At 41.3% G+C, this 60,948-nt stretch overlaps 2 protein-coding genes across 4 annotated transcripts; both read right to left on the bottom strand.

Moving 5' to 3' along the window:
• Window positions 1-255: 255 nt before the first annotated feature.
• Window positions 256-11,714, bottom strand: LOC127442272 (poly [ADP-ribose] polymerase 2-like). The gene is made up of 18 exons (XM_051700157.1): window positions 11,578-11,714; window positions 11,055-11,128; window positions 10,612-10,815; window positions 10,360-10,521; window positions 8,286-8,359; window positions 8,088-8,138; window positions 7,896-7,992; window positions 7,679-7,754; window positions 7,044-7,146; window positions 6,800-6,953; window positions 6,496-6,634; window positions 6,315-6,378; window positions 5,938-6,072; window positions 5,643-5,770; window positions 5,313-5,412; window positions 4,755-4,853; window positions 4,530-4,654; window positions 256-677 (listed from the first exon to the last, which is right to left on the bottom strand). The coding sequence occupies exons 1-18, from the start codon at window positions 11,637-11,639 to the stop codon at window positions 647-649; spliced, it is 1,878 nt and encodes a 625-aa protein (XP_051556117.1). The 5' UTR covers window positions 11,640-11,714; the 3' UTR covers window positions 256-646.
• A 40,322-nt stretch (window positions 11,715-52,036) lies between these two features.
• On the bottom strand, window positions 52,037-58,305 carry LOC127442825 (leukotriene B4 receptor 1-like). Of its 3 annotated transcripts, none has more exons than XM_051701039.1 (5): window positions 57,728-58,053; window positions 55,014-55,479; window positions 54,346-54,546; window positions 54,207-54,250; window positions 52,037-54,007 (listed from the first exon to the last, which is right to left on the bottom strand). In XM_051701039.1, the coding sequence occupies exons 1-5, from the start codon at window positions 57,766-57,768 to the stop codon at window positions 53,800-53,802; spliced, it is 960 nt and encodes a 319-aa protein (XP_051556999.1). In that variant the 5' UTR covers window positions 57,769-58,053; the 3' UTR covers window positions 52,037-53,799. The 3 variants fall into 3 exon arrangements, with proteins under 3 accessions (XP_051556999.1, XP_051556997.1, XP_051556998.1); XM_051701037.1 differs by having other exon boundaries at window positions 52,038-54,007; window positions 55,014-55,611; XM_051701038.1 differs by lacking the exon at window positions 57,728-58,053 and adding an exon at window positions 58,063-58,305 and having other exon boundaries at window positions 52,039-54,007; window positions 55,014-55,611.
• Between the last annotated feature and the right edge of the window lie 2,643 nt (window positions 58,306-60,948).

The following is a 60,948-nucleotide window of genomic DNA, read 5'->3' as shown; positions in this document are numbered from 1 at the left end:
CGTAAATCTCGAAAAACTGCAAACTTCTAAATCTTTTGTAGTCATTTTTGTAATACTTTAGTATAAATACATGTTCATTTGGATTCATATGTTGTTTTTTTCTGACTTTATGTGAACAAAAAGACACAAATTTGCCCGTTTTCTCATTGGAAATAGGTACATTTCAAAATATCACTGTCCTGGTCACAAAAGCAAAGTTTGTGGGGAATAATAGCCATTTTCTATACTTTTGAGGCATAAGCAATTAGGAAATAACATTTACTACCCAGGAACACAAATTGTGTTACATAGATATTACAGCAATATTCCTCTCATGTTAAAGGAAATTATCCAATTCAGATAGCTTTAATTGTCATTCAAACAGACAACAGCAGAACAATTTGTATATCTTCTTGTAAAACATTCTTCAGTTTTTATTCCCCTTCATGGATGATCTGTGCGTTACTAAAGGTTAGGTCCTCCACAACAGGCCATTATTTATTAGACTGTCAGTGTGCTAAATGTAAAGAATACCGTCTGCCTCACCACAGTGATGGAAAGTTAAACTGAACTCTGAGGAGGAATCTCATGTGTGTCTGGGCAGGCTTATAAACAATGTACTCGTTATAAAGGAGGGAGTAGCCACCTTTCTGTCCCACCCTAGTCTTTACACATGGCCCCATGCTGTTACACCATCCCTGAGAGACAAAAGACAAAATAATTAGAGGATCAGGGTGTTCTTAGTTATTCAGTTTACTGCATTAAAGGGACAGTTTACACACAAAAAAGAAAATTCTGTCTTCATTTACTCACGCATGTTTCATTTAAAACCAGTATGACTGACTTTCTTCAGTGAAATGCAAAAGGAGATGTTAGGTAGAATGTTTGAGACTGGCAGACTAAGTTACCATTCACTTTCAATGTATGGAAAAAATAAGCACTTAAAGAGCATGGTGACTGAGACTAAAGCCAAGCACACATTATACGACTAACAGTCTGCACCCTGTCGTTTTAATGTGCACACTACTGATCGCAGACTGGGTGTATCAATTACACGACCATTCTTCCCCAACTGAGGCCCAGTGCTCACCTGCTATTAAGATGCGTTTTGGATGATCCGTTCAGAAGTGTACAAGCATCACCGTTACACCTGGTCGTCTCTTTTGTCCACTTGCATTTGGATTTCAATGGGAGAGTCTTTAATTTCATGAGGACATACATCAATTATTGCTGATGTATTGTATTATTGTAGTGTATTACTGAATGATAATAAAGTGCTAAAACTGCCACACAGTTTCTCTTAACTGCAAGCAAACATGGCGTTTAGGGCAGAATTATTTTAGTGCAGTACCTGTAACTGAGCTTCTAATCATGTCAAGTCATTTTTATTTGTATAGTGCTTTTCACAACGCATTGTTTCAAAGCAGCTTTACAGAAAATTAATCTGTAAGGTCTATCATGTCTTAAGTCATAATTTGTGCATTTTAATGAGCGTGCCTCTCATATCTGTGTCCCTGCATGTTGATATCAGACACACTGAAGAATTTTGTGAAATTCTCGTGCATGTCCATACCTTTGCTTTATAAAAATTTCCGTTTGGACGGTAATTTCCCTTTAAATCCGCACGTAACCATCAAAGTTTAAACTCGTTTTATTAGGCAGCGCTCCACTGCTGTTTGCAAAAACAGACCAGTTGCCAACTCAAAACAACAAAGGAGACCAGCTTGTGTCGCCTAGTGTGCACCAGTGTTGTAATCAAGTCACTAGATCGAGCCGAGTCCAAGTCCTCACTGCTCAAGTCCGAGTCAAATTCCAAGTCACCAATATTGTGTCCGAGTCATCCAAGTCGAGTTGCCAATAACTGCATACGAGTCCTTGTCTATGTCATAAAATAAGCAAAAAAAAAACAAAACAATTCTGTTGCTATATTAAGTTTATTGGCACACACGCACACATTCAGCCTTTCAAAGTGTAGTACAAGAAACCATACAAACAATAACAATACCATCTCTGTAGGTTTTTTCTTTTCTTAATGTTACTTGAATGTTTGATATTGCTTTTAGAAACTTCAAGCAGTTTCCTTCATTTGTTTCTTTGTTCTTATTTTGGTACTAAATGTTTCTTTGTCTTGAATAATTACTTGAGAACTTAATACAATTCTATCACAATGTTGTATATAGGCCTATACAATAATCAAGGAAATAAAAAATTAGATGTCAGAAGTTTACATACACCTTAGCCAATTACATTTAAACTCAGTTTTTCACAATTCCTGACATTTAATTGTAGAAAACATTCCCTGTCTTAGGTCAGTTAGGATCACTATTTTAATTTCTTCTGAAATGTCATAATAATAGTAGAGAGAATGATTTATTTCAGCTTTTATTAGCATTTGGTAGCATTGCCTTTAAATTGTTTAACTTGGGTCAAACGTTTTGGGTAGCCTTCCACAAGCTTTTCACAATAAGTTGCTGGAATTTTGGCCCATTTTGCCCATGCTCGCACATGCTTTTTCAGTTCTGACCACACATTTTTTATCAGATTGAGGTCAGGGCTTTGTGATGGCCACTCCAATACCTTGACTTTGTTGTCCTTAAGCCATTTTGCCACAACTTTGGAGGTATGCTTGTGGTCATTGTCCATTTGGAAGACCCATTTGTGACCGAGCTTTAACTTGATGTCTTGAGATGTTGCTTCAATATATCCACATAATTTTCCTTCCTCATGATGCCATCTATTTTGTGAAGTGCACCAGTCCCTCCTGCAGCAAAGCACCCCCATAACATGATGCTGCCACCCCCATCCTTCATGGTTGGTATGGTGTTCTTCAGCTTGCAAGCTTCACTCTTTTTCCTCCAAAAATAACGATGGTCATTATGGCCAAACAGTTTAATTTTTGTTTCATCAGACCAGAGGACATTTCTCCAAAAAGTAAGATCTTTGTCCCCATGTGCACTTGCAAACTGTAGTCTGGCTTTTTATGGCGGTTTTGGAGCAGTGGCTTCTTACTTGCTGAGCAGCCTTTCAGGTTATGTCAATATAGGACTCGTTTTACTGTAGATATAGATACTTGTCTACCTGTTTCCTACAGCATCTTCAAGGTCCTTTGCTGTTGTTCTGGGATGATTTGCACTTTTCGCACCAAAATATGTTCATGTCTAGGAGACAGAATGCGTCTCCTTCCTGAGCGGTATGATGGCTACGTGGTCCCATGGTGTTTATACTTGCGTACTTTTGTTTGTACAGATGAACGTGGTAACTTCAGGCATTGGAGGTTCATAATGTTTTTGTGGTCTTGGATGATTTCTTTTGATTTTCCCATGATATCAAGCAAAGAGGCACTGAGTTTGAAGGTAGGCCTTAAAATACATCACAGGTACACCTCCAATTGACTCCAATTAGCCTATCAGAAGCTAATTCCTAAAGGCTTTACATCATTTTCTGGAATTTTCCAAGCTGCTTAAAAGCACAGTTAACTTAGTGAATGTAAACTTCTGACCCACTGGAATTGTGATATAGTCAATTAAAAGTTAAATCATCTGTCTGTAAACAATTGTTGGAAAAATTACTCGGGTCAAGAACAAGTAGATGTCCTAAATGACTTGCCAAAACTATAGTTTGCTAATATGAAATCTGTGAAGTGGTTACAAAATGAGTTAATGATTTCAACCTTCAACTTCAAGTGTCTGTAAACTTCTGACTTCAACTGTATGTGCTGCCACAGAGATTCTGAAAAATCCTTTATGCGTTCTAGACAAACTTGTGCAGGTAAGTTTTCTACTGAGGTGAAAGTTTTGAGAGGACTTGAGTCCAACGTGTTCTTTTACACTGTCAGTGAGCATCAGAATATCATTCTTACAGTACAACTTTAACCATGTATTATGCACCACCGACCAAATGGCGAGTTGATCAAACTCCGGTATTCTTCCACTATACCATGTCTACAGAGGCAGAATATTTGTGTGAATAAACAGAGGCAGAGTTATTTTGCATTATAATAGATCTGAGTACACATGACATGTTTTGAGTGGCACACGCACTCTCTGAACAAGAGCAGGGAGATTTGAGTGCACGTCCAGTTTTGAGTGAAAGCAAAAGAAATCCACGTGTGAGCACAAAGATTCGTGCTCGCGCAACAGGTGCATAGCAGGACATGCATGTGATCTCAAGCCATAAAAGGGCAGAATGCAAAAGTTAACAGTTGTAACGAGTCCTCTCTTCCAAGTCAGAATGCACCCAATGCTCGAGTCCAAGTCTAAGTCATTAGTGTTAAAGTCTGAGACGAGTCAAAAGTCATCAATATCGCAACTCTAGTCGGACTTGAGTCCAAGTCCTGGACTCGAGTAATACAACACTGGTGTGCACTAGGCTTAGAATTCTGTCCGACATCTCCTTTTGGTGTTCCATGTAAGAAGGTTAGCCATATAGGTTGTAACAACATGAAGGTGCATAAATGACAACAGAATATTCATTTTGGGGTGAACTATCCCTTTAACATGTTACTCAATTACATAAAACTAGACACCAATAAAATGTACAAGCATACTCACAATGTAGCATTGTTGTTTGGGTCAGGTGCAGTTTGTCCTAGGCCTTTAGTGCTATGTTTCCCAGAAGGTAGTTTGGCAGCATTGTAATCTACATCCAAGAGTTCATTACTGTCCCCAAGGGCAACCTGTAGAGGGAAAACGGTATGCAAGTCTGGCAGTGGTAATAGATCTTTGAGGTTTAGAAATTAAATTTGGTCACAATCTTACTGCACTGGAAAAACCAACCTCACACAGTAGCAGGAGTCCCTGGTTGTTCTTCTGATTAGCAAAGCAGTAATTGGCACTTTTTGAGGACATGTCTGCAAAGTATATCCCCTTACCAAACTACAGGGGGAGGAAAACTTATCAAGAGTCATTGCAGAAGGACTATAGAGCTGCTCTGATTAGCAAAGCAGTAATTGGCACTTTTTGAGGACATGTCTGCAAAGTAGATCCCCTTACCAAACTACAGGGGGAGGAAAACTTATCAAGAGTCATTGCAGAAGGACTATAGAGTCTGCTACAAGGCACGCACTTGTGACATTTTAGGTCATGCCATTTATTATTATTGTTTTGTACTTGACTTTACTTGAAAGAAAGAGGCAATAAGAGTACATAATAAAAAGTGCACGAGATTCCTAACCTAAACAGGAAACAGAAAAGCACATCATTAAATATTTTTTCCATTATCTTCATATATCTTGATCACTCAAATGCTCTACTGGTTTACATGTAGACAAAGAATATGTTAGACATTTTATTAATTTAGCCATATATGAGATATAGCATGTATCTTCTTCTCACCATGTATCCAGTTACAGGAGCCTCTGGAGGGGCCACTCGCAGCCCCTGATTCAAGATCCCCACCCAATTAGACAGACGAGAGCCATGCCACAAGAGCATCCTATTATTCACACATATATAAAAACAACTTCTATAATGTGTAATACATAGACAGACTTACATAACACAAAGCCACACACACACACACACTAAAACCAGAACCAAAGATGTGGCTGGGCAGTTCCTTTTATATGGCGTAGTACATAGTGATTTTCAGCGTGCAACAGTGCTAAAAAAGCACAGCTTTGTCTAATTGACAAAACTACCATAAATGAGAATGTTGTTTGGTACCGGTTGTCCAGCTGAGAATTGAAGTTGTCCTTCTCGCCCTCTCTCTCCACAGCGAAGATGTCCAGGATGGTCATTGTGTAGTCAGTGTGGGTGGGTGCATGAGTAGACTGAAGATACTTCTCTATGATCTTCACAGAGACATGGAGGAATGTAAAATTGGGGTAATCAAGACAAAAATGCAAGCAAATAATAAATAAGCACTTAAAAGCTAAGGCTACTTAGTGTGTAGTTAACATCCAAGATTTAGTGATTAGGATTATACTTCAATCATAAAAGTAACAAGTCTTGTATTTACCTTATATTCATTGCTGTCAGAATCCAGTGGCTGCAGTCCACACTTTAGAGAGCGATAATGTCTGTCCAACGGATGCTCATCGCTCTGAACACTGGACTGAACCATTTTCACTGCAATCTGAATGTCACTCAGAGCCTAAGAGACAGAAACCGAGTGAAAGACATCAAACAAGAGCAAATATCTTTACTTCACACACAATTATCACTATCAGTCTGAAGTGTGAGAGCACAAACTTAAAAGTCTGCAGGAATTGACCAAAAACACAGACCGATACAATGAGAATGCAGTTAAAAAGCACTCAAAAAAAACAGCCCTATTCAACACCCAATCTGTAGTGTATTGCCTATGAAGCAAGCAGTGATTACACTCTGTCACACCTCAAGCAAAGCAATCTTTTCCTTTATCTCCTCCTCTGATCGTATGACAGGGGGTGTCCGCAACCTAAAATTTAAATTAAGTGATCAGGAGTGACAAAAATTCCTTAAAAATAATAATACTTAAAAAGGGAAATTATACAGATTTTATGTCAAATGAAATGTAACTATGGAGTCAATTTACCCAAAGTCATGGGGGATCCAAGTGTAGAACTGGTTGCATGCATCCAGCAGTTCCTTATTACAACCTTTCCTCTTCAAACACTCCTCAATTCTCTTCAGAGAGACATAACCGGCTCGAATTTGCTCTGCAGTTAATTTTCCTTCAAGAAAAATAAATAATATCAACATCTCCCATTTACACAGTCCTTGTGTTTCATTTACAATTTGTTGTATAAATAAAAACACTAATTTTTGTTTTTTGATTTGCATGCATTCATCATTGCTAAGAATGCACGAGTTTGAAACATAAATGCACACTCACTGACCTAGTGGAGCTTTTTTGGTGTCAAACTTCATCTCCAGCACACACTCTTCCATGGCTTTCAGGTCACATATAAGCTCTAAGAGAGATTGAACTTTGCTGTTCAGTTGGCAGGGCTTTTTGTGGGGAAGAGAGGATACCTTGGCCTCGTCTTCCTCCTATAGGTTTATAAATGCATACAAGGAAAAATGAAACAGAGGCAATGGATCATGTGATTTTAAAAGTAAAACAAGGAGAAATCTTCTTACCTTGTCCTCAATGCTGTAGTCTACAAACACCGTGTCATATTTTCCTGCAACTTTCTCGAAATTTGCTCGATGTTCCCACTCATTCTTGGTTTTGTCAAAGAACCTGCATATAAACAGCATCTGTAATTTTCTGTCATGACATATATCAACTTATACTTCACATACATTAATCAATAGCATGATGAAATGGGGCCCTGGAGTTCACTATTCAAATCCCAGGGCATGCTGAGTGACTCCAGCCAAGTCTCCTAAGCAACCAAATTGGCCCAGTTGCTAGGGAGGGTAGAGTCACATGGGGTAACCTCCTCGTGGTCACTATAATGTGGATCGTTCACAGTGGGGCATGTGGTGAGTTGAGCATGGTTGCCGCGGTGTATGGCGTGAAGCCTCCACACGCGCTATATCTCCGTGGCAACGCGCTCAACAAGCCACGTGATAAGATGCACGGGTTGATGGTCTCAAACTGGAGGCAACTGGAATTCATCCTCCGCCACCCGGATTGAGGTGAATCACTACATGACCATGAGGACTTAAAAGCGCACTGGGAATTGGGCATTCCAAATTGGGTGAAAAAGGGGAAACCCCCCCCCAAAAAAAGAAAAGCATGATGAAATACAGGTAAAAGATTAACATACTTTTTCTTGAAGGTGTCTTTGGCCTGCGATAGATTCCCCCCACAGCTAATCAAGCTGTTCTGTCCAACTTTACCCACTGGTGTTGAAAAAAGTGAATATGGAAGATGATTAACTAAGCTCCAGGTGTTTGTTTCAGCTTGGTATTAAGCCTGGGAATTTGTCTGAGCTGTCTCTATATAATTTTAGAGGACTGACAAACACACCCTTCAGCACATACCTCTCCCCCACCTCATCCACACACTGTAGGCCTTTGCACTGTCATCCTGAAGGAGCTGGATCAGGTAATATTTATTGTTGTTGAACTGAAGATTAGTCTGTAATAGAGAGTTGAAATCAAAGGAAAAACACATCACACTGTCATGTTCTGCATATTATAACTCTTGATGGACTGAAGATACTCATTATTTACCTGATTAAGCAGAACATCATATACATCAGTCCCCTCGCTGTAGACGTGGGCCTGTGAATAACAAAAGGGAGAAAATCGAATTAGAAGCATGTTTTAAACCAAACTAGGTTTACTGGAGAGTATACATGTATTCGATTAAACCAAAAGCATCCAAACACTGTAATTACAATAATTTTGTAAGACAATTAAAACAATTACTTTTCCTATTTTAGCCTTGCATTCTGGGTCAACTGGGGCCTTCCCCTTCATCACCACCATCTTCACAACCTCTGCTTAAACATGTGAGAAATATAAGGCCATAAGCAACTGGATCAAAAGTAAACGTTAACTTTTGGTCACTTTCCTAACACTGTGAACGCACTGTGGTCTCCTCAATACTAAAACATGCTAAAATACACTCACCAGCCACTTTATTATTAGGTACACCTGTACATCTACTTATTCATGCGATTATCTAATCAGCCAATCGTGTGGCAGCAATGTAATGTATAAAATCATGCAGATATGGGTCAGGAGCTTCAGTTAATGTTCACATCAACCATCAGAATGGGGAAAAAAATTTTATCTCAGTGATTTTGTCTGTGGCATGATTGTTGGTGCCAGACGGGCTGGTTTGAGTATTTCTGTAACTGCTGATCTCCTGGGATTTTCACACACAACAGTCTCTAGAGTGTAAAGAGAATGGTGTGGAAAAAACGAGTGGCAGTTCTGTGGGCGAAAATGGCTTGTTAATGACAGAGGTCAGAGGAGAATGGCCAGACTGGTCCAAGCTGACAGGAAGGTGACAGTAACCCAAATAAACATGTGTTACAACAGTGCTATGCAGAAAAGCATTTCTGAACATACAACTCGTCGAACATTGAGGCAGATGGGCTACAGCAGCAAAAGACCCCTCCGGGTACCACTTCTGTCAGCTTAGAACAGGAAACCGAGGCTGCAGTGTGCACAGGCTCACCAAAACTGGACAGTAGATGATTGGAAAAACATTGCCTGGTCTGACAAGTCTGGATTTCTGCTGAGGTACACAAATGGTAGACCCACTGCAGCCTCAGTTTTCTGGTCTTGGATGACAGAAGTGGAACCCAACATAGTCTTCTGCTGTTGTAGCCCATCTGCCTCAAGGTTCAACATGTTGTGCATTCAGAAATGCTTTTCTGCATAGCACTGTTGTAACGTGTGTTTATTTGGGTTACTGTCACCTTCCTGTCAGCTTGGACCAGTCTGGCCATTCTCCTCTGACCTCTGTCATTAACAAGCCGTTTTTGCCCACAGAACTGCCACTCACTAGATGTTTTTTATTTTTCGCACCATTCTCTTGGTCTCTAGAGACTGTTGTGTGTGAAAATCCCAGGAAATCAGCAGTTACAGAAATATTCAAACTAGCCCATCTGGCACCAACAATCATGCCATGGTCGAAATCACTGTGATCACATTTGAGATTCACATTCTGATTGTTGATGTGAACATTAACTGAAGCTCCTGACCCGTATCTGCATGATTTTATACATTACACCGCTGCCACACAATTGGCTGGTAAGATAATTGAATTAATAAGTAGATGTACAGGTGTTCCTAATAAAGTGGCCAGTGAGTGTCTTTCCAATAAATTTCATGCAAAAAGTGACACTTCCTCTAAAGTTCCTCATTGAACTGTATTTATACAAGAGAAGAACAAAATTTAAGCTGTTGATTCCAAACACTTAGACATAAGATTTATGTTTCTTTAAACATCCTGTTAAAGCACACAAATGAAGATTTTTGGTGAGAACAGACCAAAATGTAACTCCTTTTTTACTGTACATCTAGCCATTGCAGTCTCTAGGCAGGATCATGATTTCAAGTTCGATTACACTTCATAATGCTTGACACACGCGCTAAGTGCTAGATGGCGCTTGCAAGTGTAATCGAGCTTGAAATCATGATCGCCAAGGAGACTGCAGATGTCAAGATTTATAGTGAATATTGAGTTATATTTTGGTCAGTTCTTATTTAAAACAGATCAGATAGCTTCAGAAGACATGGATTTAAACACTGGAGTCATAGGGATAACATTTATGCTGCCTTTATGTGCTTTTTAGAGTTTTTTGGTCACCATTCACTTGCATTGTATGGACCTACAGAGCTGATATATTCTTCTAAAAATCTTCATTTGTGTTCTTCAGTAGAAAGAAAGTCATACACATCTGGGATGACCTGAGGGTGAATAAATGATGAGAGAATTTTCATTTTTGGGTCAACTTTTATTTTAATATTAATAAGAGGGAAGCATTACCTTCACTTTCCTCTTTGGCAATGGGTTTGGCTTTGCTCGCCTTCTGACTTCTCCCTTCATTGCGTCTCTTCTCGGAGGCCGGCTGCTGCTCCTCTTCCTCTTCTTTAACCTGAACCACACCTGTGCCATTATTACCATTCAAAGCATCCCCTTCATTCTGATCTGCAATGCAACAAATCAGCTGCTGTAATTTTCACTATAGCCATAACGTCATGTAGTGCTGCTAACAAACCGTGACACACCATGGCATACCTGACTTCACTTTTTGAAGGCGTATTTTCCGCTTATACTTGGTCACACTGTTAATCTGTGTCATTTTCACAAGATCCACTTCATAACCAGGTCTATCTGCCAGTGACACAGACTTTTCACCAGCCTGCTTTGCTGAATCCAACTGGACACAGACTGCTGAAGAGTATGGTTCCCACTCACCATTGTCCCCCTTCCACTGCCAAACTGGAAAACAAAGACTTGCATAAGCAACTGCAGAGTGTTTTGCTCCATATGAAAGTCTAATAAATACAACAATAAGTGTAAATTAGAGCAATTAAATTACAATTTAGCAACTTGATGTGCTTATGCATGTGGTTATTTGTTGAGAAAGGCAGTCTGTGTAGCTTGACTGCTTGTCAAGCTACAAAGCATGACACGAGAAAAAATGTTTGTTGTTCTGGCATGTTCACTGAAATGTATACCTGTCTTCACCACAGAAGCTTCACTGCCTGATTCCGCTTCAGACTTGCCTCGGCAACTCCTTGCTCGTCGCATCCTTTACAAAAAAAAAAAAAAAAAAAAAAAAACCGCCTAAAATCACGTCACGTTTTCCGTTTGTGTTACTAATGATATATGTATCAATATGACATACACTCAGTTATTCAACAGATGATGAAATGCACGATATGACGCTAGTCTATATACTTCCTTAATTGCACGGATATATTTTTATGAACAGGAAATGCTATTGCGTCAAAACTAAAATTATAGGAAATTCAGGCCGGACTATATACGTGGCTTACTTCGCTCTAGCGAAGATACACATTATCACAAACCTGAGATTTAAGACTGATATCAACACCAACTTGAGATCTTCTCCTCCTTTATAAGTTTTGTCTCATTGGCCAAGGGGCATGTGTTTTGACTGATCACTATTGTTCAATAATTTCCTTTATAGCAGATGCACTTTGTTTTCAATGGCGCCAAAATTGTAATGACGCGAACCTGTTGTCTAGGAACGAACACATCTCAACTGGTTTCCAGTAGTGATGGGAAGACCGATTCATGCCAACCAGTTCTTTCGGACAGTTCGTTTCCTTGAACCGGTTCTTTTACGTCATCACTTAATGACGTCTCCAGTACATAATTATTCTCGTTTGAGATGCCAAAAGCCTCGCTTTGAAAGTAGACGCGAGTAGACGACTGCAATCTGGGGAGGAGTGAAATAACAGCTGTCAGACCTTCGAGATCAAAGGCAGATATCGCGGGATATCGCAACGCAGATATCGCGAGAGTCACGTTCATGCGCTGTTGCTGATAAAGTGGATATCATTTAAATTCTGTTGCTTTAAAATGAAAATAAATATGATGTAAATGACACTCAGTGTAACTGTTATTTAATTTCGCCAATAAGACGTGTCTTTCCGTCCATTTTTAGATTAATAAAGACACGTATTTTAGATATTTCAGAAATATGATAAAAATCCCATATTCATATACAGAGATCGCACTGTCAGAGTGTTGGGAATATTCACATATAAGAAGAGAACGAAACATCACATCATGTTTTTTTATTTATTTATTTTTATTATTATTATTATTATTTATTTTTTTTATTATTATTTTATTCGTTCAATGCCATACGAACAAGAGGTACTTATACATGTGCATCTCAATAAATTAGAATGTTGTGGAAAAGTTCATTTATTTCAGTAATTCAACTCAAATTGTGATACTCGTGTATTAAATAAATTCAATGCACACAGACTGAAGTAGTTTAAGTCTTTGGTTCTTTTAATTGTGATGATTTTGGCTCACATTTAACAAAAACCCACCAATTCACTATCTCAAAAAATTAGAATATTTTGACATGCCAATCAGCTAATCAACTCAAAACACCTGCAAAGGTTTCCTGAGCCTTCAAAATGGTCTCTCAGTTTGGTTCACTAGGCTACAAAATCATGGGGAAGACTGCTGATCTGACAGTTATCCAGAAGACAATCATTGACACCCTTCACAAGGAGGGTAAGCCACAAACATTCATTGCCAAAGAAGCTGGCTGTTCACAGAGTGCTGTATCCAAGCATGTTAACAGAAAGTTGAGTGGAAGGAAAAAGTGTGGAAAAAAAAGATGCACAACCAACCAAGAGAACCGCAGCCTTATGATTGTCCAGCAAAATCGATTCAAGAATTTGGGTGAACTTCACAAGGAATGGACTGAGGCTGGGGTCAAGGCATCAAGAGCCACCACACACAGACATGTCAAGGAATTTGGCTACAGTTGTCGTATTCCTCTTGTTAAGCCACTCCTGAACCACAGACAACGTCAGCGGCGTCTTACCTGGGCTAAGGAGAAGAAGAACTGGACTGTTGCCCAGTGGTCCAAAGTCCTCTTTTCAGATGAGAGCAAGTTTTGTATTTCATTTGGAAACCAAGGTCCTAGAGTCTGGAGGAAGGGTGGAGAAGCTCATAGCCCAAGTTGCTTGAAGTCCAGTATTAAGTTTCCACAGTCTGTGATGATTTGGGGTGCAATGTCATCTGCTGGTGTTGGTCCATTGTGTTTTTTGAAAACCAAAGTCACTGCACCTGTTTACCAAGAAATTTTGGAGCACTTCATGCTTCCTTCTGCTGACCAGCTTTTTAAAGATGCTGATTTCATTTTCCAGCAGGATTTGGCACCTGCCCACACTGCCAAAAGCACCAAAAGTTGGTTAAATGACACCAATGGTGTTGGTGTGCTTGACTGGCCAGCAAACTCACCAGACCTGAACCCCATAGAGAATCTATGGGGTATTGTCAAGAGGAAAATGAGAAACAAGAGACCAAAAAATGCAGATGAGCTGAAGGCCACTGTCAAAGAAACCTGGGCTTCCATACCACCTCGGCAGTGCCACAAACTGATCACCTCCATGCCAGGTAATTAAAGCAAAAGGAGCCCCTACCAAGTATTGAGTATATATAAAGTAAATGAACATACTTTCCAGAAGGCCAACAATTCACTAAAAATGTTTTTTTTTTTATTGGTCTTATGATGTATTCTAATTTTTTGAGATAGTGAATTGGTGGGTTTTTGTTAAATGTGAGCCAAAATCATCACAATTAAAAGAACCAAAGACTTAAACTACTTCAGTCTGTGTGCATTTAATTTATTTAATACACGAGTTTCACAATTTGAGTTGAATTACTGAAATAAATGAACTTTTCCACGACATTCTAATTTATTGAGATGCACCTGTACATAGTCACCATAATAATATACATTGACAGACACAATATTTTACATACATTTTAGTTCTTTTAAAACGTTACATGTTTTCAGATCTTTTTGTTATTTGTTTTTCATCATGGTTGTTTAGGCCAATGAACATTAAGCTGTGTCAGCAAGTCGTTTCCCATCATGCTTGCAGTTTGCACAGCTGGAAAAATCCAGCAGCACCGCCTGCTCTCACAAGACTTTTTTGGCATGTCACCATGACATCACAGCAAGTCCAACAGATTTCCAACCAGTATCATGATAAATCGAGTACGCCCCCATATGACATCACAGCGATTCCATTGGCTCAAAGATCAAGTGATCGGTACTTTATTCAGTGCCTGATTAAAAATCTTATTTCACTTTATGTAACATTAAATTCACTTTATGGTATATGCAGTTTTAACTATGTAAATACGACATTTAATGTCTTTTAAATCATATGTTACACATAATTATATATAACTGAAGTTATAGATTGTGAAATTAAAGATGTGTTGTTGTTTGAGTTTTTCATTTAGCCTAAACTTCAATGACATGCTATCACGATAACATGATAGGCTTTTGCTCAGACATTACAAACGGTTACCCCCATGGGGACTCGATTTACCGGACGGACTCAATTTATCGGCTGTTTGATCGATAATTTATGACACCGGCTCGACTGTTTACATGCTCAAAAGAACGATTCGTTCAAGAATCGGACATCACTAGTTTCCAGCCGGATTTGAAGCCGTATTACCCTATTATCCTGTTTACCGATAGCAAATAAAACATGTTTTACTTTGCATCCGAGTGTATGTTAAATGTTCAAGACATTGTGTTCATTTATGTTTGAAAGAAGCTCAACGGGTGACTATAAAGCATATTTTTAGAGTAGAAATAAACCAGCGGATCATTGTGTTCATTTATGTTTTAAAGAAGCTCAACGGGTGAGTATAAAGCATATTTTTAGAGTAGAAATAAAACAGCGGGTGAAGAGTAGTCTGAGTTCGGTTTTAATACAACTCTGTGACTCAATATTCTCTGCACCCGCTCATCTATACAGATGATGTCCTACAACATTTCGCTTGTCTCAGACCTTCCCCAGGATGTTTAGAGGAGTGACGCTACGACATCATGAATGTAGTATCCTTTTCTATATAGCATGTATGTAAAGAGATCAGGTTAGGTCACGGTGACGAAGAACATACATATATATATATATATATATATATATATATATATATATATATATATATATATATATATATATTTTTTTTTTTTTACAATTGTATTTTGTTACATTTTATATTTTTTTGATCTGGCCAGCTGTCCTGGAGAAATTATATTTTGTTGACCTAATTAGTTGTTTGACTCGGTTTTGTTATGTGAAACGCAGTCCAACAAATAATACCCTGGAATATGTAAATCGCTGTGTAGTGATTGGTCAAACTAGTCCTGGCTTAACAGTGACGTAGGCGTTTATTGATTGTTGACGGATTCATTAGTGTCAGATTTAGGTAGTTTTCAGTTCATTGATAAATAAGGTTGTTTGAGATGATAAAAATGGTAAATCTTTTAAAATTCTAGCTTAAAACATGTGTTAAATTAGTAAAAGTGTAATCTTTGTGTCTATGTTTATTTAATAATTTTTAAAAAAACATTTATTGCATTTTCTTCAAAATAATTGATTTAAGGACTTTAAAATGTCAAGTGGTTTAACCATTTAGTAAAAGGTATTAAAATACTTGCACTTGCAGTGTACAGAACTTATTAATTAATATTAATAATAAAAATTCCAAGGTACCTTACCTTTTTTTAAGGTTTTATATATATATAAAACCTTAATATATAATAATAATTATATATATATATATATATATATATATATATATATATATATATATACATATATATATAATTATTATTTTATTTTAATTATTATTATTATTATTATTTTAATCATGAAACCTCAAATTGTTTTGTTTTTTTTTTTGGTCACATGACAACAAAATGGTTACTAATGCCAACATTAAATTTTTCAAGAATTTCAGCTTTAAATGAGACTTTTCTTCTTCTTCTTCTTCTTCTTCTTCTTCTTCTTCTTCTTTTTTTTTCCTGTCTCTGAATGGTTACTTCACTCGGGACATTTTTTACTTTAAGAAAAAAAAAAAAAAGAAAAATCCCAAAATTAAATTGAAAGCATGTTGATCATAGAAGAGGTGTATTTCAGTAATTGTTTTGTATGAATTTTAAATGTATTTTTAAATAACTTTACAGATCCATACAACATTTACATATATGCATTTTGCAGACACTTTTATCCAAAGCGACATACAGTGTATTCAAGGTATACATTTTTTTTATCACTTTGTGCTCCCTGGGAATCGAACTGGTGACCCTGGTGTTGCTAGCGCCATGCTCTATCAGTTGTATAGGAACCCAAAAAAATGAAATTTTTGTGAGGATAGATTCATGAAAATACAAGTTTTGCAAAGAAAAATTATGTTCAAGCTTTTTATTGTGTGGTTAACAAGTTTACATTGTGTCTTTCTGTTACTAAAGTGTCAGAGTACAGCAGCGCCTCTTGCTCTTGATTCTTGAATGATGCCCCCCATAGAAAACACCCACGTGTGACAAACCTAAAAACTGTGCGCCTGCCAGAGCAGCTTCAGGGAGCAGCACTATCCATCTTACAAAGTGAGTTAGCGTTGATGCATCTGTCTTCATTTTATAGTATTTACAGGGGTTTGCTTGCATTGAGATTTTCCTGAATTTTTACAGTGGTATTGGTAACTGAAAACCCTCCTCTGCTCTTTTGTAAATAAAGAAAAGACTACCCTTTTATTTAGGAAAAAGTGGATGGAGAGTATTCTGAGTTCGGTTCTAGCATCTTGTGCTAGCTCACACATTGAACTCAGTTCACCAGCCACGAGCGTTTCCAAATCAGTGAGGTTCACATCAGGACAGTTTGTTGAAACTGTGCAAGTACCAACATCTCATGGGAGAATACAACACTGTGACTCATATTTTCTGTGCACCTGCTCATCTGTACAGATCAGGGGCGAGGCCAGAATTCTCTAAATGAGTGGACCTTGGTGAAACAGGGTGGACCTCTATTCTGTGCCTAATTTCATCGTGAATATAATAAAGTGTGCACCTTTCCTCAGCTGTTATGAGTCAGTATTTGCTCATTTACAGTTGCATAATTACAGGTACAATAACAATAATTAAGCTTATTTGTTTTTGAACAGTTATTAAGCTAGAACATCTGATTCACTCGTGTTTTCACCAGACTTCTTATTTTACAAAGACTACTAATCAAAAGAAATATTTTGCAACATTGCAGCACTAATTATTAGTAATTTAACTTAATAAGTCATATTGATGCAATGATAAAATGAAATGGCCATAGAAGTAAATATAATAGATTAAAACAAGAGATATGATGCAATAAACATTATTATTAGACACTTTTCAGTCCTCCTGCTTTGCACAGGTATTGGCTATTTCACCAAAGATCGAATCTTTAATCAAGCTGACAGCTCTCCTTTGGCTCGACTTTCTGGGCTTCATTGAGCTGCTGCAATGTTGCAAAATATTACTTTTGATTAGTAGTCTTTGTAAAATAAGAGGTGAATCAGATGTTCTATTTAACAGCTGTGCTATAGAGTTGGGAAATGTTACATTCGAATGGAGGCTAAAGAGTAGTAGACAAGCACAGAAGAGAAACTTCTTGTTCAAGAATTATTTCTGAGGTTGTAGCAACTGAATTATGACATATGACAATTCACCTGTCGTCCTAATGTCCTTGCATCCTGAGGTGTGGTCTGAGATGGTCTGAGATCATATCCAGCGTTCTCATAGACGACATTATTTCTGTAAACTGTTCCCAGATTAGGGACAGAGAAGGAATAGTGAGAAGAACTCGTAATATGCGCGTGTTCCGCAAGACATGCTCGCGCTGCGTACGTCAGCACCAATAAAACTCTAAACACACAGCGAATCAGAGACGCGCATCGACGGCTTTTATTTGGTCTGTTTTTCAAAATATGTTTAAAAAAAACTGCGTTTCTTGTCATTTGTCACTTCGAGACTTCTTACAGGTCGCCTGCAACAGTTGAGGGGTAGACTACGAGCAAACTTGTTCGCTAATTTCATGCCCTGCCATGCCATCTACAGAAACATCTACCACTCTCCCACGTAAAATAATAATAATAATAATAATAATAATAATAATAATGGTGCTAAGCGGATCTGTTTACAGGCATGACTGTATAGCGCTGCGCAGTGCAGAGAAAATGAGCGACTCGGCAAGAAGCGCGCCGCAACCCATTTCAGTTCACCATATTTAAATCAAACTTTTTATTTGAAATAAAAAAAAAAATTTCTAACTATATTTATAACAGGGATATGATGATTGCATGTGAGCTATTTTGCGTGCGACAAAATGCAGTTTTTTCATTGTTTGTGAACTACTAGTTATTATATTTCCTACAGTTTAACCAATCTTTGTAAATCTGAGTCATTCAAGCCCTTATATTGTACAGATGACGTCCTATGAGAACATTTACTAGTTTCTATGTTGGATCTTACCCGAGTAGTTCACATGAGTGACTAATACTCGGCACGTGACCCCTACCCTCCATTTCAAATTTGACGGAGCAAGACGTACTTTTATATTACCTGGTTGCAATGCAGTACTGTGCATTGACGGTGAGAGCCTTTGGTGACGAGTGAAAACATTTATACAAAGACAGTTCTTTCAGAGTGGTATTTTCCCTCAGACCATTGTTATTTCGTTGTTTAGCGTAAAACATGGTAGATGTAATTCGGTCGAACAGTCGGGGTTGGGCTTATGTAAATTATTTCGTAGTGATTGGTCAAACCGTGTAACAAGATGTTTGCATTTAGTTAAGTACTAACATCATCTTAAAAATTTGTTGATCTTATATTTAAATTTTTCATGTTAAACCTTTTTTGGTCTCTCTGAATGTAATTACGACTATCTGCTTAGTGTCATAAATATTCCAAAATCAGTTCCACAAAGCTGAACTTTTAATTTCTGTATGAAGACATTATTATTATTATTATTATTATTATTATTATTATTATTATTATTATAAGTTCTTGTCTTTTTTACGTCATTGAAAGCAGAAATGGGATGAATTCCGTAAGAGGTGTATTTTGTATATTTAAGAAATATATCTTTTTGCCACCACTTAAAGGTGCACTCACTAATTTTTTCCTGATTGAAAAAGGTTTTACTCCTAAACATATTAATAGTAATTTTGAAACCAATGTCTAAAATCATGAGCACTCACATGAGATGAAGACTCCAGTCATAACAGTAACCTTATAAAAGCTGTTTTATTCTACACGGAGAGGGTCCCCTCATGGAGGCTGCCATGTTAAGATCACATGACCAGCCGAATACTACTCGCTTTGTCTCAGTAACCACCCTGTTACTGGATACATTCACTTGTGGATTAAATTAATCATGTCTTACTGTGAGTACTGATTTTCTACAATGGCATCTATAACTGAAAACTATTGTGTTTGAATGATACTGCATCCATGCCCCTATGTGTCATTGGAAGTCAAAGACGGCATGAACAAAAACTTACTGAGTGCACCTTTAAATTATATACAGTAAGTTTAAAATATGCAAATCACCAAAATATACTTTGATGTGATCATGATGTTAACTATGAACAATCAAAACCTGTATGACTTTACTCGATGGAACACAAAAGGAGATGTTGACAGAATGACAGGCTCAGTCACCTTTCGCATATTGCAATGAAAGTGACTGGTGACTGAGACTAACATACTTCCTAACATATTCTTTCTGAAAGAAAGTTATACAAGTTTGGAACAAACTTAGATTGAGTAAATTATTTTTCTTGTTTGTTTTAAAGGAATATTCCTGATTAAATACAAGTTAAGCTCAATCGACAGCATTTGTGGCATAATGTTGATTACCACAAAAAATAATTTTGACTCTTCCTTCTTTTAAAAAAAAAAAACAAACTTAAAAATCGAGGTGACAGTGGAAGTGAATAGGGCCAATTTGTTTTTAAATAATTTTATTAAAGCACTAACATTAATTCTTCTGTTAAAACTTGTGTATTATTTGAGCTGTAAAGTTGTTTAAATTGTCATTTTTACAGTCATTTTAGGGTTTAAGTGTTTGTAGACATTACATCGTCATGGCAACAGAGTTGTAAAATTGCCTATAACTTTACAAGGAAAAGGAAAAAATTGTGTCTTACTTTAACCCAGATGTTTGCTGCTGCTTTTTTTTTTTTTTTAAGAAAAGGAGGGGCAGGTCAAAATTAATTTTTGTTGTAATCAGTATTATGCCTCAAATGCTGTCATTTGAGCTTAACTTGTTTTGAACCTGGAATATTTTTTTAACTGTTTCTTTAAGAAAAGAATGTAATGCAAAATATGTTAATTTGACTGCCTGAGTATAGATGTGCCCTGTGCCCATGACATTTAAGGAGATTTAATTGGATTCATCTACATGTAAAGGAATCATGGATCAGACTGACGAGCCTAAAATAGCCACTCAAAATGATGTGAGGTAACATCTGCTAGGATTTTCTAAAAATTGAATATATTTAGAGATGACACTGTTAAACTCCACACTTTTATTCTAGAACATTAATGTTTACTTACAAATGCAGTGCTTATATCAAACTCATTTTAAACACATAGACATCTTTAGGTACAGTACATCAAAAGGAGTTGAGAACATTGTTTCTTCTCAGTATCAACATTAAATCTATACTTTAAGTATTGTAATTTTTCTTTATTTATACCTTAGCAACCTTTGTTTTTGTATACATGCTTGATTTGTTAACTTTCATTTATAAATTCTATAAATATGCTGCACCACTGTGAATAAAATATTCCCAAATCTCTTAAGGTATCTTCTCTTCCTTTAGAAGTTTTGTTTCATTGGCCAAGGGGCATGTGTTTTGACTGATCACTATTGTCCAACAATTTCCTTTATAGCAGAAGTAAGATCTGGGCATTTAAACTCAAAGCCTGTCTCAAGAGTTCTCTTGGACACCACTTTCTGGCCTTGTGTGAGGATAATAGCTCTCTCGGCACATAGGCATTCAAGAAAAAGCCAGGCACAGGGAAAATAGTAGGCCTTTTTAGGGTCCTGCCCAACTCTTTAGTGAATTCAACATTTTTATTCAGTACAGGCACAACTCCATAAATTACATCTGGCTTTGTGGATGGTGGTTCTGTATGGGGCTCCAATGCATGGGCAGTGACTCCAGCCAGGTGTTACGCTGATAGTGTAACGTGTTTCATCAGAAAGTGCGTAGAGGATGTTGTTCCATCCAAAACAATATGGATCTACCTGAACCAGAAACCTCAGATTAATAGCGATGTTCACGCTGCACTTGATGCACGGACCTCTGCTTTTAATTCCGGGAATGCGGAGGAGCATAAACAAGCCAGTTATGCCCTCTGAAAAACTATCAGAGCAGCAAAACACCAGTACAGGAACAAGATTGAAGGACAGTTTAACACCACCAACTCTATAAGCCTGTGGCAGGGAATTAATATCATCACGGACTTTAAAGGGAATAAAAACTCCACCGTGAACACCGCTGCCTCTCTCCCGGATGAGCTAAATACTTTTTATGCACGGTTCGAGGGAAATAACACAGCCCTCACAGAGAGAGCTCTCGCGGCCGAAGCTACAGAGGTTAGTTCACTCTCTGTCTCTGTAGCGGATGTAATGCAATCCTTCCGACGGGTGAGTATTCGTAAAGGTCCAGACGGCATTCCGGACCGCATCATCAGAGCGTGCGCGAACCAACTGGCTGGTGTTTTTACGGACATTTTCAACCTTTCCCTCTCTTTGTCTGTGGTCCCCACATGCTTTAAAATGTCCACCATTGTGCCTGTACCAAAGCAATCCAAAATCACTTGCTTAAATGACTGGCGCCCTGTTGCTCTGACCCCCATCATCAGCAAATGCATTGAGAAACTAATCAGAGATTACATCTGCTCTGTGCTGCCTCCATCACTGGACCCATTGCAGTTTGCTTACCGCAACAACCGCTCCACTGATGATGCCATTGCATCTACAATACACACTGCTCTCTCCCACCTGGAAAAAAGAACACTTATGTGAGAATGCTGTTTGTAGACTACAGCTCAGCATTCAACACCATAGTGCCCTCCAAGCTTGATGAGAAACTCCGGGCTCTGGGCTTAAACAGCTCGCTGTGCAGCTAGATCCTGGACTTCCTGTCAAGCAGATGCCAGGCGGTTAGAGTGGGCATGTGGCACCGGGGGCATGGTCAAGCATCTCTCCGGAGAGAGAGAAAGCAGTAAGGGCGCTTACACCTGAGTTAAATTATGTCTAACACCTGTCTCTAATTTCAGTGAGCATGGGGAGAGCAGCATAAATAGAGCCACACAGCAGGTAGACGAGAGAGAGAGCCTGGGCACCAGAGACCAGAGTGTGAAGCGAAGACTTAATTATTGTAAATGTTGAGAGTTTATTTTGTGAAGTGGCTTACTGAACAACATAAAAAGCTCTAAGAGTGTACACCTGCTGTAGAGAGGGAAATAAAAATCCTTACCTGAACCAGGAAATCTGCTTCTCGCCTCCTCCTTCCACGGAGAAGTGTTACACTGGTGCCGAAAACCCGGGAATTGAAGTTTGGTTGAAGATGGATGGAAGTTGCCCCGTAGAGTCCTCCCAGTTGACGGAGATCCTCCAAACCCTCGCTGGCCTACATCAGAGCCATCAGCAAACACTGCTAGAGCTCCGACAAGATCAAGATTGCCGGTTTGTCGAGCTCCTACATGCTCAAGCCGAGGACCAGCAGGTGATCCGGAGCCTCCTCAGCAAGGGGGCATCCCCAGTCACGACCCCGGACACTCACACGCCATTACCCCCGCCCACATTACAGAAAATGGGGCGGCAGATGACCCCGAGGCCTTCCTGGATTTGTTTGAGCGGACCGCCGAGATCTGGGGCTGGCCGCTCGGCCAATGGGCGGCCCGACTTATCCCACTGTTGTCCGGGGAAGCCCAGCTCGCGGCTCAACAACTACCAGCGACGAGCCTCCTGGCCTACGGAGACTTAAAGAGAGCCATCCTGCAACGGGTTGGTCGCACTCCAGAGGAAAGTCGTCAACTCTTCTGGAGCTTGAAGTTCCCCGGGTGTGGGAGCCGACACCTACCCCTATCCCAATGCCCCGCCGCTTTCCCCCTCAGGGGGGGGGTGCCCACCGACGCAAGTGCGGGCGTAGCGCCTGGGCCAGCCTGCTGGAGGTGCGGAGACCCGGACCATTTCCGGGATCAGTGCCCTCTGATGGAGCTGGGGACGGTGGTGCGGGTCTCTGACCTCCCACAGGCAGCCCCCGACCGGGCCGGAGCATACCGGATACCGGTGAGTGTCAAGGGTGGTACTCACCAAGCGTTGGTGGACACCGGGTGTAATCAAACCACTATCCACCAACGCTTGGTTCAACCCGAGGCATTGGTCAAAACTAAAACGGTGAAATGTGTGCACAGGGATATTCACAAATATCCAGTGGTGACCCTGACGATTAAATTCCGTGGAAAAAAACATAGAGTGGAGGCCGCGGTTAGTTCCCGCCTCACCCATCCGCTGATCTTGGGGACTGATTGGTCTGATTTTAGAGTTTTATTAAAGGGAATTTGTGCGGATGGGTCCTGTACGAAATTAGGGAGATGTGTAATGTGCAATGCTCTGGCAGGGGAGGCGGAGCCAAGGCCGTCCTCGACAGCTCCACGTCATAATGACGAGAGAGGGGGAGAGGCTGCAGCCCCTCCCCTTCTCAGGGAATTCCCTGAGGGGGATTTCCCTTTGGAGCAGTCATGAGACGAAACCCTCAAACACGCCTTCGACCAAGTGAGAGTCATCGATGGTCAACGACTCCTGCTGGACATCGCTCTTTCATACCCCTATTTTGCGATTATAAATGAGCGGTTGTATAGAGTGACACAGGACACTCAAACTAAAGAGGATACAACCCAACTTTTGATTCCAAGGAGCCGTCGGGAAATGGTATTCCAGGTGGCTCATTATAATCCCATGGCAGGTCACTTAGGAGAAAGGAAAACACTGAACCGTCTAATAGCCCGTTTCTATTGGCCGGGCATTGGCGGCGATGTCCGCAGGTGGTGTGCGGCGTGCCGCGAATGCCAACTGGTTAACCCACCGGCCACCCCAAAAGCGCCATTGCGCCCTCTCCCTTTGATCGAGGTCCCCTTTGAGAGAATTGGAATGGACCTCGTTGGGCCATTAGAACGGTCAGCACGCGGACATCACTTTGTATTGGTCCTAGTGGACTATGCAACGCGATATCCGGAAGCAGTGCCTCTTCACAACATCTCAGCACGCAGTGTTGCGGAGGCGCTCTTCAAAATAATCTCCCGGGTGGGGATTCCGAAAGAAATCCTCACCGATCAGGGCACAACGTTTATGTCACGGACACTACGCGAGCTGTACGAGTTGTTAAATATTAAATTGATTCACACCAGCGTATACCATCCTCAAACGGATGGCCTGGTGGAACGATTTAATAAAACCCTCAAAAACATGATTCGTAAGTTCGTGCACGATGATGCTAGAAATTGGGATAAATGGCTCGACCCCCTGTTATTTGCAGTACGAGAGGTCCCGCAAGCCTCCACTGGCTTCTCCCCATTCGAGCTGCTGTATGGGTGACGCCCTCGCGGCGTGCTTGATGTATTGCGAGAAGCCTGGGAGGAGGGACCTTCAAACAGCAAAAATGAAATTCAGTACGTTCTTGATCTTAGAGCAAAACTCCACACTTTGGGGCAGCTAACACAGGAGAATTTGCTCCAAGTTCAAGAACGACAGCGCCGACTGTATGACAGGGGAACTCAGCTAAGGGAATTTGCACCAGGAGATAAAGTGCTTGTATTGCTTCCCACATCGAGCTCTAAATTACTCACCAAGTGGCAAGGACCCTTGGAGGTCACACGACGAGTGGGAGATCTCGATTATGAGGTTAAACGAACAGATAGAGGGGGCGCACGTCAAATATACCACCTCAATCTCCTGAAATTGTGGAGGGAGGCGGTTCCCGTGATGTTGGCTACGGTAGTTCCCGAGAAGGCGGAGCTCGGACCGGAGCTGAGTTCAAAACATAAACAGTTCATCCCGGTCACTTGCGGAGACTACCTCTCACCGAGTCAACTTGCGGAGGTTGCTAGGTTGCAACAGGAGTTTGCGGATGTATTCTCCCCTCTACTGGGACGTACAAACCTCATCCATCACCACATCGAGACCAAGCCGGGGGTCGTGGTACGTAGCCGCCCCTATCGATTACCCGAACACAAGAAGAAAATCATTCGGGAAGAATTGGATGCAATGCTCGATATGGGGGTAATAGAAGAATCCCACAGCGATTGGTCCAGCCCAGTTGTTCTAGTGCCTAAGAGCGACGGGTCTGTGCGATTCTGTGTGGATTATAGAAAAGTCAACACGGTGTCTAAATTTGATGCATATCCAATGCCTCGCGTTGATGAGTTGCTCGATCGGTTGGGCACTGCTCGTTTTTATTCGACATTGGATTTGACGAAGGGTTATTGGCAGATCCCCTTGACACCAATTTCCCATGAGAAAACCGCCTTCTCCACACCGTTTGGATTACACCAATTTGTGACACTTCCGTTCGGTTTGTTTGGGGCCCCGGCTACGTTTCAGCGTCTCATGGACCGAATCCTCAGACCGCATTCAGCTTATGCCGCTGCCTATTTAGATGACATCATCATTTACAGCAATGATTGGCAGCGGCACATGCAACATCTGAGGGCGGTTCTGAGATCGCTGCGCCGAGCGGGACTCACAGCGAACCCGAAGAAGTGCACGATTGGACGGGTGGAGGTACGGTATCTGGGGTTCCACTTGGGTCACGGGCAGGTGCGTCCCCAAATTGACAAGACATCGGCGATTGGGACCTGCCCGAGACCCAAGACCAAAAAGGGGGTGAGACAGTTCCTGGGGCTGGCTGGCTATTATAGAAGGTTCGTACCTAATTATTCGGACGTCACCAGCCCGCTGACTGATCTCACTAAAAAGGGAGCTCCAGACCCGGTACAATGGACGGAGCAGTGTCAGCGGGCGTTCACGCAAGTTAAAGCCGCACTTTGCTTTTACATTCACCTGACTTCTCTCTCCCTTTTGTTTTACAGACGAATGCTTCAGACAGAGGGCTGGGGGCCGTACTCTCGCAGGTGGTGGAGGGGGAGGAGCGCCTGGTGCTGTACATTAGCCGTAAGCTCTCGTTGAGGGAAACTAAGTACAGCACTGTGGAAAAGGAGTGTCTCGCCATCAAGTGGGCGGTCCTCACTCTCCGATACTACCTGTTGGGGCGGGCCTTCACCCTCTGTTCCGATCACACCCCACTCCAGTGGCTCCACCGCATGAAAGATACCAATGCCCGGATCACCTGTTGGTATCTGGCTCTTCAGCCGTTTAAGTTCAAGGTGGTCCACAGACCGGGAGTGCAGATGGCTGTCGCCGATTTTCTTTCCAGGAATTGGAGGGGAGTGGTAGGCAGGCCGGATGCCGCCCCGGCCTGAGTCGGGCGGTGGGGATATGTGGCAGCGGGGGCGTGGTCAAGCATCTCTCCGGAGAGAGAGAAAGCAGTAAGGGTGCTTACACCTGAGTTAAATTATGTCTAACACCTGTCTCTAATTTCAGTGAGCACAGGGAGAGCGGCATAAATAGAGCCACACAGCAGGTAAACGAGAGAGAGAGCCTGGGCACCAGAGACCAGAGTGTGAAGCGAAGACTTAATTATTGTAAATGTTGAGAGTTTATTTTGTGAAGTGGCTTACTGAACAACATAAAAAGCTCTAAGAGTGTACACCTGCTGTAGAGAGGGAAATAAAAATCCTTATCTGAACCAGGAAATCTGCATCTCGCCTCCTCCTTCCACGGAGAAGTGTTACAGGGCAGTAACATCTCCTCATCACTGACCCTCAACACTGGAGCCCCACAGGGCTGTGTTCACAGCCCACTCCTGTATTTCCTGTACACACATGACTGTGTGGCAACACATAGCTCCAATGCCATCATTAAGTTTGCTGATGATATGACAGTGGTAGGTCTGATCACTGACAATGATGAAACAGCCTACAAAGAGGAGGTGCACACTCTGACATGCTGGTGTCAGGAGCACAAACTCTCCCACAATGTCTGTAAGACAAAGGAGCTTGTAGTGGACTTCAGGAGAAGAGAAAGAGAACACAGCCCCATCACCATCAATGGAGCACCAGTGGAGAGAGTCAGCAGCTTCAAGTTCCTGGGTGTACACTTCACTGAGGAACTCACATGGTCCGTCCACACTGAGGCCGTTGTGAAGAAGGCTCATCAGCGCCTCTTCTTCCTGAGACGGCTGAGGAAGTTTGGAATGAACCGCCACATCCTCACACGGTTCTACACCAGCACTGTGGAGAGCATCCTGACTGGCTGCATCTCTGCCTGGTATGGCAATATCACTGCCCACAACCGCAAAGCCCTGCAAAGGGTGGTGCGACTGCCAGACATATCATCGGAGGTGAGCTTCTCTCTCTCCAGGACATATACACCAGGCAGTGTGTGAAAAAAGTTTGGAGGATCATCAGAGACTCCAGTCACCCGAGCCATTGGATGCTCTCACTGCTACCATCAGGCAGGTGGTATCGCAGCATCAGGACCCGCACCATCCGACTCCATGACAGCTTCTTCCCCCAAGCAATCAGACTTTTGAACTCTTGATCTCTCACAATCAATATACATCAGCACTGCACTTTATTAATATTATTATCTCACACTGGACTGTCATAAATTATATTCTCTTAACAACACACTGACAACTGACTATCAACCGACAGCCTGAATGTCAATACAGTACAATACAACCTATGGAATGACAAAGAGCTGCTCAGAGACTCTAAATCTCTGTGTGCGATCCAAATAGATGTGTAAAGCACGCACCGGACACAGCAACCAGCGCTTGCTGGTTCACCACCTGATCCCTAAAGGGGTCGTGGGAACCTTGGGCACATAGCCCGGTCGGGGGCTCAGGATCACATGAGAGTAGCCCGGACCGAACTCCAGGCACATTTCGCTGACAGAGAACGCTTGCAGGTCTCCTACGCTCTTGATGGAAGTGAGCGCAGTAAGGAAGACAGTCTTCAAAGAGAGTGCCTTAAGCTCAGCTGAGTGCAGGGGCTCAAAGGGGGCTCCCTGTAGACCCTGAAGAACTACAGAGAGGTCCCATGAGGGAATGAGGCGCGGTCTGAAGGGATTCAACCTCCTGGCGACTCTCAGGAACCTGATGATCAGGACGTGCTTCCCTAAGGACTTACTGTCCACTGTGTCGTGGTGTGCCGCTATAGTGGCTACATACACCTTCAAGGTGGAGGGGGACAGCCGCCCTTAAAACCTCTCCTGCAGGAAGGAAACCACCGATCCGACTGCGCATCTCTGGGTGTCTTCGCGTCGGGAAGAACATCAGTTAGCGAACAGATGCCACTTCAAGGCATACAGGTGCCTCATAGAGGGGGCCCTAACCTGAGTGATCGTGTCTACCACCGGGTGGTAGACCACTTAAGTCTTCCGCGTCCCGTCCAGGGGCCAGACATGGAGATTCCAGAGGTCTGGTCGCGGGTACCAGATGGTGCCCCGCCCCTGAGAAAGAAGGTCCTTCCTTAGGGGAATTCGCCGGTGGGGGGGGGGGCTGTCGCGAGGAGCGTGAGGTCCGAGAACGACATCTGGGTGGGCCAGTAGGGTACTACCAGGACGACCTGCTCCTTGTCCTCCCTGAATTATGTTGACTAAACAAAATCCAAAATAAATCAAAACTGTGTTATATTTTAGCATCTTCAAAGTAAAATGGATGGGGATGTCGAAATTTGTGATGTTGATGCTGGTTAGGGTGTTAATGATGTTAATGATGCTGACATCAATGGGGATGTTGAAAGCACACTGAATCGAGCCCTGTCGTATCAAAACTTGGATATTGTTCACATTATGCTGGAAAGAAAAGAGCAATAACACCATTCCATATAGGAAAAGCATTTGATATTTTCGAATTTACATAGAATTACCCTGATGGATAAGGCACTTTGTCTTTAGAGGGGCCAGTGCTTAATAACAAGATCACAAATCTCAGCCTTACCCAATTTGTTATCACCAGTGTGTTGTTTGTGAGTATTGCGGTTTGGAAGAAGAAACTGCCGTTATTATTGCCACAGACAAAGACAACATTAGTCCCCTGCAAGGATAGAAAAGGGACGATGGGATATTATCATTAGAGGGAACAAAATGACTTGTGTTATCTGTGTAGTGTATGTGGAACTGTGCCTAGATAATATGAAAGTGGGATTAGGTGACTGGTTTCCAGCTAAAGTAGATAGGAGCACAAACTTATTACATTGCTAGACTAAGGCCTAATTTAACAAAGATCAAGACTCTTTGATTGTCTCCTTTTTCTAACTCCTTAATAATGGCTTTGGCATAAAGTGCTATTTCCATAAGTGTTAGCCATAATTAAAGGAAATTAAATAACATAAAGGTGCACTCAGTAATTTTTTTTCTCATTAAAAATTTTTAACTCCTAAAGACATGAATTGTTATTTGCAATATATGTGGGAAATTATGACCACTCACATTGAAATGAAGACTCCAGTCATATCAGAAACCTTATAAAAGCTGTTTTATTCTACATGGTGAGGGTCCACACATGGGGGCTGCCATTTTAGAAACACATGACCAGCCAAATACTACTGGTGTAATCTCAGTAATCGTCCTGTTATTTGACACTTTCACTCATTGATTAAAGTAATCATGGCTGACTGTGAATACAAAATTTCTACAATGGCATCTGAAACTGAAAACTATTTGTTTGAAATGATGCTGCGTCCAAGCCGCTAGATGTCAGTGTAAGTCCAAGATGACACAAAGACAAAAGTTACTGAGCGCACCTTTAATGATGGGGTGTGTATTTTTGAATGTTAAAACACTTCTTTCCTAGCTTAATATGCAAAGAGAGACAAAGATAAGTAAATAATTCATAGATTGATGTAAATTGAAAGTGTAAACACTGTGGTGCCATATTGCTCTTAGAACTTGGAACTTGAAAATAACCACCAGGACCAGACTGATCTTACAGTGAATAAGGCAACAGTAGGTCAACATTTCTTGAGCTGTATTTACTGAAATTCGAACTACTGCCCCCAGCTCCAGTTGTAAATTATGTAATACAGTGAATTTTATGAACTGTACCCCAAATCCTAAACATATCTTTCAGTGGTGTAAAAATGTAATGATGCTCATCACTGATTATGTTAACATGATTACTTCCTGGTTTCAATGTGAGACAATAACCAGAGACATAGCTAGAGCACTGGTTTTGAAATGAATGGGAGAAATCGGAATGCCCAAGATGGCGGAAAAGGAAATCCCTCCTTACAGGTAAAAGAGCCAATCACCATTTAGATAGAGACATTGCCTGTCAATCAACTTGAGAACTCTGCTGGACCAGCATTTTTTTTTTTTTTTTTAAGAATGATCTGAGCTAAAGAAGCAAAATTTATGATATCATTGTTGTCAGATTTAACTGCTGATTTGAAATATGTTCTTTGATCATTATCTTTATCAGCTGTTTTGGAGATTTCGGTCTTTCCCCATTAAAGATGCTGAGGGAGGGTCGCTCGTCACAGGCACAGCATAATAAATGGACAAAGATATTTCTTAATATAGCATTCATGTAATAAATTTACAACTGTTTGATGTGAGCTAACATGTAGTGTTAAGGCTGAATAATATCTCTGCGCATTCGGGTTTAGAAAAATCTCATTTTATTATGATCATTTATAAAAACTGGTACACAGAATTGTCAATGTTGCATTGTGTCACTGCAAATATTTGAGAAAAAAAAAATCTAGTTTATGTTTTTCTAGTATTCTAGTTTTTATGAAAAACCAGGGGATCCCCCAAGTTAAATTTTTTTGCCTTAACTCTTGCAGACCAGCAGCTTGCTGTGTGGCGAGGAGCAGCGGAGTTTGCTAGTCTTAGTTTTACTCCGTATCTGTTGGTAGAACACACAAAACATTAGTCTCTGGGTTGAGGCTTTTTTGTTGTCCTCTCCTTCCCTCTGCCCAGATGCTGTTTATATCCTGGCTGATTAGATGCCAGGATTGGCATAAGGTGTGCTCCAATTGCTCTTCTCATTACAGTGCTGATAGTGGTTGCTCACCACGGTGTGTTTAAGTGGATTGGGGTATGAGTCCTGCAGAGCACGCAAGTCGACACATGAGTCGAATCGGTTAGGTTTAAGGTTTAGGGTAGGGAGGTCGGTTTTATATTTTTTTTGGGTGGGGATTTTTTTCCCCTTTTTCTCCCAATTTGGAATGCCCAATTCCCAATGCGCTCTAAGTCCTGGTGGTCGCATAGTGATTCGCCTCAGTCCGGGTGGCAGAGGAGGAATCCCAGTTACCTCCGCGTCTGAGACAGTCAACCCGCGCATCTTATCACGTGGCTTGTTGAGCGCGTTGACGCCATCCACCACGGCATCTGCGCTCAATTCACCATGCGCCCCACCGAGAACAAACCACATTATAGCGACCACGAGGAGGTTGCCCCATGTGACTCTACCCTCCCTAGCAACCGGGCCAATTTGGTTGCTTAAGAGACCTGGCTGGAGTCACTCAGCACGCCCTGGGATTCGAACTAGCGAACTAGCGAACTCCAGGGGAGGTAGCCAGCGTATTTTACCACTGAGCTACCCAGGCCCCAGGGAGGTCGGTTTTATTGATTTAAATCTCTATAGAACATTAACCTTAAAAACATAATCAGTTCAGGAGAACATTTCACTCGCTTTTATTTTTTACCAGTCACACAATGTTCGTTGCATGGGAGAAGGCACTCACAAATTGCAGTGTCAGAGCACCCAGCCCCTTAAGACATAACGATTAAAAAAAATTCAAATAAAGCTTTGAAGATGGTTTATAATGTTGTTGGTTTTGTGAATTATTTTCTGAAGTTTGCGACCAAAACTTGCTTTTGAGCAGTTGGATGAATTCAATAAAATTCATAATTAATATTTACACAGATTCAGTTATTTTTATTATAATTATTATCATTCTCATTCTCTGGTTTTATAGTTATTATTATAATTATACAACAACAACAAAAATATTTTAGCAAATAGGGAGTAGAAATTCATAGATACTATTTAAATATGAAAGCATGTGTAGAAATAAATCACATGTACACATTTAATTACAAAAGCCTTTATAAATATTTGCAACATGAATGATAATTTTTGACTTCATAACTGTCCAAACTGTAGAAATAGCAGGCGTAGAATAAAGTTTTGGACAGAAACCGTCAGTGTTTCTCACTTCGTGATCATAGTTTTGAATGAATGCATCACAATCAGTGGCTCAGATATTTCAACGTATCCGAAGCTCAAATCATATCTGAAATTCCGCCTCTGCAGATGGTCAGAACTCCACACAGCCTCCGTGCAACACTCACATTTGAAAATGACTGACCTCTGGTCTGTCATCTGTCATTTGTTGGAAGCAGTAAAAGCATGACTTAGTCCAGTAAGACAAAAGAAAATGATCTGCAAAAATGTAATGAGTACTAGTACAAGTATTCCATTTAAACTGCACTCGAGTAAAGTACAAATCCTAAAAAATAATCCTTAAGTATTTTTACTCGATTACTTTACACTCCTGCGCTGCACAAAGTTTTTGTCCTTTTGCTGGAAAATGTTGGGAAAATATACTGTATGTATGCCAACCACAAGCCCAATGCTCCTAAAACTGCTCATAGTTTAAATTAAGATCATAAACATTGATTTGAATTGGAAACAACATACATATTGACACATAGTCTACATAGCGACATGGGTGTGGTGCATATTTGTAAGAATAAAAAGCAACCAAAAATGAAGTTCTTACCGTGTATCATTTTATGGGATGTAAAAAGGTATTTTATGAGCTTGGATATTTGATCCAAGAACCACCCCTTAAATGTAATGCCTCTGGCAAAAAAAAAGAAAAAAAAAAAAGAAAAAAAAATGAAATAATGCTTCCTTGAAAACTGCACTCTTTTAGAATACAAAACAGTGATACACTGGTTTAAGTCGGTTTTCCACAAGAACCACCCCATTAATGTAATGCCTCTGGCAAAAAAATATTAAATAATGCTTCCTTGAAAACTGCAGTCTTTTAGAATACAAACAGTGATAGTTTCCCTGAAAACAATGGGTGTACTAAACTACACACGCAAAGTCTGACAATGTCAAATAGGGTGAATGTCTTCTTCAATTCACCCGGTTTCTTTTCTGCTCTTTTCTCTTTTAATTTGCGAGTTTATGCTTTCACCAATATGCAAGTTTACATATTTCACCAATACAAGTTAAATACAAATTAACCTTCTGACGCATGGTGTCCACTAGAGATGTGTAAAAATACATAGCTGAAAATACATTATGAATGATTATATAGTTATTTTAAAGTAAAAAATTTATAAGGGGGCCTGGGTAACTCAGCGAGTATTGACGCTGACTACCACCCCTGGAGTCGCAAGTTCGAATCCAGGGCGGGCTAAGTGACTCCAGCCAGGACTCCTAAGCAACCAAATTGGCCCGGTTGCTAGGGAGAGTAGTATATATGTGTGGATAATGTGTGGTTCTTGCTCTCGGTGGAGCACGTGGTGAGTTGTGCATGAATGCTGCGGAAAATAGCGTGAAGCCCCCAAACATGCTACATCTCCGCGATAACACGCTCAACAAGCCACATGATAAGATGTGAGGTTTGACTGTCTCAGACGTGGAGGCAGCTGAGATTTGTCCTCCGCCACCCGGATTGAGGCAAGTCACTATGCCACCACAAGGACTTAGAGCGCACTGGGAATTGGGCATTCCAAATTGGGGAGAAGAGATGAGGGAAAAAAGTAATATATATATATATATATATATATATAGTGATGTAATCTTTCATGCATCACAGGTTAAGCTCTGTGACATGCTTTCAATTTCCACAGAAAATAATTTTCACTCATTCCTCAGTTTGTACAAAATAAACAGAAATTGTGTTTACAGTAATGCACTGTAAAGGACTTCACAGCAAGAGGGAAGGAGGCCACAAATCCCCACCGCCCGACTCAGGCCGGGGAGACATCCGGCCTGTCTACCACTCCCCCCCATTTCTGGACAGGAAGTCGGCGACAGCCATCTCTGCTCCCAGCCTGTGGACCACCTTGAACTTGAATGGCTGAAGGGCCAGATACCAATGGGTGATCCGCGCATTGGTTTCTTTCATGTGGTGGAGCCATTGGAGTGGGGCGTTATCTGAGCAGAGGATGAAGGCCCGCCCCAACAGGTAGTACTGGAGAGTGAGGACCGCTCACTTGATGGCGAGACATTCCTTTTCCACGGTGCTGTACTTAGTCTCCCTCAGCAAAAGTTTGCGGCTAATGTACAGAACTGGGCACTCCTCCCCCTCCACCACCTGCGAGAGTACGGCCCCCTGCCCTCTGTCTGAAGCATCCATCTGCAACACAAAAGGGAGAGAGAAATCAGGTGAATGTAAAAGTGGCCCCCCACAAAGTGCGGCTTTAACCTGCATGAACTCCTGTTGACACTGCTCCGTCCACTGGACCGGGTCTGGAGCTCCCTTTATAGTAAGATAAATAATAATTAGGCACAAACTTCCTATAAAAGCCAGCCAGCCCCAGGAACTGTCTCACCCCCTTTTTGGTCTTGGGTTTCGAGCAGGTCGCAATCGCCACAGTTTTGTCAATTTGGGGACGCACCTGCCCACAGCCCAAGTGGAACCCCAGATACCATACTTCCACCCACCCAATTGCGCACTTCTTGGGATTTGCTGTGAGTCCCGCCTGTCGCAGCGACCTCAGAACTGCCCTCAGATGCTGCATGTGCCGCTGCCAATCATTGCTGTAAATTAAGATATCATCCAAATAGGCAGAGGCGTAAGCCGAATGCGGTCTGAGGATTCGGTCCATGAGTCGCTGAAACGTAACCGGGGCCCCAAACAAACCGAACAGAAGTGTCACAAATTGGTGTAATCCGAATGGTGTGGAGGTCGGTTTGCATTACCTCATAATCGAGATCCCCCACTCATCGTGTGACCTCAAATGGTCCTTGCCACTTGGTGAGTAATTTGGAGCCCGATGCGGGGGGTAATACAAGCATTTTGTCTCCCGGTGCAAATTCACACAGCCGAGTTCCCGTTATACAGTCGGCTTTGACGTTCCTGAACTTGGAGAAAATGTTGCCCCTTGTTAGTTGCCCCAAAGTGTGGAGTTTTTCTCTAAGATCAAGAACGTATTGAATTTCATTCTTACTGGTTTGAAGGCCCTTCTTCCCAAGCTTCGCGTATGGTATCAACCATGCCGTGCAGCGCCGCCCATGTAGCAGCTCGAATGGGGAAAATCCTGTGGAGGCTTGCAGGACCTCTCATACTGCGAATAACAGGGGATCAAGCCATTTGTCCCACTTTCTAGCATCCTCGTGCACGAACTTAAATCGCTCCACCAGGCCATCTGTTTGTGGATGGTAAACACTGGTGCGAATCGACTTAATACCCAACAATTCATAAAGCTCACGGAGTGTCCGTGACATAAATGTTGTGCCTTGATCAGTGAGGATTTCTTTCAGAATCCCCACCCGGGAGATTATTTTGAAGAGTGCCTCCGCAACACTGCGTGCTGAGATGTTGCGTAGAGACACTGCTTCCAGATATCGCGTTGCATAGTCCACCAGGACTAATACAAAATGATGTCCGAGTGCTGACCGCTCTAATGGCCCGACAAGGTCCATACCAATTCTTTCAAAGGGGACCTCGATCAACAGAAGGGGGCGCAATGGTGATTTTGGTGTGGCTGGTGGATTCACCAGCTGACATTCACGGCATGCCGCACACCACCTGCAGACATTGCCGCCAATGCCCGGCCAATAAAAATGGGCTATTAGTCGATTCAGTGATTTCCTCTCCCCTAAGCCTTGAACAACATTTCCCTGCGGCTCTGCGGTATTAAGAGCTGGGTTGTATTTTCCTTTGTTTGAGCATCCTGCGTCACTGTATACAACCGCTCCTTTATTTTTGCAAAATACGGATATGAAAGCGTGATGTTCGGCTGGAGTTGTTGACCATCGATAACTTTCACTTGGTCGAAGGTGTGCCTGAGGGTTTCGTCTCTCGATTGCTCCAGAGGGAAAGCTCCTTCAGGAAACCCCCTAAGGATGGGAGGGGACGCAGCCTCTCCCCCCTTCACGTCACCCTGACGTGGAGCTGACGATGATGGCCCCGGCACCGCCTCCCCTGCCAAAGCATCTCACATTTCACATCTCGCAGCTTTCGTGCAGGACCCATTCGCACACATTCCCTTTAACACATTTTTGAATTCAGGACAATTAGTTCCCAGAATCAGCGGATGGGCGAACCTGGAACTAACCGCGGCCTCCACTCTATGGAAATTTAATAACGAGGGTCACTACCGGGTAGTTGTGAATATCCCTGTGCACACACTTCACCCTCACCCTTTTGGTTGTGCCCAAAGCCTCATGTTGAACCAAGCATTGATGGATAGTGGTTTGGTTACAACCCGTGTCCACCAAGGCTTGGTGAGTACTCCCCTTGACACATACCGGTATCCTGTATGCTCCTGCCTGATCGGGGGCAGCCTGTGGAGTGTCAGGAATCTGGACCACAGTCCCCAGCTCCATCACAGGGCATTGATCCCGGAAGTGCCCCGGATCCCCGCAACTCCAGCAGGCTGGCCCCAACTTGACTTCACAGCAAGAGGGAAGGAGGACACAGGGAACCGGATTTCTCCACACACAGGTAAGACTTTTAATTGGCAACTTTATGGGCTTACAGCTTCACAGTAAATCAACTTCACAATTACACATCAGTTTCACATTTACACTTCAGCTTCATGGCAGGACTCTTGTTCCCTGACTCTCTCTGACTCCTTGCCGCTGGCATGGTCACTTTTATGCCACTCTCCCCAAGCTCACTAGAATTGGAAACAGGTGTTAATCGTAATCTGGCTCAGGCGTATACACCCTTACCACTTTCTCTCTCTCCGGACGAATGCTCGACCACGCCCCCACTGCCACATGCACTTACTGTATAATTTTGTTTAACTTGCTTAACTTTTGAGCCAGGAAAAATTCTTTAATATAGGGTTCACAGGGAGCCTGGGTAGCTCAGTGTGTATTGATGCTGATTACCACCCCTGGAGTCGTGAGTTCGAATCCAGGGCGTGCTGAGTGACTCCAGCCAGGTTTCCTAAGCAACCAAATTGGCCTGGTTGCTAGGGAGGATAGAGTCACATGGGGTAACCTCCTCGTGGTCGCAATTAGTGGTTCTCGCTCTCAACATGGCGTGTGGTAAGTTGTGCATGGATCGTGGAGAGTAGCATGAGCCTCCCCACATGCAGAGTCTCCACGGTGTCATGCACAATGAGCCACATGATAAGATGCGCGGATTGGCAGTCTCAGAAGCGGAGGCAACTGAGACTTGTCCTGCGCCACCTTGATTGAGGTGAGTAGCATAGGTGATGTAACATAGGTGATGGCATAGTATGTAACAGTTGAGCAGAAAATCACCACGGTTGTGGTGTTGTGTGGACCAAAAAACATGCTGCAGTTGAGCCACCTGGACAGCACATTTGCGCTGCTTAGGGGATGTATTGAGACAATATCAGGTGCACCACGGTTGCGGTGTCACAAAGCTTAGACACAATGCCCAGTGTGAGGGTATTGCAGTGAAGTGTGCCAGGGAAGGACGCATGTGTTGGAGGAGAAAGAGACTTGTATTTGCAAAGTTGGGGCTCATTATGGCTGAGGTGAAGATAGACAAAGCCTTCGGTGAGCACTGTAAAATACTGCTGCAGCAGTATTAGCTGACAGAGTGATCTTTTATGGCTACTGCAGTAGCAGATTAGGGCGACATTGCGGTGATGCCCGCAGAGGGCAGTCTCACTTGCTGGCCAAAGCTGGACAGAGGAATTCCCCACACCCCACAATGGTGAGCATGAGGCCGGATCAGCATCAAAACTGAGAAGGGCAACATTGTGCAATCTGAGTTATTCTGTCCCACTGGTCTTAGGGGGACAGAATAATCCCCTACACAGCCAAGTGCGAGGCTAGAGCAGCGGGGGTACGGCATCTCTTCGGTGACAGTAGCAGACAGCAGATCCACAAGAGTAATTGATGTGACACTGCAGTTGCAGCATTTGATAAACATGTTTGTCACCTGTGACGAGTAGGAGGGCTGGGCAGGGCCGTGACTATGCATGCCCAGCCTCCAATCGCCCCCAATCGATCACATGTGGTCAGCGCAAAATACAGGTCTAAACAGGGTCTAAAACTTTTTGTGATGGTATCACAAAAACCACATATGTCCGCATCGCATTTGACATGTAAACACTAATCAGTCCTATATGAGTCCTGACGGCAGTGAAGTGCCACCCTTCACCTGTCAATCAACCACTGTGGTAAAACAAGAGTTTAAAGTTTGCCAGTTACGAGCAGCTGTAAAAGGAAATAACCGTCCTATCGGAAAATTAAAAAAAACAGATCCATACACAATCACGAGAGCTTCACGGATCTTCTTTAGTGGGTCAGATATCAACACAGATGGCAAGCACGAACACCTGAAGCTCCTTTAATACAGATAATACACTTAATTAGACGATAATTCTGCTTAACATGTTGCGTTTGTGTTTTGATAAAATTTCAACTGCATCTGATGGAAACTGTATCTTTTCTGACTTTGTTGCACTTTATTATCATCCAGTAACACACTGACACAGTGACTGATGTACGTATGTTGTCATAAAACAGAGACCCTCCCCTCCAAATCCAAACATAACTGGTCACAGGAGATGCATTTAAGTGATCAGGTGTAAACAGCGATATGTCAACAGTTAGATGCATCGTAATACCAGGTGGAAACGGGGTCTAGGAAAGACCTCCTGCAGGCTGGTCCAAAGGCCAAATTCCAAAGACCATCACACAGTGGCATGTGGTGGTGGGGATGGGGAGGGGGGGTACCTAAGTTACAAACTGAGTATGGTATCACTGTGTTAATGGTACCAGGCAGCAGACCCACAAAAATAATTGATTGGTCTCAGCGGGATGTTCTCAGCGGGGCGGAAGAATCTCTCACACCCCACGGCGCCGAGTGCGAGACCGGAGCAGCATAAAAAACGCAAAGACCAGCACACGGCGGCACATGATGGGGAGAACCCCATCACATAACTCAAGTTATGCCGTTGGAAGGCCTTGTCTGAATTTGCAAGGATGATCTCCCAACCCAATTCAGAACACAGAGCTCATGATGTAAATTAAACATGAAAGCTCATAACAGTCAAAATGAGTGAGCTCCCATGAAGATGCACCCCTGACTGAAATATATGAGCTTGGATGTTTATTTGCTGTGACAGGTTTATTCCTATTAAAGATTGGCATGGAAAAGGAGACTGGAGATCTGATAGCCGATGACTTGGCATCCGCTGACTAATATTGTCCACGAGGATGGGTTAAGTGGAGATTTAATTGTTGCTCTTCTATAAACCAAAGAAAGTAAGGGATAAATGTAATTGTGGAAGACTCACCTGTGGCAAGTATGGCTGCCATGGCTCTGTTGTTTTCAGGCTTTCATACAGTAGGGCTTGCGATGCTAGGCAAATGGAAAGCCTAAAACTGTGAACGGAGAGCCCGGGCTGTCTTCAAAAAGGGGAGACCGTGTGAGTTCTATCATGTCCTGCTAGGGTTTATGGGTTCAGATTGAGAGTTTGTTCTGGGCTGCCACTTATAATCCTGCAGGAATGTGATTATGAAATTTAGTTCATTTAGTTAGTTTTATTATCTATAACTTACACTGAACATGGAAAACTAAATTTACAGCCATCACCTCATTCAGGTGAAAGCTACATGTTCACCTTCTTTAGAGATAGGCTTCAGCTCACTCTCTATTGAGCTGAGACACATTTTGCACAGCCTCTTATGTCGTGTATGGAAAATATGTGCCTGTAAAACTGCCTGAAGGTGTAAAAATGCAATCGAATGCAACTATTACTGATACAATTACTGATTAAAACAGGTGTTTTGTACCGTTTCCTGCTTGTTGCAGCAATATGAACTTTGCATAAATGGCAGTGGTGGGTTGGGTTTGGTTGACCCTAGTGCCCCCTCAAAAAAATTAGGTGCACGGTTACCTTTTTTATCATTCGGTTAACCACAAGGTTTCACAAACATTTATTCAGGTTTTCGTCAGGAGTCGGTATGTGGGAATAAAGAATATTCATTGCAATGGAATTTCCTCAAACGCAACTCAGAATATCAGCACAGTAAACTATGAGCCTACATAGCACAATACAGGCCTTAAAATGATAAAAACTCACATTAAAGTCAAACAAAAATTATCCAAAAACTGGCTCACATATCCATGTCATATGCTTGGAGTTACACTGCTGCATTTAAATAGCCTCTTTGGGGTGCCTTGATTTTTAAATATTTTAAAATCAGATGGCATTGAACTTGTCTAATTATTGTATTTAAGTCTGCACACCAGAGCAAAAGGGCGAAAAAAAACTGTCTTACGGTTAAGTTGAAACTTTGCTTTGTTAAAAACAACCTGGAATCATATTTAATGGTGTAACAGTCATGAAACCCAACGCAGGTGTTTCGAGAAGTGTTTATAAAAATTTTAGTTATTTTTTACTTTACTCTGTCATCCCACAATGGCGTTTTATTGCCACGTTAAATAAAATACAAAATTAAGATTTCGAGATTAAAGTCGTAATATTTTGCAAATGAAGTAAAAATTACAAGAGTAAAGTTGTAGCATTATGAGATTAAATTCATATGAGAATAAAGTCAAAATTATTTGAATAAAATCATAGCACTTTGAGATTATAGTCATAATATTTTGAGAATAAAGTAAAAATGACAAGAATAGCATTCATCATCACAATGATATAATGGACGCCAAGCCAGCAGCTTCGTTAATGCAAGAGATGGATGTGGAGGATATAATCATATTTAAAACAGGATTTAGCAATAAAGAAATCGTTGATATTTTGGTGCATCAGCACAGAGTTATTATTAGTTTCTGGACACTGCAGCGTTTTTCAGGAGAACCAGACAGATTCGAGCAGTTGCGCTCGGCGTTGTTGTTGGGTTTTCCTCTCTAAACAATACTGTAACTGAGGGGGTTACCACATACAATATCTTGATATGGACATATAATTCACAGCAGTTCCAATTATTTTTCGCTTCACTTGAGTGTTTGCCTATATCTCGTGCCTCCCTTGACAGGCGCCCACATGTTGAATACTCCCATACTAATGCACACCTCATTCATTAACAGAAAGCTCACAAAATTTCTTACAAATTCAGCTTGGTTGCATAGCCAAACTATCTCCCTGGTTAGTGGTGTTGTATGTAAAGAGCCAGACGCTCCACTTTGCTTTTGTCCACCACATCACTTTGATGTTACTTTCGATATATTCTCAAAATATTACAACTTTAATCTCATAATGCTTCGACTTTATTCTCGTAATTTTTACTTTATTCTCAAAATATTATGATAAATGACAATTACACATTTAAATAGTTAAATGACTGATTTTATTGTTAGCGTTAGTTTCTGCACAATGAACAGTGAGCCGACAATTTCTCGCTTTGATCCGTAATTTAAATTAAAAACGTGTTTGATCCATTTATTGTGCGCCTGACGTTTGCTCATATAAAGTTCTGTCAGTGTTGCGCTTAATGTAATTATTATTTGACAGGTAGGGTGGTCATTTTTTAAGTCATGGAAGGAAGGATTCTTCTTATTTTATGATATAAAAATATTGCCTGTGGACTAAGCTTCGGATGACACAGAAGTCTAGCGCCCCTGCATCAGCAATGACATTGTGGACTCTTTGTGTCTCCCCTATTTTATGGTCCAGGAGCTCCCATAGGATTTTCTTCCCTTCATCTCCCTGTCCTCTTGCTGAAGTTGTTGGCTGTGGTGATTCCAGTTGTGGCAGTGTAGCAGAAGCACAGATCTGTGTGCTGGATTCAGCAATCTCTTTTGTTGTGTTGCATCTTGCAGCAACCATGTCCTTCAGTCCATGCATTGTAGAAAGCACATATGTTGGGTCAGACTTCTTGACAAATGCCCTGAATCCCTCATCCTCCACCACTGAAAATGGCTGTGAATCCTTGATGATCATGTCTACTAAAGCCTCAACAATGTCCTTTTGCCTTTCTGATAAAAATAAATAAAATCATTACTTATAACACTGTATACTTTGTGAAGTTCTTAAATTTGTCTTTATAATGTGCAAAGCTTTAGGCTTTTAGAGGCCCATAAAGTTAGGTGTGAAATATTAAATGTATCTAAATCCTTGTCAATGTACACCAGCCGTTCCAGATTCAGCAGATGTATGCACATCAGATAAAACATTAGGGTCATTGGAGCGAAGGTGTTGTAGCATCAAGGAAGTATTATTGTGATTTGACAGCTGTTGGTCACAAATCATGCACTTTACTAGATTGCTATCAAATGTTGTTTAAAAAATGCCAAATTGCCAAAATTCTCGCCTACCTCATAACCCACAACATCTGGCCATTTTTGTTTCTTTTTATAGATTTTTTTTTTTTTTTGGAGGGTTTTCACATCAGGTGATCAGCATGGCATCTTGAGGCAAGTACTGACCATAGATCAGTAAAACACTATTGAACCATTTCAGTTTAATGACCCACCCATCTAAAACTGACCTGAGTTCGTGGGTTCAGTCAGGTTTCACTATTGGAGATCAACTCCCCCTAGTGGCGAACCACCCAAATTTTGACCAAGGGAGCAAGCCTACTCTCGATGTATGGCTTTTAGGCTACTCTATATCATATAATGCAACTCAATTGTGACATCACAGCACAGATTGCGCCCCCAAACAACTCTAATAAATGATGGATTTGAAGTAATGATGGCTGCGTTTCCTTGGTCATCAGACCAGAGGAAAGATCTTTGTCCCTATATGTACTTGCAAACTGTAGCCTGGCTTTTTTATGGCGGCTTTGGAGCAGTGGCTTCTTCCTTGCTGAACAGCCTTTCAGGTTATGTCAATATAGGACTTGTTTAACTGTGGATACAGATACTTGTCTACCTGTTTCTTCCAGCATCTTCACAAGGTCCTTTGCTGTTGTTCTGGGATTGATTTGCACTTTTCACACCAAACTACATTCATCTCTAGGAGACAGAATACATCTCCTTCCTGAGTGGTATGTTGGCTGCGTGGTCCCATGGTGTGTACTATTGTTTGTACAGATGAACGTGGTATCTTCAGGCATTTGGAAATTGCTCCCAAGGATGGACCAGACTTGTGGGGGTCCACAATTTTATTTCTGAGGTCTTGGTTGATTTCTTTTGATTTTCCCATGATGTCAAGCAAAGAGGCACTGAGTTTGAAGGTAGGCCTTAAAATACATCCACAGGTACACCTCCAGTTGATGCCAATTAGCCTATCAGAAGCTAATTGGCTAATTGCCTAAAGGCTTGACATAATTTTCTGGAATTTTCCAAGCTGCTTAAAGGCATAGTTAACTTAGTGTATGTAAAGTTCTGACCCACTGGAATTGTGATATAGTCAATTAAAAGTGAAACAATCTGTGTGTAAACAGTTGTTGGAAAAATTACTTGTATCATGCACAAAGTAGATGTCCTAAACGACTTGCCAAAACTATAGTTTGCTAATATGAAATGTGGAGTGGTTAAAAAATTAGTTTAAATTACTTCAACCTAAGTGTATGTAAACTTCTGCCTTCAACTGTGTTTATATATATATATATATATATATATATATATAAAATCACCTTTTTTATCATGAAAATGCACCGATTTCACGAAATAACCTGACCATTCCTCTGAGCATTTATTTTTGCATATTTTATTTTTGCATTTTGTATATTATTTTCTCCAAATTAGGCCTACTGTGACATACTTCAATTTTATGTCTGTTTACAACAGAATTTCTTGATATAAGTAACACAATCTAACTATAGACCTTTTTCACACTCCGGGTTTTGGAACGCGGACGTAAACATTTGCAGGGTAAACTTCGACAGCGGTGAATGGGAGTGAATGGGAGATCACAGCAAATATTATTTTCACTTACCCATTTGCTCCAAGAGCAAAACAAAAAATCCACTATTGCATTTGAATGACTTTCCAGAAGAGGAAAAAATAGAGATCGGTGGATTAAGTCAGACGGGAGAAGATGCCAAATTTACTATCACTCCCTCAGCAGCTGTAGTAGAAACCCCCTCGCAGCTGTGCTAATTCGTTTTTTTTTTTTTTAAACGAATTCCAGGGTAATATAATGCAAAGCATAATGTTATACATTTACACTCAATAATTTAAAAATGTATAATATAAAAACATTGCTAGATTTACGCTGATAAATAAGGTGGAAACGCATCATCACAGTCTGTGAAAAATGTTGGGAAGACAAGAGCCGCAACCGGAAGCTTGTAAAATGCTTCTCTCTTCTTTTTTTTTTTAAGAAACACGTGGATTATTAGGAGATAAATACGGCCTCATGCTTCAGCAACATCCTCTTTATTGGAGATGTTCGACGAGGTGTTAGTGTTGTCGAAATGTTTGGCGTATTTCCGTTTTAATTTCATTGTTAGTAGATATTTTAGCACTAATTATTAATCTGCATCATTGTTTGGATATATTGGCATTTAGACGATGAGATGTTTTGTTTACTCCTTGCGCACAGCCACAATTGTGAAAACCCGGTGAGTCAAAAACTCATGTTCCTTAAGTACTTACGCTGTCCTGCTTTAATTTAATGAATTGCATGAACGTCCGTGTTTCTGAAAGCCAGTGATTATCTACATTGTGTTGCTTCTAAATAAACACGTAGTTGAGTAGGTGCTAAAGGGCCTTGTGCTTCAACAACATACTTGTAAGGAAGTTCGTAGACAGAACAGGAGGACATGGGAAACGTGGGGTTGAAACTCAAGGTAAGACTTTAATTTCAATAAATTCAAAATGGCTCTACAGCTTAACACTTAGACACAGCACTTTTCAGCCTGTCAGTCTGGAACTCTCCCTCCTTGGTCTCTGGCATGGTCGCTCTTTATCTCTCTCCCCACTGCTTACTGCAACTAGAAACAGGTGTTAGACATTATCAGACTCAGGTGTGTGCACCCTTACCACTTTCTCTGTCTCCAGACAGATGCTCGACCACGCCCACGCTGCCACATATCCCCACCGCCCGACTCAGGCTGGGGAGACATCCGGCCTGTCTACCACTCCCCCCCATTTCTGGAAAGGAAGTCGGCGACAGCCATCTGTGCTCCCGGTCTGTGGACCACCTTGAACTTAAACAGCTGAAGAGTGAAGGGTGATCCACGCGTTGGTATCTTTCATGCAGTGGAGCCATTGGAGTGGAGCGTGATCTGAGCAGAGATTATGCCCCAACAGGTAGTACCGGAGAGTGAGGAACACCCACTTGATGGTGAGACACTCATTTTCAACGGTGCTGTACTTCATCTCCCTCAGCGAAAGCTTGCGGCTAATGTACAGCACAGGGCGCTCCTCCCCCTCCACCACCTGCGAGAGCACCGCCCCCAGCCCTGTCTGAAGCGTCTGTCTGTAACACAAAAGGGAGAGAGAAATCGGGTGAATGTAAAAGCGGCCCCCCACAAAGTGCGGCTTTATCTCACGTAAACGCCTGTTGACACTGCTCCGTCCACTGGACCAGGTCTGGAGCTCCCTTTTTAGTGAGATCAGTCAGCGGGCTGGTGATGTCCAAATAATTAAGCACAAATCTCCTATAATATCCAGCCAGCCCCAGGAACTGTCTCACCCCCTCTCTTGGGTCTTGGGTCTCGGACAGGTCGCAATCACCACAGTTTTGTCAGTTTGAGGACACACCTGCCCATTGCCCAAGTGGAACCCCAGATACCGTACCTCCACCCGTCCAGTCGTGCACTTCTTGGGGCTTGCTGTGAGTCCCGCCCATCGCAGCGACCTCAGAACTGCCCTCAGATGCTGCATGTTCAGCTTAAGCCAAATGCGGTCTGAGGATTTGGTCCATGAGGTGCTGAAACGTAGCCGGGACCCCAAACAAACCGAACGGAAGCGTCACAAACTGGTGTAATCCAAACGGTGTGGAAAAGGCCGTTTTTTCATGGGATATTGGTGTCAAGGGGATCTGCCAATAACCCTTTGTCAAATCCAGTGTCAAATAAAATCAAGCGCTGCCCAACCGATCGAGCAACTCATCAACACAAGGCATTGGGTAGGTGTCAAATTTAGACACCACGTTGACTTTTCTATAATCCACACAAAACCGTACAGACCCGTCGCTCAGACCAGAACAACCAGGCTGGACCAATCGCTGTGGGATACTTCTATTATCCCCATATCGAGCATTGCATCCAATTCTTACTGAACTATTTTTTTTTGTGTTCAGGCAGTCGGTAGGGACCTCTACGTACCACTACCCCCTGGCTTGGTCTTGATATGGTGCTGGATGAGGTTTGTATGACCCAGCAGAGGGGAAAAGACATCTGCAAATTCCTGTTGCAACTTGGCAACCTCTGTGACTTGATACGGTGAGAGGTGGTCTCCACAAGTGACTGGGGTGATATGATTGGGTTTTGTATTCGCCTCCAGCCTGAGCTCCGCCCTCTCCAGAACTACCGTAGCCAACATCACAGGGACCACCTCCCTCTATAATTTCAGGAGATTGAGGTGGTATATTTGACACGCGCCCCCTCTATCAGCGGAAGGGGGCGAAATGGTGCTCTTGGGGTGGCCGGTGGATTCACCAGCTGACATTCACGGCATGCCGCACACCACCTGTGAACATCCCCGTGACTTCCCAATAAAAGCGGGCCATTAGTCGGTTCAGTGTTTTTCTCTCCCCTAAGTGACCCGCCATCGGATTATAGTGAGCCGCCTGGAATAACATTTCCCAGCGGCTCCGCGGTATTAAAGGCTGGGTTGTATCCTCTTTTGTTTGAGCATCCTGCGTCACTCGATACAACCGCTCTTTGATTATTGCAAAATAGGGGTATGAAAATGTGATGTTTGGTTGGCGTCGTTGACCATCAATAACTTTCACTTGGTCGAGGGCATACCTAAGGCTTTGTCTCTCGACTGCTCTAGAGGGAAATCCCTTTCGGAAAATCCTCCAAGGACGGGAGGGGCCGAAGCCTCCCCCTCCCTCACATGACCCTGATGTGGAGCTGACGAAGATGGCCCCGGCTCCGCCTCCCCTGCCAAAGCATCGCACATTTCACATCTAACAGCCTTCCTGCAGGACCCATCCACACAAATTCCCTTCAACACATTTTTAAAGTCTGGCCAATTAGTTCCCAGAATTAGTGGATGGGTGAGGCGGGAACTAACCGCCACCTCCACTCTATGCTTTTTTCCCCGAAATTTAATAGCGAGTGTCACTACAGGGTAGTCGCGAATATCCCTGTGCACACACTTCACCCTCACCCTTTTGTTTGTGCCCGAAGCCTCGTGTTGAACCAAGCATTGGTGGATAGTGATTTTATTTGCGGTGTACTGAAGTCGCGTTTGTTCCCCCTCTTGTCACCTTGCGCAACCCTTAGTTTCTATTGCCCACATGACTAGCTTTGTTGTGCTAAGTAGCATTAAGGCGTGTCCAGTGCCAGGTAAGATATTTAAACTGCGGGATCCATAGTCATTCCAGGAGAAGCAATCTATCAGTCTGGAACTCTCTCTCCTCGGTCTCTGGCACCCCTGCAGCCACAGTCCTCTTTTGTTGATGTTCAAAGAGGTGCTATTGGAACTTAGTCGTCAAAATGTTTTCTGTATTTCTGTTTTTACTTCCTTGTTCGTAGATATTTTAGCACTTATTAGTCTGTATCATTGTTTAGATTCTAAATGTATGCATGTAAATGAATGAATGTAGGTGATTGGAAGGACTCAAGATGGCACCGAGTATGGCTGCTGTGTTGCGAGCTCCGACACAACATAGTAGTGTTTTATTTGTTTTGTTCACAATTCTTATGTTTTTTGTCTTGGATGTTGTCTGCCTTATTGTCTACGACAGACAAACACTTTTGGACATTGGTTCAGCAATTTCACACCGTAAACCGGACTTCAAATTCCTCAATGCCGACCCGCTGTTTACAAACACGCAAGCGGTGCCCTTTGTCTGGTCTGCCTGGCCGCGGAAACGCAAAAGGAAAAGGAGAAACAGAGCCGCCGTTCTCATCAGAGTAAGACGCTGCGCAAATCGACCCCCGCTACCCACTATTCTACTGGCAAATGTTCAGTCTCTGGATAACAAGCTCTGCGAGCTGAAAGCGCGGATCTATTTCCAATGAGAGACGAGGGACTGCTGCATTATCTGCCTTGCGGAAACTTGGATGTCTGCGGAGATCCCAGACTCAGCCATTGAACCCACGGGGTTCTCCGTGCACCGAGCGGACAGAGGGAAAGACCTCTCAGGTAAAAGCAGAGGTGGTGGTGTATGTTTTATGAACAACAAATCCTGGTGTGATCAGAGGAACGTACATTCTATCAAGTCTTTCTGCTCTCCTGATCTGGAATTTCTCATGCTTCTATGTCAACCATTCTGGCTACCGAGGGAATTCACAGTGGTCATTATCACTGCTGTGTACATCCCGCCACAAGCTGACACAGACCGGGCACTCAAGGAACTGTATGGGATTATAAGTAAGCAGGAAACCGCGCACCCTGAGGCCGCATTCATTGTGACCGGGGACTTTAATAAAACCAGTTTCAAATCAGTCGCACCAAAATACCACCAACACATCAGTTTCAACACACGAGGGGACCAGGTTTTGGACCATTGCTACTCTCCCTTCCGGGATGGCTACAAATCCCTCCCCCACCCACCATTTGGCAAATCGGACCACTCTTCCATTCTGCTTCTGCCCGCTTACAGGCAGAAACTGAAACAGGAAGCACCCACCCTCAGAACGATCCAGTGCTGGTCGGACCAACCAGACTCTACACTACAGGACTGTTTTGATCACACGGACTGGGAGATGTTCTGGTCCGCCTCTGATGACGACATCGAGCTTTACGCTGATAGCGTAATGTGTTTCATCAAAAAATGCGTGGAGGACGTGGTTCTGACCAGAACAACACAGATCTATCCGAACCAGAAACCATGGATAAATAGCGATGTTCGCGCGGCACTTAATGTGCGGACCTCCGCTTTTAATTCCGGGAACGCAGAGGAGCATAAACAAGCCAGTTATGCCCTCCGAAAGAACAGCAAAATGCCAGTACAGGAGCAGGATTGAAGGACAGTTTAACACCACCAACTCTAGAAGCATGTGGCAGGGAATTAACAACATCACGGACTTTAAAGGGAATAAAAACTCCGCCATGAACACCGCTGCCTCTCTCCCGGATGAGCTAAATACTTTTTATGCTCATATTGAGGGAAATAACACCGTCTTCGTGGAGAGAGCTCTCGCGGCCGAAGCTACAGAGGTTAGTTCACTCTCCGTCTCTGTAGCAGATGTAACCCGATCCTTCCGACGGGTGAATATCCGCAAAGCTGTGGGCCCAGATGGCATTCCGGGCTGTGTCATCAGAGCGTGCACGAACCAGCTGGCTGGTGTTTTTACGGACATTTTCAACCTTTCCCTCTCTTTGTCTGTAGTCCCCACATGCTTTAAAACATCCACCATTGTGCCTGTTCCAAAGCAATCAAAAATAACTTGCTTAAATGACTGGCGTCCTGTTGCTCTGACCCCCATAATCAGCAAATGCTTTGAGAGACTAATCAGAGATTACATCTGCTCTGTGCTGCCTCTCTCTCTTGACCCATTGCAGTTTGCTTACCGCAACAACCGCTCCACTGATGATGCCATTGCATCTACAATACACACTGCTCTCTCCCACCTGGAAAAAAAGAACACTTATGTGAGAATGCTGTTTGTAGACTACAGCTCAGCATTCAACACCATAGTGCCCTCCAAGCTAGATGAGAAACTCCGGGCTCTGGGCTTAAACAGCTCGCTGTGCAGCTGGATCCTGGACTTCCTGTCAAGCAGACGCCAGGTGGTTAGAATAGGCAGCAACATCTCCTCATCACTGACCCTCAACATTGGAGCCCCACAGGGCTGTGTTCTCAGCCCATTCTTGTATTCCTTGTACACACATGACTGTGTGGCAACACATAGCTCCAATGCCATCATTAAGTTTGCTGATGACACGACGGTGGTAGGTCTGATCACTGACAATGATGAAACAGCCTACAGAGAGGAGGTGCACACTCTGACATATTGGTGTCAGGAGCACAACCTCTCCCTCAACGTCAGTAAGACAAAGGAGCTTGTGGTGGACTTCAGAAGAAAAGACAGAGAACACAGTCCCATCACTATCAATGGAGCACCAGTGGAGAGAGTCAGCAGCTTCAAGTTCCTGGGTGTCCACATCACTGAGGAACTCACATGGTCCATCCACACTGGAGTCGTTGTGAAGAAGGCTCACCAGCGCCTCTTCTTCCTGAGATGGCTGAGGAAGTTTGGAATGGACCGCCACATCCTCACACGGTTCTACACCTGCACTGTAGAGAGCATCCTGACTGGCTGCATCTCCGCCTGGTACGGCAATATCACCGCCCACAACCGCAAAGCACTGCAAAGGGTGGTGCGAACTGCCAGACACATCATCGGAGGTGAGCTTCCCTCCCTCCAGGAAATATATACCAGGCGGTGTGTGAAAAAAGCTTGGAGGATCATCAGAGACTCCAGCCACCCGAGCCATGGGCTGTTCTCACTGCTACCATCAGGCAGGCGGTATCGCAGCATCAGGACCCGCACCAGCCGACTCCATGACAGCTTCTTCCCCCAAGCAATCAGACTTTTGAACTCTTGATCTCCCACGATCAAAATACATCAGCACTGCACTTTATTAATATTATTATCTCACACCAGACTGTCATAAATTATATTATTATATATTATATTCTCTCTTAACAACTCACTATCAACCGACAGCCTGAATGTCAATACGGTACAATACAACCTACTGTACATTCTATTTATACTACTATAAATACTTTTTTTATATATTTTTTATTTTTATTGAATAATGTGTATCTATATTGTGCGTATTGTATACTGTACAGTGTATGTTATTATTTGTATATTGTTGTGTGTAATTATGTGTATATCAGACGTTTAAATTGTGCTGTGTTAATTTGATGTTATTGTAAATTGGTATATGTCTCATCGCTGTCACGACTGCTATGTTGATCGGAACTGCACTCAAGAATTTCACACACCATTGCACTTGTGTATATGGCTGTGTGACAATAAAGTGATTTGATTTTGATTTGATTTGATTGGGAGCGTGTTCCTCGCATGCTTCAGTTTTCTGCTGCTATCTACATTTTCTGTTAATTTTAGTGAAAATCAATGAAAATGGGTCAAAATGACATGTTTGCATAACCGTTAGAGCTAACGGTGCAAAGGATTGTTTCGTACCCCTTAGGTTAGATCATATTTTTATCCCATAAACATCTTGGTAACGTCTGACTAACATTTGAGCAATCTTTTAAGTCAAACCTTTAAAATTACAACCCGAGGTTGGTTGTTGAGTAGCTGGTGCATCTCTGCTTTACTAACTACAACCAGATGGGTTCTGACTCCCAATGCAACCATGTGGCTGGATGTTTCAGCCCGAGACCGCTGCCATTTCAGCCATTTGTCCTCCTTGGAGTTTAGAGAGTTCGTATGAGCCAGATTTGCCGTCGCTCTTGTAATGAACTTCTCTCTTGCTCTGCCCCCACCCCCCATCCTGTGCACGCACAAGAACCACCCCCTGTTGCTGATTGGCTGGATTAGTGTTGTGTGGATCGGTTTAGAATTACTGAGTGCACCTTTAACCCAGAAGTGATGATTTTGCAGTCTGTGTTTCACCTGCAACTAATGATTACAATCCAACTGCACTGATTGGGTACAGCATCTGAATAAAGCAGTAAAACACGTTTTGGTTTCATCTGAATCTGTTCTAATATGCAATGTTTTGTTTACTCATTGCAGGTAGCCGCAGCTGTGAAAACCTGGTGAGTCCGAATCTCATGTTCCAAATACTTCCACTGTCCTGCTCACTAATTTGATGAATTGCATGCATGTTAGTCTGTGTTTCTGAAAGTCAGTGATGATCTACATGCTCTGAAAACCATACTCGAAGGTGAAAAATACCAATCTTGTTGAACTGTTCTAACGTTGTTACTAATTTCCTGCAGGAGTCCCAACTTTTAATGCATGGTGTTGGAAAAATGTAGGCTATTTGTATTTCAATTTGACATAGTTTCAAACATCATTAAATAGAGTGGAGTCAATGTCCAATACTTTATTCAGTATAACAGTCTACTGTACGTGTATAGTAGTAATTTTCTCTTTTTCTTTTCTTTTTTAAAGGTGTTGACTTCACTGGAACTGGATGTTTACAACAATGTTCTGCGCTTTTTGCTATGTGTTGATTGAGGTCCTCCTACGTTCCTTGTACAAATAAGATTCCTTTTAAAAATGTTATGTCATATTCTAGACAAAAATGTAATTGTATATTGTGGGATAGTTCCAAGACATTTTGGATGTGTATTGGACATTGGCTATTATGTCATGGTAGTTCACATGTAATATTTGATTTTGTTAAATGCTGTTTTGCATATTACCCAGTTTAATTTGATGGTTTTGAACTACTTGAATAAAATGTATTGACTCATATTCAGTTGGCTTGTGTTCTGGTAATGTTTAACCTGCTATGATATTGAAATTAGTTTAAATGAGTTCCATTATTAAATACAATTAGTACCAAACCAATAGAAAGATGATTAAACACAAAGTCCTATTACATCTGACCATAAGCAATTTGGAGTTTTCACAAAATGTGAATGCACAATAGAGTTGTTCAGGTTGTAGTTAAAAAACCTGGAAGAGAATTTGCCATGTGTTCCTTCTGGATTTTCCTATGGGGTTTTTCAGCTGGAGTTAAATAAGGTCTGTGATAATATACATGGACCTAATACATGGACTTTTTGTTCTACAACATAAATTACACACTTTCATTCCTCAAGTAATTTTTGAAGCTGTGCTTTTTTTTTATGCAATTCAGTATGGCTTCAGAATTCACGGTTGAGGTATGAAAGTGTAGTTTATGTCCATGTATCAAGTAATATTTATCACAGACCTTATTTTCCTCAAGTTGAATAACCCCATTATAAAAACCCATAGGAAAATCTTGAGGAAAACCCCCATGGTGAATTAGACTTCTGGGTTTGCCTACAAATTGACGTCATGGCTGAACAGCTCTATAACTGACAATTCAAAGCACATGAAGCCTTCTCAGTAGTGATAAGTACTTGACCATGTTTGTACCATTTTGTTCCATTTGCAAGTGATAATGGGGAGCTATTTATACAGAATGCATTGGAACTTATCCCAAAAGTTAGGCATACAAACATACAAAAGTTCTCCATATTATATAGTTTTAAATAATGTACCGTTCACTGTAAAAAAAAATTTTTTTTAATGTAAACGTGACCTATTCATTCTGACCTCCATGTGAACATGCTGTTTACAATCTTTAAAGCAGGTAAATTTAGAATGAAAACAAACTGCCATATATATATGTACATACAGACCAGTGATAATAGTCTATTAATAACTGTAGGCCTTAGGGCTGCCTACTTTTTAGATGAGTTTATTCAACTGTTGTTTATTCACTACAGTATCAGCCAAAATGCCAACATTTCATGCACTTAAGTAATACAGTTTTAGTATAATTTAATGTAAAAAATAATAATAATAATAAAAAAGAAAAGGAAAAAAAAAAGTACTCTTCAGTGTCTTTGCTCCAGCCATAAAAAAAGATTGTGAAGATTATAGTCTAATGACATCTCTGGTCTGACGGCTTCTCTTGGTGCCATTGTCCAGCACAGTGCTCTCAAAGAGTCTGGCCATGAATGCCAGGCCATCAGCCTTGATGTAGGAGCGCCCAGCAAAGGTATAAAGGACCGGATTTGCACAACTGCTGATAAAAGCCAGAGCGGATGAAACGGCACGACTGGACTGCCAGATATTATCTAGTCTGGGGGTACACAGAAAAGGGGGTTACTGTAGTTCTGTTTACTTTTTCCATGACACACCCTCAGTTTTGGAGCAACTTTCTATGGATAATGCTCTCAAATCGTCTTAACAAGATTTTGTGTGGATCAGCCTCATAGGCTTCTAAAGTCTATGTGTTGAAGCACAGCTGTATTATATTCAGAGTTTACAATGTCACTTACTTCGTTTTGAGTGGTGATCCCTCTGGTGTAAGTGCTGCGACCACCTGACCAGAAGGAAATTATAAATCATTCATATACAGTATTTTGCTTATGATAGAATTCCAAACAATTTTGGAAGATTTAGATAAGGGGAACTTACTTGTACAATATTAATACCATGGTAAGGGAGCCAAAAAATGCAGAACGTTACAATTATGGCTTGAATAAGGTTCTCGCTTCGTATCTTCCTCCTGAACTTGGTCTGTCGGAGGCGTCGAAGGATACACACATAACTGCTGACTATGATCACATATGGTACCAGGAAACCAACAACTGTCTCAAGTGTATACTGGAAAACCACCTGTTCATAAGGGAAACAAAAACACAATAAACCCATATGATGTGAAACATCACCGTAAGTTTATTCTTAAATCAGTAATGTATTTAAAGGTGCTTTAAGTAATTTTTGTTTATGTTTTACTGGCAGCTATGACAGTGGTCTAAGACTTTATACTTACACTTATTCAGTTACCGATGCCATTGTAGAAATATCCTGTTTGCAGGCATATGTGTCACCAATGATTCATATATTCCATTACTGAAGGTGTATAATAATTGCAGCGTTACCAAAATAAAGTGATTAGAATGTGATCTCAACATGGCGGCCACTATGAGGGTGGACCATCTTCATTTTATGTGAGTCTACATAATATCTAATATATTTGTACTAATTTCTTTGAGTAAAAAACTTTTAAGTCGATATATTACTTAATGTACCTTTAAAGCACCTCTATTTATTTTTATGGACAGCAAAGAGGAACTACTCACATGCCATGACTTCTCGTGATTAGTTGCACACACAATGCGGTCCTTCCCATTGTCATTCTTCTCTGTTTTTTCTTCTCTAAATATCAAAGCTGGCAATGCCGAAAGAAAAACAACAATCCAGAGGCCCCCAAGCACAAGTAATACCGTCCTTTTACGAGTACAGGCAATCAAGTATGAGGGCCACACCACTGCCACTAGTCTGTGTAGACTCATCAGCATAATGATCATAATGGAGGCATACATGTTTGTATTACACAAGTAGAATAAAAACTTGCACATGACACCTCCAAACACCCAGTTCTTCTTGGCTAGGTATATTATAAAGAAAATTGTCAGACACATCAGACAACCATCTGCGCACGCCAGGTTGAAGATGAGCATGGTAGTCACGGAGCGCTTTCGGGCACGTGCCAGGATGCTCCAAATAATGAAGAGGTTGCCAGGAACGCCCAGGAGGAAGACAATGCTGAGGATGAGGGCCCCAAAGGTAACAGAGATATCATTACTAACAATACTCTTATTCTTATGATTAATTGTTGTTATGTTGTCCATTAAGGTGCTCCCATTTTCTGATTCCATCAGGAAGGCCTCAGAAGAACTGGTGGAAACAGAGAGTGTTATTTGAAGAAAATGCTTCCAGCTGAGAGGTACGGTAGGTACCTCCCTTCTGTGTAGTTAATTGATATATGATTATTAATAAATTACTTTTTAACATTTAATATAATTTAATAAATTTAATAAATTGTGATTAACATTTTCATGTTCCTTTCATGAGTCCATCACCCCATTGCCCACAATGACGGAGTAACTATTACACTGTAACCCATAAGAAAAATCACAAATGAGATCTCTGTAGAATATCAAAGTTTCTCCTACACATACATGAGATTAAATGGAGAATAAATGCAGACTTTTGCTTCTGCATCTCAGATATTTCTCCTGAGAAAAAAAAAAACAACCCCAGTTATCTCACGTGTCTTCTTTAGAGCTTTAGAATAGATCTCAGCAATGTCACAGACTGTGCTCAAATATGCCAAGATATCAAAGTCTACAATCATAAGTCAGATATTTTGATATAAACTTAAACAGTTCTCATCAAATCAAGAACTATGCTATTCATATTACATGGATAGTTCACCCAAAAATGAAAATTTCTCATCATTTACTCACCCTCATGCCTTCCCAGATGTGTTTGACTTTCTTCTGCTGAACACAAAGCTTTTTAGAAGAATATTTAAGCTTTGTAGTTCCTCACAATGCAAGTGAATGTGTACCAACAATTTGAATCTCCAAAAGTAGTATAAAAGTAATCCGTAAGACTCCAGTGATTAAATTTATGTCTTCAAAAGCAATATAATGGAGAAACAGATCAATATTTATGTCCTTTTTTGCTACAGTTGGTGGCAATATGCATGAAGAATGTGAATCGCCAAAAACACAAGAAGAAGAATGTAAAAGTGAAGCGCAGATTGAAAGTAAAAAAGGACTTAATATTGATATTTTTCTAACTCACGCCTACACCATGCTTCTGAAGACATGGATTTAGCCTCTGGAGTCTTATGGTTACTTTTATGCTGCCTTTATGTGCTTTTGCTGCTTTAAAGTGTTGGTACCCATTCACTTGAATTGTATGGACCAACAGCTGAGAAATTCTTCTAAAAATCTTCATTTGTGTTCAGCAGAAAAAAAGAAACTCATACACATTTTGGATGGCATGAGGGTGAGTAAATGATGAGAGAATTTTTATTTTTGGAAACTAAACTAAATTTATTGCAAGCAACATTTAAATTGCAAATATTATTAGATATATTTTTCCAGGTATTATGGACCTCCTTGGTAGATTCATATGAAAAATTATGATTTTTGATGTTCATTTCACAAAACAGTCATGCTGCAGTTAAAATTAGGCTTGCTTGAGCATTAAGTGTCGTTTCAAATTCTGGCTTTCGTGCGTGGACATGTTTTTAAAATGTCAGTAGGTATTATTAGTTGACTGCCACGTAATGTATGATGCCCAAAGGCATAGCGTCTTATTCGTTGTGAAACTGTGTTTTCTTAATGGCATGAATCGCAAGGCCTAGACTTTAAATGCATGGCCCGTGGCTGCCTTTGAATCATTATTAGAGAGAAAGTTACATGATCACACGATCAACCAAAAAATTATCCAACAATAAAATGTATTATGTTTGACTAAATGTTATCTAATTCAGAATATTATGAATTAATGAGGACTTTTCCTTTTATCATTGTTTCTACAGATGGCAAATAAAGTGAGTGCCAACATCAAGGATGGGCTCTAAGCAACCAAACAAAAACTTCAATTCAGCCAGTAATCTGCCAAAAACAAATGGAAACAGCATGCTAAAACTTGCTGTGTGATCTTTAAGCTCAACTACTAGGAACACAACTCAGATGCTGTAATATCCGCCCATCCTCAGCATGCAATTACACACTCACTGTCTTCCGAAAAGCAACAGTTCTATCTCTAACCTATTTCTTTCCAAGTGATCTACTTACCAGAGCTATAAAAAAATGCCATATGTAAAACAAAGTGACAAGATTATAGGAAAAGCAAGGAAGAGGTAAAATTAACTGTAGTGGAAAAGAGAAGAAATAAAAGAAATCAGAGCAAATCTAGAAAATAGTGAGCCATCAGTATTAATACTGAAAGGGATAGTTCACCCAAAATACAAATTCTGTCATAATGTACTCACCCTCTTGTAGTTCCAAACATGTATGACTTTCTTTCTTCCATAGAACAAAAAGGCAGAATGTTAGGGTGAATGGTGACTGAGGCTAAATTCTGACTTACTTCTCCTAGAGGTTTGGAATAACATGAGAGTAAATGATGACAGAATTTTCATTTGTGTGTGTGAACTATTTCTTTAAGTCCATTTTTGGCAGTGCAACATTGGGATTGTCCAGTTTGCAATGCCCTCATTACAGCTGTCCCTGTTTACGCATATTGCCGACCTCAGAGCAACGGCGATGTGTGAAAATGAGAAACTGGATAGTGTTGCATCAACAGAAAGGGTTTGTTGTAACTCACCAATTAACTTGATTAAAGCAGAATGGCTTCTGAGAAATGTATTCCTCTTGAAGTGACCAGATGTTCCCTGTTAGGTTATGTCGTCTTCTCTCTTTCTTTTTTAGCCCTTCATATACTTTGTAATAAATTTCTTAACTCTTCATTGTTTTTTAGCTATCTTGCTCTATCAAGTTTGATATTTAATTATCAAGAACACCTACTATAGTTGCACTATTTCTTCTTTCTGACACTAATCTGCCTGTTTTCAATGCATATTAGAACCCCACCGGACTCTCCTCCCATTATTTCAACACACCAGTTTTTCAAAGTTTTTTTCTTTTTATGAACAGGAGAGGGCTTTTGTACCTTGCAGGCTTAAACATGCTGGAAGTGTGTGTGAAGGAGTGGGTAAGGTGTGTCATACAATGAAAGTTCTGTAATAATTTACTCACCCTTTTCATTCTTTCGCAAAACACAAAATGAGAAATGTTTAAGAATGTCCTTACCATACTTTTCCAAATAACGAATGTGAATGGTCACGGGTGCTGTTGAGCTCCAAAATGACAAAATAGAAAATAAAAATTATAATGAAAGGGCTTCATACGACTTACGTATGTACTACAAGTCTTCTGAAAAGACTGAAAATCATCATTTATTGAAAACATTATTCACTGAAAATCTTCCTTCCCGCCATAGCTTTATGGGGTCTTCTGGACCTTTTTTGTCATTTTTGAGCTCGACAGCACCTGTCCCCTTTACTTTTAATATATAAAAAAGAATGGCAAATAAAATCTTCTAAATTTCTCCTTTAGTATCACATGAAAGAACAAAAGTACAAGTTTGGAAAGACATGAGGGTGAGTAAATTATGACAGAATGATTTGTGTGTGTGTGTGTGTGTGTGTGTGTGTGTGTGTGTGTGTGTGTGTGTTTATTCCTTTCAAATGTATGAATAACACCAATTTTCTTTTTCTTTTTTTTTTTACTCATCCACAAATTAGTGTTCAAATCACTAATTAGGTATAATTATTCACAAGCCATAACATGTGAAGCCAAATTTTCAACACATAATAAATATAGGGCAGGACTTCATTTAATCCACTGGGAATTGATTGGGTCATAAAAACTGGTTTGTCAACTGGTTTGGGGGGATGGGGTAGGGGTTGTATTGGTATTGGTGGTATTGGTGATGTCGGCCAAACAGGAAAGTTACACTTCCCAAGCAGGAGGATACACTTTGATGAAAGATTACAAAGACATTTTCTTGTGAACAAGAATGTGTATTAAGAAAGTAAATAGAATCTATTTGATTTCATGTTGACTTGTAGTAGTATAGAATTTTACACAACCATAAGGAATGATTTCCTGTTTACCAAAGCAACAATAAAGTGTCCTTAATCTGTGTGTTTGTTTTCATGAGGTTATGTGTGAGAATATTCTATTTACTTATTTGTTCTCACATGCACAAATATACGTGCTTAACACTGGCAGGGAATACTTATTAACATAATATTATTCCCATGTTGCAGAAAAGAGTGACAAGTTCTTGGCACTATCAACACTTTGTAAGCTTTGGCAACACACTAAGACAGTAAAGGATTTCTCTTCACAACATTATACAAACACTGACATTCCTATTTCCATGAGTAGTGCCTGTATGTGGTCATTTCTGACACAAAATGTCACATTCCTAAACCCTGCCCCAAATAGGAAACTACTATGATGTTTGAGAAGTTTCTGAGAAAGTTAGAGAGAGAAAGAAACCAATAGTGAGAAAATCCACTTCCTTATTTCTGACCTCTGGGTCATTTTTCAGTGACCTTTTTCCCAGGAGTAACATAAGCTTCTCAAAACTCTCATGGCCAAGTTCCATGGAGCAGCAAAGTGAGCGACTTAATGATTGTGTTGCATGAAGTTTATAGTAACAGTTCAAATTTGCATATACGTCATGATTACATAATTGGAGGCTGTGTGGGAACTAAACATATCAGCTATCTTTGTTGACCACAGGACGGCAATATTCTCCCAAAAATATGCTTTTGGTCACAGCACATTTTTAGTGTGCATATTTTGACACATAATATGGACTTTTTCACCATTTGTAACCGACTTTTTGCCTTCAGTTCATTTTAAATGTCCTTGCTGTGTGACAAATGAATTTGAAATGAAGTACAAATTTTCCTTGTCTCTCAATTAATGGGTGTTTCTTCAATTTCAGGCACTTTTAGCACTATGGACTTAAGTCTCACAGACAGTCACAAATTTTAAAAATGGGTCTACTAAAAATTTCCAAAAGTGTATGTACATGCACCACAGGAGATTTATGTCATTTTTGTCATTTATCATGAAAATTCCCATCACAGTGCCATTTAAACCACATCTCAAATTCTGTATTGTGTTAAATGGAATTCCTAAGTGGAAATGATGGTGAGGGAAAATACCTTTTTTATGTTTTTGAAATGAAATGTCAGACCCCTTTGGCTTGCTGAGGCAAATTTCATATGTAACATTTTATATTTTCTAAATACACACAATTAAATAATATTTTCACATAAAATGTGAAATGTGTGTGTGAGAAATACATCAATATTTAAGTCCTTTTTTACTATAAATCTCCACTTTCACATTCTGAAAATGAAAGTGGTGATTTCACTTTTACATTTTGTAAAAGTGAAAGTTGAGATTTAAAGTAAAAAGTATTTAAATATTGATCTGTTTCTCACCCACACCTAGTATCGCTTATGAAGATATGGATTTAACCACTTGAGTCGTATAGAATTATGTTTCCTTTATGTCATTTTTGGAGCTTCAAAGTTCTGGCCACCATTCACTTGCATTGTTAGGACCTACCGAGCTGAGATATTCTTCTAATAATCTTTGTGTTCAGCAGAAAAAAGAAATTCATACA

This window comes from Myxocyprinus asiaticus, chromosome 6 (assembly GCF_019703515.2).
Source record: "Myxocyprinus asiaticus isolate MX2 ecotype Aquarium Trade chromosome 6, UBuf_Myxa_2, whole genome shotgun sequence".
Taxonomy (NCBI): Eukaryota; Metazoa; Chordata; class Actinopteri; order Cypriniformes; family Catostomidae; genus Myxocyprinus; species Myxocyprinus asiaticus.
Note: the sequence above shows the minus strand (reverse complement) of the source record. Positions and strands in the feature narration are given on the sequence as shown.

Coding starts and splice junctions, on each gene's coding strand:
- LOC127442272 (XM_051700157.1), bottom strand. CDS start 11,639: ATGAATCGGTCTTCCCATCACTACTGGAAACCAGTTGAGATGTGTTCG. Junction 10,522..10,611: donor CCTTCAAAAAGTGAAGTCAG/GTATGCCATGGT, acceptor GTTGCATTGCAG/ATCAGAATGAAGGGGATGCT. Junction 8,360..10,359: donor TGCCAAAGAGGAAAGTGAAG/GTAATGCTTCCC, acceptor CACATGTTTAAG/CAGAGGTTGTGAAGATGGTG.
- LOC127442825 (XM_051701037.1), bottom strand. CDS start 57,768: ATGGAAGAAAGAAAGTCATACATGTTTGGAACTACAAGAGG. Junction 54,251..54,345: donor ATGGTATTAATATTGTACAA/GTAAGTTCCCCT, acceptor CCTTCTGGTCAG/GTGGTCGCAGCACTTACACC. Junction 54,008..54,206: donor GGATCACCACTCAAAACGAA/GTAAGTGACATT, acceptor GTGTACCCCCAG/ACTAGATAATATCTGGCAGT.